General features: G+C 41.0%; 2 protein-coding genes across 6 annotated transcripts; one reads left to right on the top strand and one right to left on the bottom strand.

Moving 5' to 3' along the window:
• The first annotated feature begins 22,361 nt into the window (after positions 1-22,361).
• On the top strand, positions 22,362-23,318 carry LOC116626449 (olfactory receptor 56-like). The gene has a single exon (XM_032395772.1). The coding sequence runs from the start codon at positions 22,362-22,364 to the stop codon at positions 23,316-23,318; it is 957 nt and encodes a 318-aa protein (XP_032251663.1).
• A 2,825-nt stretch (positions 23,319-26,143) lies between these two features.
• CLK4 (CDC like kinase 4) lies at positions 26,144-50,753 on the bottom strand. Of its 5 annotated transcripts, XM_032395738.1 has the most exons (15): positions 50,606-50,724; positions 47,218-47,378; positions 46,366-46,432; positions 43,621-43,678; positions 42,269-42,491; positions 41,058-41,148; positions 40,592-40,658; positions 36,803-36,919; positions 36,546-36,712; positions 36,255-36,349; positions 35,870-35,999; positions 31,426-31,508; positions 28,106-28,185; positions 27,380-27,470; positions 26,612-27,288 (listed from the first exon to the last, which is right to left on the bottom strand). In XM_032395738.1, coding segments are annotated over exons 7-15 (906 nt in total). In that variant the 5' UTR covers positions 40,594-40,658; positions 41,058-41,148; positions 42,269-42,491; positions 43,621-43,678; positions 46,366-46,432; positions 47,218-47,378; positions 50,606-50,724; the 3' UTR covers positions 26,612-27,147. The 5 variants fall into 5 exon arrangements, with proteins under 5 accessions (XP_032251628.1, XP_032251629.1, XP_032251630.1 ...); XM_032395737.1 differs by lacking the exons at positions 43,621-43,678; positions 46,366-46,432 and having other exon boundaries at positions 26,144-27,288; positions 50,606-50,753; XM_032395739.1 differs by lacking the exons at positions 41,058-41,148; positions 43,621-43,678; positions 46,366-46,432 and having other exon boundaries at positions 50,606-50,732.
• Between the last annotated feature and the right edge of the window lie 19,283 nt (positions 50,754-70,036).

Raw genomic sequence — 70,036 nt, 5'->3', positions numbered from 1 at the left:
TTTTAACATATAATGTATTATTTGTTTCAGAGGTACAGGTCTGTGATTCAACAGTCTTACACAATTCACAGCGCTCACCATAACATATACCTTCCCCAATATCTATCACCAAGCCACCCCATCCCTCCCAGCACACACCACTCCAGCAACCCTAAGTTTGTTTCCTGAGATTAAGAATTCCTCATATCAGTGAGATCATATGTTACATGTCTTTCTCTGATTGACTTATTTCGCTTAGCATAATACCCTCTAGTTCCATCCACGTCATTGCAAATGGCAAGATTCTGGGTTTTTTTTTTGATGGCTGCATAATATTCCATTGTATATATATACCACTTGTTCTTTATCCATTCATCTGTTGATGGACATCTTGACTCTTTCCATAGTTTGTCTATTGTGGACGTTGCTGCTGTAAACATTGGGGTGCACGTACCCCTTTGGATCCCTACATTTTTAACTTTGGGGTAAATACCCAGTAGTGCAATTGCTGGGTCATATGGTAGCTCTATTTTCAACTTTTTGAGGAACCTCCATACTGTTTTCCAGAGTGGCTGCATTCCCACCAACAGTGTAGGAGGGTTCCCCTTTCTCCGCATCCCCGCCAACATCTGTCGTTTCCTGACTTGTTAATTTTAGCCATTCTGACTGGTGTGAGGTGGTATCTCCTTGAGGTTTTGATTTGGATTTCCCCGATGCCGAGCGATGCTGAGCACTTTTTCATGTGTCTGTTGGCCATTTGGATGTCTTCTTTGGAAAAATGTCTGTTCATGTCTTCTGCCCATATCTTGATTGGATTATTTGTTCTTTGACTGTTGAGTTTGATAAGTTCTTTATAGATTTTAGATACTAGCCCTTTATCTGATATGTCATTTGTAAATATCTTCTCCCATTCTGTCGGTTGTCTTTCGTTTTGTTGACTGTTTCTTTTGCTGTGCAGAAGCTTTTTATCTTGATGAAGTCCCAATAGTTCATTTTTGCCCTTGCTTCCCTTGCCTTTGGTGATGTTTCTAGGAAGAAGTTGCTGTGGCTGAGGTCGAAGAGGTTGCTGCCTGTGTTCTCCTTTAGGATTTTGATGGACTCCTGTCTCACATTTAGATCTTTCAACTATTTTGAGTCTATTCTTGTGTGTGGTGTAAGGAAATGGTCCAGTTTCCTTCTTCTGCATGTGGCTGCCCAATTTTCCCAGCACCATTTGTTGAAGAGACTGTCTTTTTTCCATTGGACATTCTTTCCTGCTTTGTCAAAGAGGGCAGTAGAGAAGAATGTGTATTCTGTTGCTTTGGGATGGAATGTTCTGAATATATCTGTAAAGTCCATTTGGTCCAGTGTGTCATTTAAAGTCTTTATTTCCTTGTTGGTCTTTTGCTTAGATGATCTGTCCATTTCAGTGAGGGGGTTGTTAAAGTCCCCTACTATCACTGTATTGTTGATATGTTTCTTTGATTTTGTTATTAATTGATTAATATAATTCGCTGCTCCCATGTTAGGGGCATAGATATTTACAATTGTTAGATCTTCTTGTTGGATAGACCCTTTAAGTAGGATATAGTGTCCTTCCTCTTCTCTTAGTCTTTGCTTTAAAATCTAATTTGTCTGATATAAGGATTGCCATCCCAGCTTTCTTTTGGTGTCCATTAGCATGGTAAATATTTTTCACCCCCTCACATTCAATCTGGAGTTGTCTTTGGGTCTAAAATGAATGTCTTGCAGACAGCATATCGATGGGTCTTGTTTTTTAATCCAATCTGATAGCCTGTGTCTTTTGATTGGGACATTTAGCCCATTTACATTCAGGGTAACTATTGAGAGATATAAATTTAGTGCCATTTTACTGCCTGTAAGGTAACTGTTATTATATATTGTCTGTGTTCCTTTCTGGTCTATGTTACTTTCGGGCTCTCTCTTTGCTTAGAGGACCCCTTTCAACACTTCGTGTAAGGCTGGTTTTGTGTTTGCAAATTCCTTTAGTTTTTGTTTGTCCTGGAAGCTTTTTATCTCTCCTTCTATTTTCAATGACAGCCTTGCTGGATATAGTATTCTTGGCTGCATATTTTTCTCATTTAGTGCTTTGAATATATCCTGCCAGTCCTTTCTGGCCTGCCAGGTCTCTGTGGATAGGTTTGTTGCCAATCTGATGTTTCTACCATTGTAGGTTACAGATCTCTTGTCCTGAGCTTCTTTCAGGATCTTCTCTTTGTCTCTGAGACTCATAAGTTTTACTATTAGATGTCAGGGTGTTGACCTACTTTTATTGATTTTGAGGGGGCTCTCTGTGCCTCTTGGATTTTGATGCCTGTTTCCTTCCCCAAATTAGGGAAGTTCTCTGCTATAATTTGCTCCAATATACCTTCTGCCCCTCTGTCTCTTTCTTCTTCTTCTGGGATCCCAATTATTCTAATATTGTTTCATCTTATGGTATCACTTATCTCTTGAATTCTGCCCTCATGATCCAGTAGTGCTTTATCTCTCCTTTTCTCATCTTCTTTATTCTCCATCATTTGGTCTTCTATATCACTAATTCTCTTATCTGCCTCATTTATCCTAGCAGTTAGAGCCTCCATTTCTTATTGCACCTCCTTAATAGTCTTTTTGATTTCAACTTGGTTAGATTTTAGTTCTTTTATTTCTCTAGAAAGGATTTATCTAATATCTTCCATGCTTTTTTCAAACCCAGGTAGTATCTTTATAATCGTCATTCTGAACTCTAGTTCTGACAACTTACTAATGTCTGTATTGATTAGGTCCCTAGCAGTCGGTACTGCCTCTTGTTCTTTTTTTTTGAGGTGATTTTTTCCATCTTGTCATTTTGTCCAGAGGAGAATAGATGAATGAGAGAACAAAATGCTAACAGGGTAGCCATGGCCCCAGAAAAATATACACTAAACAAATCAGAAGAGACCTGAAACTCGGGGAAAAGAAAGGGAAAGAAAGAAAGAAAAAAAAAAGATAAAAAGAAAAAAAAGAATATGATCAAATCTCATCAGGCTGGTGAATAGATCAGTGCCACACACTAGATTTTGGGCATATTTTGGTCTGTTATAAGAAACTGCCTCCCAAAATTTTAAACGAAGAAAAGCTTATATAGGTACAAAAATAAGGGTAAATAGAATGAAGGGATGGAATATGGCTGTAAAGATGAAAATTATAAAAGATTTTATAAAAAGAATTGATAAGAACTTGGTTGAAAAAAGAAAGAAGAGAAATTTAAAGAAAAAAGGGAGAGAATGTGATCAGGCAGGAGACTAGAACAAAGCCATACACTAGAGATTTAGGGTATATTTTGGTCTGTTAAGAAGAAACTGTATCCCAAAATTTTAAAGAGAGAACAAGTTATATATATATACACTAAAAATAAGGTTAACTACAGTGAAGAGAGAGAATGTGACTCTAAAAATGAAAAATAAAAAAGATTTTTTAAAAAGGGATTGATAAGATGTTGGTTGAAAAGGGAAAAAGAAAAATTCAAAAAAAAGTAGAAAAAGAAAATGAAAAAAATTAACTTTGAAAGACTAAAGAATCATGGGGAAAAAAGCCATGAATTCTATGTGCTATATTCTCCTAGTGCTGGAGTTCTGCCGTTCTCACTGATCGGTAAACTTGGTCTTGGCTGGCTGTTCTCGCTGATCTTCTGGGGGAGGGGCCTGTTGCCGTAGTTCCCAAATGTCTTTGCCGGAGGCAGAATTGCCCCGCCCTTTCCTGGTCCAGGCTAAGTCATCTGCTCGGGTTTGTTCTCGGGAGCTTTTGTTCCCTGCAAGCTTTCCGTACAGCTTTGGAGGCGGAGAGTGAAAATGGCGGCCTCCCAGTCTCCGCCCCGGAGGAGCTGAGAACTCAGGGCCCCGCTCCTCAGTGCGCCCCCAGAGAAAAGCAGTCAGTCACTCCCGTCTCCCCGGTCTCTGGGCACACTCCGTGCTCACCCGGCCTGTGACCGCACGTTTCTATCTCTGGCACCCGACCCAGTGTGGAGTCTCCAAACCCAGCAGATCCCTGCGGTGCGCTCCCGCGCTGCTCCTCCTGTGGGAGGAAGGGGAGTCTCCCCGGATCTGCCGCTTGTTGGGTCCCTGCTGGAGGAGCAGTGGCCCAACTGTGCTGCGGATCACGGTTTATGACAACCCGGAGCTGAAAGCCCGCGCCTGGGCTCCATCTCTGCAGCCGGCTTCCCCGCTCCAATACCTGGGAGCTCGGCCGCACTCAGGCACCCCCGGTCTTTCCGTGACCCCGAGGGTCCTGAGACCACACTGTCCCCCCAGGGTTCCCCCCCCCCCCCCCCCCCCCCCCGCTTAGCCACTGGAGCGACGTCCCTCAGCGGAGCTGACTCTAAAAGTTCCGATTTTGTGCTCCGCGGCTCTATCACTTGCCAGAAGCGGCTGACGGAGGCCCCTCCCCATCGTCTATCCTCCCGAATATCTCCTCAGATTCACTTCTCCGCACATCCTACCTTCCAGAAAGTCGTCGCTTTTCTGTTCAGAGAGTTGCTGCTATTCTTTTCTTTGATCTCCTGTTGAGTTCGTAGGTGTTCAGAATGGTTTGATCCCTATCTAACTGAATTCTTGGGACCGGAAGAAATTAGGTCTCCTACTCCTCCACCATCTTGCTCCTCCTCCAAAGTATAAATTTTATAACACATAAATAAAAAGTTACAAACTGGGGCTCCTGGGTGGCTCAGCTGTTAAGCTTGTGACTTCGGCTCCGGTCATGTTCCCAGGGTCCTGGGATCGAGCCCTGCATCAGGCTCCCTGCTTGGCGGGAAGCCTGCTTTTCCCTCTGCCACTCCCTCTGCTTGTGTTCCTATTCTTGCTATCTCTTTCTGTGTCAAATAAATTAATAAAATCTTTAGGAAAAAAAGTTACAAACCTATAGTCCAATATTAATGGCTTTTATATTTACTTGTTACTTTACCAGAGTTTTTTCTTTATTTCTTCATAGGGCTTCAAGTTACTGTCTAGTATCCTTTCATTTCAGCCTGAATGACTCCTGTTAGCATTTCTTGTAGAGAATTTCTACAGACAATGAACTAACTCTGTATTTGTTTGGTTCAGAATAGCAAAACGTTTTCTTCACTGTGAAGGATAGTTTATCATGATAGAGAAATCTTAGTTGATAGTTTTTTTTTTTTCTTTCAGTGGTTTATAATGGTCAGCCTACTCTTTTCTGGTCTCCATAGTTTCTGATGATAAATCTGATGTTAATCTTATTGTTCCCATGTACCTGATGATTTGTTTCTCTCTTGCAGCTTTCAAGACTCTCTTTGTCCTTGGATTCCAACAATTTGAATAAAATGGTCTCTGTATGGATCTTTTTGCATCTTGGAGTTCACTGAACTTCTTCAATGAATTGATTCATATCTTTTTTTCAAGTTTGAACAGCTTTCAACAATTATTTCTTTAATATCCTATTGCACCTTTTCTTCACTCTTTCTTAAATTTTCAAATACCTATGTTGCTATGTTTGATGGTGTCCCACAGAGATCTTAGGTTCTGTTCCTTATACTTCTTTTTTTCGTTCTGTGCCTTATACCTGATAATCTGAATTGACCTATCATTAAGTTGACATTTTTTTTATACTTTTTTATTCCTTTCCATGCTTTGTAATTTTTCATACAGTCCTGAACATTTTGAGTATTATGTGGTAACCCTATAAATCAAGTATTTCCCTTCTTAGGATTCATCTTATTGATTTCTTTATTTTTAAAAATATTTTATTTATTTATTTGACAGAGAGAGACACAGCAAGAAAGGGAATGCAAGCAGGGGGAGTGGGAGAGGGAGAAGCAGGCTTTCTGCCAAGCAGGGAGCCCGATGAGTGGCTCAATCCCAGGACCCTGGGATCATGACCTGAGCTGAAGGCAGACTGAGCCACCCAGGTGCCCTGATTTATTTATTTCTATAGTTAATAAATCAATCAATTAATCTTTAGGATTTAGTTATTTGTTTATGAGTTCTATCTATTTTTGTGATGTCTGTATTTTTAATCTCTGCTTTCTAGCTTTAGAGAAATGGGAGGGCAGTGACACTAGTAACTACAATTCTTAGAACCTATAACAGGGAGATCACTTTAGACATTTTATTCCATTTAATTCTCACAACATATATTTGTAATGAACATCCTCATTCTCATTTTACACATGAGGAAACTGGGGTTCAGATTAGTCCCTTGCCCAAGGCCACATCTACATAAGATTCCCACCCAGCTCTGTCTGACTTCAAGGTCAAGTGTCTGTGCTATGCTACCTTTGTTTGTGTGAATTTCTAATATGAGAGAAAGTGAAGTGGGTGGGAGCTGACAGGAGAATGGGAGGAGGTGGTAAGTGCCAGAGACAGATGAACTCTTGGTCATAGTAGTTTGTTGAATCCTTAACCTCTTAGAGACTGCTTTGAATTTCAGTGGAGTTGAGCTCTGAGATCAAAAGGGTCAGTGTGATCTTGGATGGTTGCCTCCTTATTAGGCCAAGGTCCTAGGAGGAGGCAGAAAGGTACAGAGGGGTGATGGTCTGGAAGTCACTGAAAGATGCCCTTTGCTTATGTACAGTATTTAGTGGACATTCTCAAGGTGGGCCACAACACAGAACAAAAGCCAATATTTCCCATTTCCTTTTGGAATAGAGAGAGAGCCAATTCTTCCCAGGTTGACCCATAGAAATCCTCATTTTCTTCTCCTCCTTATTTTTTTAAAAAAGATTTTATTTATTTATTTGACAGAGAGACAGTGAGAGAGGGAACACAAGCAGGGGGAGTGGGAGAGGAAAGCAGGCTTCCTGCTGAGCAGGGAGCCTGATTCGGGGCTTAATCCCAGGACCCTGGGATCATGACCTGAGCCAAAGACAAATGCTTAATGACTGAGCCACCCAAGCACCCCTCTTCTCCTCCTTCTCCTGGGAAAGAGTTTGTTTGTTGGTGTAGCTGAGATGAGCAGAGAACTTTGCAGGAGGCTCCTTTCCCTGGGAATTTAATTGCCAGAGACTGGGGACAGAGATGTGGCAGAGGAGGGGTCTCCAAGGATTTGTGAATATAGAAGCAACTTTCCTTAGTCCCAGCAGAGGAATAGAACAATGGGTAGCATGGAGGAGTGAGAGAATAAAATATCTCGCGTGAGATGTTCATCCTGGCCAAATGAGGGGTTTCATCCACAGGTAAGAGGTTCTTTTCTGAATCCCAGCAAGAGCCTCTCTTCTCCTGGTCCAGTTCACTGGCACATAGCCTTCCTTTTGGAGAAAATATATATGATCTCTCTGTGCTACAACTGTTGTTTCTGGACAGCTTTTTCTCATCCCCTGAAGATTCTGCCAGGGCTTTAGCATGAGGCTAACTCCTAGGTTTTGTGTGTGTATGTTCCTCCTTTCAGAGCCCATTTTCTTTCCATTTTAACCAATCTTAATGCATTTCTTCAAAACCTTTCCACAGCCCTTATGGAAGGCACCTGGTATCTCCTGCCTGTATAAGGGAAGTGCCCCAAGCACCTCGGTCAACTCCCATTTTCACAGGATGGGAGAGATTCTGGAGGAGTTCTGACCACACAAGTCTTTATTTTTTTGAAACTTTGCTCCTCTAAGAGAATGTCCTTTTTCCATTTCAGTCCCATTTCCTTCTAAGGAGATGGAGATTCACTGACATCCATTGCAGACCCAACTGACTGACTAGAGCAGCCCTCCCTTGGTGATGAAGTCTGTTTTCCAAGGACATAGGGCTCCAGACTCCTGATCTGCCCCCCTCACTCTCTAGCACTTCCTGGTGTCATTGATTACATGGCTTCAGGTAAGGTTTTTCCCTCTATGTGTCTTATATTTCCCCTCTCTGTTATCATATGCTTAAAGTGTTTGTTCACTCACAAATACCTTTGCCATTACTATTTCTCTTGAGGTACAGACCTCTTGTGTGGTTAGATTTTGTTTCTGGAATGTTGTTTTGCCTCCTAATTTTTTATTCTATGGGTAGAATTAGAGATGACCTCAGGGTTGTTTCATCCAACCTGTATGTTGCTGCTTGGGAGACCAAGACCCAGGAGAGGAAATGAATTTCTCAAGGTCTCACCACAGATTTTTGGAAGGAAGGGCACTGTTTTGTCTTTTCAAGTCTAGAGAGGATGTGACAATGGTTGGACCATCTGAAACTGGCCCCCTAGGTTGCCATGAAAGCTATCTGTCCCTGATGACATCTGGCCGTTAGATTTTTTTTTTATTTAAATTCAATTAGCCAACTTATAGTACATCATTAGTTTCAGATGTAGTGTTCAATAATTTATCAGTTTCATATAACACCCAGTGCTCATCACACCACGTGCCCTCCTAATGCCTCTTTAATGCTGTTAGATTTTGAATGAGAATGAAGTCATCTCCTGCTGACCAACAACATGTGCCTATATTTCTGACTCTTGGGAAAAATTTTCTGCTTGCTGCTCCTCCACACCTTATACATATTATTCCATGTGGATATTTTCTCCTATACTCCTTCTTTTGAAGGACAGTTACGGCCCTGCAGTTATTTTGAAAAGCATGCTCTGGTGTGTTTATTCCCTTTTCTTCCCATTCCACAGTTTTGTTTCTCTTTGAGAAAGTTGGCACAGGTTTGACTTTTTCCCTTTCTCCTAAAGGGCTCCTTGACAAAATTCTAAAGTGCAGCTCTGCAGGAGTCTCTTATACATAGCCTAGGGCTCTGGCTAGACTGATCTGAGAGATATAGAAGGACCTTCCTGCCCTAATATCTCCCACATTTGCCCAACTGAAACTATATGGTAAAGCTTTGTCAGGAGAAATTTGCATCTGAATTGGTAGCAAGGTCTTAGATTACATGGATTGGTGACTTTTTCATTTGCAAAGATTAGTTTATCTGATCAATTGCTTAAAAAACATTGCCGGTCAATAGAGGCATCTGATAGGAGTCAGAGTAAACAATGTCCCGGTTCCCTTTCAACCTGAAACTTCTGATTTCCAATGCAATGTGCTTTAAAAAAAAAAAAAAAAACTTCCCTCCTCATTTACAGTCTTACCACATTTGTACAGAGCATAAGTTTTGGAGTGTAGACTTCATAATTGCTGTCACTTTGTATTGGATACTTACTATGTGCCAGGCACTAAAGTAGGGGCTTTTACATGCATTATCTCATTTTATCCTCACAGCCATTATAGATGATGAATCTGGGGCTCAGAATGATTAAGGAACCTGCCCAAGATCAGGCAGCTGGTTGCCCATCGCCTGTTTGGACATCACAGTTGCTTTTTAGTAATTTCTCCCCTTCTTAGGTCCCCGCATCTCTCCACCATCCTGTGAACATCCTTAGACCTGCTCCTTCACTTAACAGTGAAAATGGCCATCATTTGTTGAGCTTTTTCTGGGTGAACTATGCAAATGTCTGGTGTTTTTGAACACATGAACTCATTTAATCTTTATAAACACTCTGGAAGGTGATCATTTTTATCCTCATTTTGCAGATGAGATGAAAGCTTCAGTTAGCACTTGCTCAAAGCTATTAATTGGCTGAATCTTAGTTCTTAACTATGACCCAGTGATGTATAAAGTCCCAACTTCTCAACCCGGCATTCAGGACCAGGATCCCTCCACAGCTTCCCTCTGTGGGCCTGCTACTTAGCCAATGTGCTGGACTTGCCTTCCCCATCAATACTGTGCTTTCTTCTCTTTGCCTCAGGCTCTACTTTGTCCCTATTCTTGATTATCTAATCAGCTTCTGTTTAGCCTCAGATGTTCCAATTATCCTTCGGGACCTAGGGAGCCACTCCCATTTCCATCAAAAAAATGATGATTTCTAATCAGGTGTGCATAGGTAATATGGAACATGCAGGAACCACACTGAATGAAGGCTTCATGCTCAATAAAGACACCATAAGGTTGAGAAATTCATCTCAAAAATGTAAATACCACCACCATATAAGTAACTTCAATTCAACAATAAAAAAGTAGAGTCTTTCCACTTTTTAGAGAAATATAATGAAGACAATGGACTTTCTACCCAGAATTATGCACATAAGCATCAGATTTTCAGACATTTCAGAGTTCATAGTCCCCCACATTAGTAACCTTTGAGGTTCTGTTGATCCAACAAGACAATACTTGATCAATCAGCAGCTTAACTCATTCTAGACACCAAGCACTTTAAAGAGTTGTGATCACAGATGGAGAGGGAATTGATGGAAGAGTGCAGGTTTCAGAGGTGGGAAGAGAGAATCAGCAGGAGTTTCAGCTCCCAGGAGGAGACTTTATTCCCAGCACCTAGCAGAGTGCCTGGCACATAGGAGGTGCTCAATAAATATCTGTTGAATGAATGAAGTATTAGGGAAGTTGCTCCACGCAGATGGGGTGATGTGAATCCAAGCATAGGGTCTAGCTGGTGGAAACATGAATGGAATTTGGCATATTAAGATGAAGAGGAAAGACAGGACATGCCTGGAATGTTTGGGTATTCGGTTTGGCCTTGCAGGTTTTTACATGGAACCCTTGTCCCGTGGGAGAGGGAACATGTTCCAGTGGTGGGAGAGGAAGCTGGGAAGGGTCAGGCCATATCTGTTGTCTCTGTGCATATTTGGAGCACCTGTTTCTGGGGTCTGAAGGGCCAGGAGCAGCTATGGGAAGACCTTGATGGGGCAGGACTTCTAAAGAAAGCTAAAGGGGTTTGCAGGCATTGTGGTCTGCTCCGGTCTTTCCCAACAGGATGGGAGAGTCAGAGATCCTGGGCTCTCACATCCTCCAGAGTCCCAGAAGTCAGAGAGCTCATTGTGGCATTGGCAACAGGAGTGCTCTGCCCCTCTGCCTGGCTGCCCGCTTCATTCAGGTGCTCCTGGTGTGTCTGTCCCTCATCCCACCTGTGTTGTTGCCTTTCCCCTGATCCTTCCCTCTTAGCATCTGTGTTCTCTCTCACCATGTCTGTGTCCCCTGCCCTCTATTGCATTGTCTTTGTTTTCTTACTTTTGGTCTCTTCTGGGGCAATAACTCTTGTGACCGTCTAACATTTTCCTTCTTCGTTTTTCTCCATTTTATCACATCTCTTTATCTTGTCTCCTTTTCCTTGACATCTTCCCATTACTCCTTTCATCTCTCCCTTCCTCCCTTCATCTCCTGTTAATGTTGCTCTCTTTCTAATCCCCTGCCCTTTCTCTCATGCCTCGCTGCATTCTGTGCAGTCACTCTGTGAGGTCTACTGTCATGCCCTAGGTTGGGACTCTCAATCTGCTCTAAGTGCTATGACTGCGGTGCATATGGCCGGGTAGCTTTGGCAACAGAGATGCCCTGCAACACCCCCATTAGTGACATTGAGACTAGTGTACAATCAGTGTTACTTTTTCTGTAAAAGAAAGTTTAAAAATATGAATTTATTACTTTTGCTTGAAAAAATCCTAGTTTGTACTTGTATAGGTTTCTTTAAATGTTATGCTACAAAGGAAGGTGAAAGAGAAAAGATCTTCCAGGTACATCAGTTATCTGCTCATATAACAATCTTCACTTAAATTCAAGGAATACATGAAGACATTCTTGCCAAAAATTCAAATATTACAGATCAAGGTAGAGTCGCTCTTTGACCGTAATCCCCTCTCAATCCTAACCCTCTCTGCAGGGTAACTACTGTTATCATACTCTGTGTCCTTCAGCAATTTATGTGTATTTGTTTCTCATATTCCTGCCTGCCCACACTTAATATTACCAAACTATATCAACTTGATGGGTAAAAATTTGTATTTCTGCCTTTATTTGATTTTATTCAGTTGTTGGGGGGGGGGACTATGAACTCTGAAATGTATGTATTAAATACTTACTTGGATTTTCCTTTCTGATAATTACTGCTCATTTTATCTATCATTTTTCTTATTGATTTATGGGTATTCTTTATATATTTTAATATGAAAAGAATATGAATTCTTTTCTAGTATGTATTTTATAGAACACTACCTCTGAAACAAATAATACACTATATGTTAATTGAATTGAATTTAAATAAAAAATAAAACACTCTATTGTAAATACTTATTATCAATATGATATATATTTTGTTCATTCTTTATGCCTTATTTAATAAATCCATTTCTATTCCAAGGTCATAAAGACATTTTCCTATATTCTTTCTAATAATATTATGTCTTTCAGTTAGTTCTTTAATCCGCCAGGAAATTATTTATGTGTGTGGGATATAGTAGAGATTTAATTTTTTTTCAAAACATGTGAGCAAAAAACAAACAAACAAACAAAAACCATGTGAGCTATTATCTGTAACCACTTATAGAATAGCCCTTTTTTCACACAGATTTTAAATTCTATTATTATATCAGATTGTAAATTTTCTCACACATGTAGCTCTGATTCTGGACTTAATTCTGTTCTGTTGTTCAATTTGCCTGTTCCTTCACCAATACCATTCTCTTTATATTTTGATAACTGATGAGGCAGTTTTAGTTTTTACTCTAATCTGTTGGACATCGTCTTTTCAAAATTATCTCAGCTATTTGTTCAGCAAATATTTATCAGAGCACTTACAACATGTTATGTGTGCATGTTGGTTCTCATTTTGTCAATTTCCACGACAAATGCTCTTGGACATCATTTCCACATTATATTTATGCATTCATTTAAAGTTTCTTATTACCTCACATAGTGTAAAGTTCAAGAGGTACAAAATCATATACCCAAAAAACCATTTTTTCTATCCCAGATCCCTGCAATCTTATTTAAGATTCTTTCCTCTGAGGCAAACAGTGTTACTAGTTATGCTAGTTTCTAGTTTCACTAGTTCACTTATGTTTCATTCCAGAGATTTTATTTATAGATATACAGATATATGTATATACATACACATTTCTTTTTATATGTATATATGTAAAATGTAATATTACATGATATATACCATGATATAATATAGTATAATTATATAATTATAACATGTAACATAATTCATGTCATCACATAAATATAATTATGGCATATAATTAGGGCACAAACTATATAGTATGTTATATAACATAGTATATATTCAGTTACATTATATATGCTATTCTACTATGCTTTTTTCACAGAACAATAAAATTTGGAGAGAATTCTATATCAACACATAAAAAGCAATGTCATTCTGTTTCTATTATTCATTGTTTATTCAACCTTTCCTCTGTTGATAGATAATTAGATCATTTGCAATTTTTCTACTATAAACAAATCTATACTAAACCACCTTGACTATGTGTCATTTCACATATGTTCAAGTATATCTGTAAGATGAATTCCTGTAAGTAGAACTGCTTAGTCAAAAGGTATTTTTATTTTTTAAAAAGTTCCATTTTTGGAATACTCCTTTTTCTATATCATTTCATTCTTGTTTCATGTTTATAATATCTTTCCTTATCTCATTCAACACTGAGTAGAATTTTTAAAATTTTGGTTTCTCTGAAGAGTCTCTTTTTTCATCTATTTTGTTTTGCTGGATATCCTTCCCTTTGAAGAGGGAAACTTTTTTCAGATGTATGCTGACCCTCAGTTGTCTACTCATATTAAAATATAGGGTATTAAAAATCAAATTGGGTGCTCTGAGCATGTGGGTAGAGTATACTAATCATGGCTTTGCTTTGAATGAAATGACCAGGCTTTCATTTTATTATTTTTTAAACATCCAAAGTCAGTATCTATAAATGTTTCCTGGGCCAGTCAGATTCTTGGATTGAGTGAGAGGTTCATTTATTTTCTTCTATTTTCCCACATATTCCAGGGAACACATCTGGGTCCCAGGAGATGCATTAGGGCAAATTAGCAATTTGGGTTTGCCCTTCTGTTGGAAAGGGTACTTTGTGGTCTATGTTCATAGGTGTCTTTTTTTTTTTTTTTTTTTTTTTGCTTTTTCCTTCACCCCTGTTCAATTTCTACTGACTTGTGTGTCAGTTTCAATTTTATCTTGTGCGTTCAGCTTCCAGCTACCCCAAATTTGTCTAATACAGACTCTGTTTCTGATCTCAATCTTGTTAGTGCTTTTGGGTGACTTCTGAGAGAATGACTCTGCTTTGCCATTTCCAAACTGCAAGTGTCTTTTTTTTAATATATTACAAATTTATTTTTAAATTTTTTTTATTAACATATAATGTATTATTTGTTTCAGGGGTACAGGTCTGTGATTCATCAGTCTTACACAATTCACAGCACTCACCATGGTACATACCCTCCCAATGTCTGTCACCCAGCCACCCCATCCCTCCCACACCACTCCACTCCAGCAACCCTCAGTTTGTTTATCCATTCATCTGTTGATGGACATCTAGGCTCTTTCCATTGTTTGTCTATTATGGCCATTGCTGCTCTAAACTTTGGGGTGCATGTGCCCATTCGGATCACTAAATTTGTATCTTTGGGGTAAATACCCAGTAGTGCAATTGCTGGATTGTATGGTAGCTCTATTTTCAACTTTTTGAAGAACCTCCATACTGTTTTCCAGAGTGGCTGCACCAGCTTGCATTCCCACCAACAGTGTAGGAGGGTTCCCCTTTCTCCGCATCCCCGCCAACATCTGTCGTTTCCTGACTTGTTAATTTTAGCCATTCTGACTGGTGTGAGGTGGTATCTCCTTGAGGTTTTGATTTGGATTTCCCCGATGCCGAGCGATGCTGAGCACTTTTTCATGTGTCTGTTGGCCATTTGGATGTCTTCTTTGCAGAAATGTCTATTCATGTTTCTGCCCATTTCTTGACTTGATTATTTGCTGTTGAGTTTGAGAAGTTCTTAATAGATTTTGGATACTAGCCCTTTATCTGATATGTCATTTGCAAATATCTTCTCCCATTCTGTCGGTTGTCTTTTGGTTTTGTTGACTGTTTCCTTTGCTGTGCAGAAGATTTTTATCTTGATGAAGTCCCAATAGTTCATTTTTGCCCTTGCTTCCCTTGCCTTTGGCGATGTTTCTAGGAAGAAGTTGCTGCAGCTGAGGTCAAAGAGGTTGCTGCCTGTGTTCTCCTCTAGGATTTTGATGGACTCCTGTCTCACATTTAGGTCTTTCAGCCATTTTGAGTCTATTCTTGTGTGTGGTGTAAGGAAATGGTCCAGTTTCCTTCTTCTGCATGTGGCTGTCCAATTTTCCCAACACCATTTGTTGAAGAGACTGTCTTTTTTCCATTGGACATACTTTCCTGCTTTGTCAAAGATTCGGTGACCATAGAGTTGAGGGTCCATTTCTGGGCTCTCTATTGTGTTCCATTGATCTATGTGTCTGTTTTTGTGCCAGTACCATACTGTCTTGATGATTACAGCTTTGTAATAGAGCTTGAAGTCCGGAATTGTGATGCCACCAGCTTTGCTTTTCTTTTTCAACATTCCTCTGGCTATTCGGGGTCTTTTCTGGTTCCATACAAATTTTAGGATTATTTATTCCATTTCTTTGAAAAAAGTTGATGGTATTTTGATAAATATTGCATTGAATGTGTAGATTGCTCTAGGTAGCATTGACATCTTCACAATATTTGTTCTTCCAATCCATGAGCATGGAACGTTTTTCCATTCCTTTGTGTCTTCCTCAATTTCTTTCATGAGTTTCTATAGTTTTCTCAGTACAGATTCTTTGCCTCTTTGGTTAGATTTATTCCTAGGTATCTTATGGTTTTGGGTGCAATTGTAAATGGGATCCAAGCCTTAATTTCTCTTTCTTCTGTCTTCTTGTTGGTGTATAGAAATGCAACTTATTTCTGTGCATTGATTTTATATCCTGCCACTTTATTGAATTCCTGTATGAGTTCTAGCAGTTTTGGGGTGCAGTCTTTTGAGTTTTCCACATAAAGGATCATATCATCTGCAAAAAGTGAGAGTTTCACTTCTTCTTTGCCGATTTGGATGCCTTTTATTTCTTTTTGTTGTCTGATGCTGAGGCTAGGACTTCTAGTACTATGTTGAATAGCAGTAGTGAAAGTGGACATCCCTGCCATGTTCCTGACCTTATGGGAAAAGCTCTGAGTTATTCCCCATTGAGTATGATATTTGCTGTGGGTTTTTCATAGATGGCTTTTATGATATTGAGGTATGTACCCTTTATCCCTATACTGTGAAGAGTTTTAATCAAGAAAGGAGTGTTGTCAAATGCTTTTTCTGCATCTATTGAGAGGATCATATGGTTCTTATTCTTTCTTTTATTAATGTATTGCATCAGATTGATTGATTTGCAGATGTTGAACCAACTTTGCAGGCAAGGAATAAATCCCACTTGGTCATGGTGAATAATCCTTTTAATGTAGTGTTGGATCCTATTGGCTAGTATTTTGGTGAGAATTTTTGTATCCATGTTCATCAGGGATATTGGTCTGTAGTTCTCCCTTTTGATGGGGTCTTTGTCTGATTTTGGGATCAAGGTAATGCTGGCCTCATAAAATGGGTTTGGAAATTTTCCTTCCATTTCTATTTTTTGGAACAGTTTCAGAAGAATAGGTACTAATTTTTCTTTAAATGTTTGGTAGAATTCCCCTGGGAAGCCATCTGGCCCTGGGCTTTTGTTTGTTGGGAGATTTTTGATGACTGCTTCAATTTCCTTAGTGGTTATAGGTCTGTTCAGGTTTTCTATTTCTTCCTGGTTCAGTTTTGGTAGTTGATACATCTCTAGGAATGCATCCATTTCTTCCAGGTTATCTAATTTGCTGGCATAGAGTTGCTCATAATATGTTCTTAGAATTGTTTGTATTTCTTTGGTGTTGGTTGTGATCTCTCCTCTCTCATTCATGATTTTGTTGATTTGGGTCATTTCTCTTTTCTTTTTGATAAGTCTGGCCAGGGGTTTATCAGTCTTGTTAATTCTTTCAAAGAACCAGCTCCTAGTTTCGTTGATCTGTTCTACTGTTCTTTTAGTTTCTATTTCATTGATTTCTGCTCTGATCTTTATTATTTCTCTTCTCCTGCTTGGTTTAGGCTTTATTTGCTGTTCTTTCTCCAGCTCCTTTAGGTGTAGGGTTAGGTTGTGTACTTGAGACCTTTCTTGTTTCTTGAGAAATGCTTGTATTCCTATATACTTTCCTCTTAGGACTGCCTTTGCTGCATCCCAAAGATTTTGAATAGTTGTGTTTTCATTTTCATTGGTTTCCATGAATTTTTTAAATTCTTCTTTAATTTCCTGGTTGACCCATTCATTCTTTAGTAGGATGCTTTTTAGGCTCCATGTATTTGAGTTCTTTCCGACTTTCCTCTTGTGATTGAGTTCTAGTTTCAAAGCATTGTGGTCCAAAAATAAGCAGGGAATGATCCTAACCTTTTGGTACTGGTTGAGACCAATTTGTGACCCAGGATGTGATCTATTCTGGAGAATATTCCATGGGCACTAGAGAAGAATGTGTATTCCATTGCTTTGGGATGGAATGTTCTGAATATGTCTGTGAAGTCCATTTGGTCCAGTGTGTCATTTAAAGTCTTTATTTCCTTGTTGATCTTTTGCTTAGATGATCTGTCCATTTCAGTGAGGGGGGTGTTAAAGTCCCCCACTATTACTGTGTTGTTGTCAATGTGTTTCTTTGCCTTTGTTATTAATTGCCTTATATAATTGGCTGCTCCCATGTTAGGGGCATAGATATTTACAACTGTTAGATCTTCTTGTTGGATAGACCCTTTAAGTATGATGCAGTATTTTTCTTCATCTCTTATTATAGTCTTTGGTTTAAAATCTAATTTGTCTGATATAAGGATTGCCACCCCAGCTTTCTTTTGGTGCCCATTAGCATGGTAAATGGTTTTCCACGCCCTCACTTTCAATCTGGGGGTGTCTTTGGGTCTAAAATGAGTCTCTTGCAGACAGCATATCGATGGGTCTTGTTTTTTAATCCAATCTGATAGCCTGTGTCTTTTGATTGGGGCTCAGCCCATTTACATTCAGGGTAACTGTTGAAAGATAGGAATTAATGCCATTGTATTGCCTGTAAGGTGACTGTTACTATATATTGTCTGTGTTCCTTTCTCCTCTATGTTGCTTTTAGGCTCTCTCTTTGCTTAGAGGACCCCTTTCAATATTTCTTGTAGGGCTGGTTTGTGTTTGCAAATTCCTTTAGTTTTTGTTTGTCCTGGAAGCTTTTTATCTCTCCTTCTATTTTCAATGACAGCCTAACTGGATATAGTATTCTTGGCTGCATATTTTTCTCATTTAGTGCTCTGAATATATCATGCCAGTCCTTTCTGGCCTGCCACGACTCTGTGGATAGGTCTGTTGCCAATCTAATGTTTCTACCATTGTAGGTTACAGATCTCTTGTCCTGAGCTGCTTTCAGGATTTTCTCTTTGTTTCTGAGACTTGTGAGTTTTACTATTAGATGTCAGGGTGTTGACCTACTTTTATTGATTTTGAGGGGGGTTCTCTGTGCCTCCTGGATTTGATGCTTGTTTCCTTCCCCAAATTAGGGAAGTTCTCTGCTATAATTTGCTCCAATATACCTTCTGCCCCTCTCTCTGTTTCTTCTTCTTCTGGGATCCCAATTATTCTAATGTTGTTTCGCTTTATGGTATCACTTATCTCTCGAATTCTCCCCTCATGATCTAGTAGTTATTATCGCTCTTTTTCTCAGTTTCTTTTTTCTCCATCATTTGGTCTTCTATATCACTAATTCTCTCCTCTGCCTCATTTAACCTAGCAGTTAGAACCTCCATTTTTTATTGCACCTCATTAATAACCTTTTGGATTTTGACTTGGTTAGATTTTAGTTCTTTAATTTCTCCAGAAAGGGATTCTCTAGTATCTTCTATGTTTTTTTCAAGCCCAGCTAGTATCTTTATAATCGTCATTCTGAACTCTAGTTCCAACATCTTACTAATGTCCGTATTGATTAGGTCCCTGGCAGTCAGTACTGCCTCTTGTTCTTTTTTTTGAGTTGATTTTTTCCGTCTTGTCTTTTTCCAGAGGAGAATAGATGAGAGAACAAAATGTGAAAGGGTAACAATGACCCCAGAAAAATATACACTAAACGAATCAGAAGAGACCTGAAACCAGGGGGAAAGAAAGAGAAAAAAAATATGAGCAGGATGGTGAATAGAACAGAGCCACACACTAGATTTTGGGCATATTTTGGTCTGTTAGAAGAAATTGCCTCCCAAAATTTTAAAGAATGAAAAACTTATATGTATACAACAATAAGAGTCAATACAATGAAGGGATGGAATATGACTGTAAAGATGAAAATTTAAAAAGATTTTAAAGAAGGAATTGATAAGATAAAAAGTTGGTTGGAAAAAAACTTTTTTAAATTTAAAAAAAAGAGAGAATATGACCAGGTGGGAGACTAGGACAATGTCATACACTAGATTTAGGGGCTACTTTGGTCTGTTAGAAGAAAGTGTATCCCAAAATTTTAAAGAAAGAAAAACTTATATATATATATATATGTGTATATATATATATATATATATATATATACACACACACAAAAAAAAAAAATAAGGATAAATACGATGAAGGGATAGAATATGACTGTAAACATGAAAATTAAAAAAGATTTTAAAAAAGGAATTGATAAGATGTTGGTTGAAAAAGGAAAGAAGAAAAATTCAACTAAAAAATAGAAAAAGATAAAAATAAAGGAAATTAAAAATTAACTTTGGAAGACTAAAGAATCATGGGGAAAAAGCCATGAATTCTATGTGCTGTATTCCCCTAGCACTGGGGTTTTGCTGTCTCGTTGATTGGTAAACTTGGTCTTGGCTGGCTGTTCTCGCTGATCTTCTGGGGGAGGGGCCTGTTGCAGTGATTCTCAAATGTCTTTGCCGGAGGCGGAATTGCCCCACCCTTGCCAGGGGCTGGGCTAAGTAATCTGCTTGGGTTTGCTCTCGGGAGCTTTTGTTCCCTGCAAGCTTTCCGTATAGCTTTGGAGGATGAGAGTGAAAATGGCGGCTTCCCAATCTCTGCCCTAGAGGAGCCAAGAACTCAGGGCCCCGCTCCTCAGTGAGCCCCCAGAGAAAAGCAGTCAATCACTCCCATCTCCCTAGTCTCCAGCCACACTTTGTGCTCACCCGGCCTGTGACCGAGCATTTCAATCTCTGGCACACAACCCCGTTTGGAGTCTCTAAACCCAGCAGATTCCTGCAGTGCACAGCTGCGCCACTCCTCCCGGGGGAAGAAGGGGAGTCTCCCCGCAGTCTGCCACTTGTTGGGTCCCTGCTTGAAGAGCAGTGGCCTGACTGTGCCATGGATCACGGTTTATGGCAACCCTGAAAATAGAGCCCACTCCTCGGCTCTGTCTATGCAGCCGGCTTCCCCGCTCCGATACCTGGGAGCTCTGCCACACTCAGGCACCCCCGGTCTTACTGTGACCCCGAGCGTCCTGAGACCACACTGTCCCAGTGAGGGTTCCACCCCACACTTAGCCACTAGAGCGACATCCCTCAGTGGAGCAGACTTCTAAAAGTTCTGATTTTGTGCTCTGCTGCTCTATCACTTGCTGGTAGCCAGCTGATGCAGGCTCCCTCCCCCCATATTCTACCTTCCCATATATCACCTCAGATTCACTTCTCCACATGTCCTAACTTCCAGAAAGTGGTCGCTTTTCTGCTCATAGAATTGCTGCTATTCTTTTCTTCAATCTCCTATTGAGTTTGTAGGTGTTCAGTATGGTTTGATCCCTATCCAGCTGAATTCCTGTGACCAGACGAAATTTAGGTCTCCTACTCCTCTGCCATCTTGCTCCTCCTCCCAAACTGCAAGTGTCTTACTGAGATTTTAATTGGGATCACATGGATTTTTATAGATTAATTTTGGAAAGAATTTGCATCCTTTTAGTGTTGAGCCTATACATCCAATATGCATAGCTTTCTTTAGGCCCTCTTTTAGGTCAGCTAGTAATGTTTTATAATTTTTTACATTGGGGTTCTTTCCTAGGTACTTTAGATATTTGTTGCAATTGTGAATATTATTTCTACTACTTTTACTAATTGGTTAGTAGTATTATGTGAGAAAGCTGCTTATTTTTGAATGTTGATCCTATATGCAGTATAACCTTGCTTTAAAAATTAAATTATGTTTCCAAATGTTACTTGGTTTAGAATAAACTCTTTAAGTTTCTCTTAAGAAGAAGAATTTCTAACAAAGATGCGGGCTGTTGTTGATGATGTTTTAATTCCTAGGACTTTCTTCACATAGCTGAGAAGCAAATTTTGAGCTGTTTATTGCTGAAGTGGGCACTGTTTCTGCCTCTGCTAGGAATTGGGCTGTTCTCTAGTCAATATAGAAAATGTGTAAAATACAAAGAAACTGGGAAGGGGGGAGAATCCTTAATCCCACTACTAGAAGAGACCACACTGATAATATCTTTGCACATTTTCTCCTAGATTTCCTAGTCTTTAGAAATTCTATAAAATACCCAGTATATATAACTATTTTGTTTAGAATCTATTAAAAATATCATAAATATTGGGTGCCTGGGTGGCTCAGTCATTAAGCAGCTGCCTTCAGCTCAGGTCATGATCCCAGGATCCTGGGATTGAGTCCCACATTGGGCTCCCTGCTCAGCGGGAAGCCTGCTTCTCCCTCTCCCACTCCCCCTGCTTGTGTTCCTGCTCTCGCTGTCTCTGTCTCTGTCAAATAAATAAAATCTTTAAAAAATATATCATTAATATCCAATTGAGTACATATTGTTTTATCATGTGTTTGGACCATAATTTGCTTAGTTTTTTCCCTTTGTCTTTGGCATTTGAATTGCCCTCAGTTTCCCACTTACAAAGCTTTTTAGGAAATACTCTAAACTTTCATATATCAAAAGAAAGAAAATTAGTAAGCTTCTTTCTGTCTCAGTTTCCCCACTTGTGAAATCAAGATAATGATGAATGTTCCAGGGCAGTTATGAGGATTATATGTGAAGATGTGGCAGAGTGTTCTTCATAATGCCTGGCACATAAAATATGCTCAAGTAATGTCAGCTTTTGTCATTTCTAATCTACTAGGCATTACTTATGTTATCACCTTTAATCTTTACTATCACCCTATAAGATCACATTGCTATCTTATTTTAAGATAAGGAAACTGAAGTTCAAAATGTTTGCATAGGTGCCCAGTTTACACAGTTGGTACATGTCTTTGCTGCTTTAGTACTTTTCCCTGAAAAAACAAATTCTTGAGGGATGCCAGCCTAGAGCTTTGTAGGACTAGAGAACAGCCCAATTCCTAGCAGAGGCAGAAACAGTGCCCACTTCAGCAATAAACAGCTCAAAATTTGCTTCTCAGCTATGTGAAGAAAGTCCTAGGAATTAAAACATCATCAACAACAGCCCGCATCTTTGTTAGAAATTCTTTTTCTTAAGAGAAACTTAGAGTTAACTCTAAACAAAGTAACAATTAAAGAGGACAACACATTGGGCAAAGTTTTGATGTCCTCAGTATTGTGGCACTAAACATACATCTCCTGTTTCCAGATCCCAACCCTTCATCTGGCACATCCCTCTGTAGGAGCAATGGTTTGGGTGGGAAACCAGACTCTCATCTCCCACTTCATCCTTCTGGGCCTTTTCACCCACTCGCCACTGCACCTCTTTCTCTTTTCCACCATCATGGTCATGTTCCTGGTGGCCCTCTCTGGCAATGGGCTCATGATCCTCCTCATCAACATCGACTCCCGCCTGCACAGCCCCATGTACTTCTTCCTCAGCTGGCTGTCACTCATGGACCTCATGCTCATCTCCACCATTGTGCCACGGATGGCCACTGACTTCCTCCTAGGCCGTGGCTCCATCTCCTTCACAGGCTGTGGGCTCCAGATCCTCTTCTTCCTCACCCTCCTGGGGGATGAATGCTTCCTGCTGGCCTTTATGGCCTATGACCGCTATGTGGCCATCAGCAACCCATTGAGGTACTCAGTGGTCATGAGCCGCCGTGTCTGCTGGCTCATGGTGGCAGGGTCCTGGCTCTTTGGCTTGGTGGATGGACTGATCCAGGCCATCTTCACCCTTCGCTTCCCTTACTGTGGCTCTCAGGAGATCGACCACTTCTTCTGTGAGGTCCCTGCCATACTGAAGTTGGCCTGTGCTGACACCTCCCTGTATGAGACCATGATCTATGTCTGTTGCATCTTAATGCTGCTCCTGCCCTTCTCTGTCATCTCCGCCTCCTACCTGCGGATCCTGGTAGCTGTGCTCCACATGCGTTCTGCTGAAGGTCGTCAGAAAGCCTTTGCTACCTGCTCCTCTCACATGGCAGTGGTTTCTCTCTTCTATGGGGCTGCCATGATCACCTACATGCGGCCTCAAGCCTACCACTCCTCCAAGCAGGACAAGGTGGTCTCAGCCTTCTATACGATGATCACCCCTATGCTCAACCCACTCATCTACAGCCTGAGGAACCAGGAAGTGGCTGGGGCTCTCAGAAAACTCCTGGGGAGGTGTCCCTGTGGTGGGGGGGCAGGTCTAGGTTGACATTGGCACCTGTGGATGTGGGTTCTGGGGTCTGGGAACTTGAATTAGCTTCTGTAGTTTGACTGGAAGAGAAACAGATGTGCCGTACTGAAAATAAGTCATTCCTTGACCAGAGTTCATGAGATTAACACATTAATTCAATCAAGAATGTCCATGCTGAGTATGGATAGTGTAGAAGGAAGGCTGCACCAATGGGGTTAAAAGAATAGGAGACACAGAGCATACGTCCCACAGAGTTAGCAGGTGACAGGTTTCAGCTGTTTACCTCTGCAGGAATTGCCAACAACTGAGGAAAACACCTTGCTCAAGTTGTGCTTCTCCTATGGCTAGTTGATACAGGATATAAAGGCTTGGTTACCTTCCCTCAGTTTGACCCTGAATGTCCATCCCAGCTCCAGGACTCCCTGTAATATCTGAAGCATTACAGACTACATATCCCTGTATCCAATTTTGCTTCCTTATCTTTCTGTACCATGAGTTCAATCCTTACAGCACTCTTTAATAAACCTTCCAACATGTAAAACTTGTCTCAGTCTGCTTCCCGGAAACCTAACCTGTGACACATGGAAATGAAAGAATGATGCACAAGTTTGCTAGATATGTTCATGTACATGTGGTCAAAATAAAATGTGGACACAGAAAACTTTGTTGCTTGGTGGCATCAGAGGGAAGTCAGAAAGTTTCCTGAAGACACATAAGACAAGTTTAATGCAGGGGTGGCAAATGCAAATACCAACACTTCCAGACAGGGGGGTGTCAATGAGGAAAGCCATCTGGTGGGCCACTTGGCCGCACTGCTGCACAAAGTCTGGTTGAGCTTTGAGTCAGGAAAAGATAAAGTGCAAGTTTGATAGAAGCTGGAAGTGCACCCATGGATGGGCCTTACAAGTTGACCCAGAAGCAGCATTAAACGGCGGGCAGGACAAAGAAGAGGAGAGGAGGGTATGCAGAGCAGAATGCCAGCCAGCCACAGAAGGGCTCTGACATGTTTCCAACCTCTCCATGAGGTCCACTATGACTCTCAGATCCCCATCTTTTGTCCTGAATTCAAAGAAAGCCCTAGGAAACCTCCTTGGAGTTCTATGCCCCAAGAGAATCTTTTGCTCCTGTTATTCTGTCCTTTATTTCCACCCCGACCCAGTGGAAAATACTGAGAAGTGAACATAACTGAACAGAAGGACATCTCGCTGTTGAAGGTATGTTGTTCTCAAGCTCTCCCGTAGCCGCACAGCGCTGGCTCAGTCCTGGGGTGAGGGCGTCCTAAGTTCTGTAACAGGAGGAAACCTGGGGAAAGTTAGCTGGGACCTAACAAAGACCTTTCCACTGCCTTTTCCTTCCCTGTATTTCCACTCAAGAAAGCAAATAACAAAATAACAAGATAAAATCTTGGTAGAATCACTAATTCTCAGCACTTTGTTTAAATGAAAGACCTGAACTGTGATTATAATCTGAACAGCCTACATTTGAGAGAAACAAATATTACGGATATGACTTTTTTTTAGTTTTAATTTTAATTCAACTTGGTTAACATAGTGTTATATTAGTTTCAAGTATAAAATATAGTGCCTCAACACTTCCATACATCGTTCTGTGTTCATCATAAGTGCACTTCTTAATCCCTCTCACCTATTTAACCTATCCACCCCATCTCTCTTCTGGTACCCATCATTTGTTCTCTACAATTAAGAGTCTGTTTCTTGATTTCTATTTTTTCCCTTTGCTCATTTGTTTCTTAAATTCCACATATGAATGAAACATATGGTATTTGTCTTTTTCTGACTTATTTCGCTTAGCATTATACTCTCTAGCTCCATCCATGTCATTGCAAATGGCAAGATTCCACTCTTTTTTTATGGATGAATAGTATTCCATTGTATACGTATGCCGTATCTTCTGCATCAGTTGATGCATCCATCAGTGGGTGGACACTTGGGCTGCCTCCGTATCTGGGCTATTGTAAATAATGCTGCTATAAACACGGGAGTACATGTATCTCTTTGAATTAGTGTTCTTGTATTCTTTGGGGTAAATACCCAGTAGTGCAATTGCTGGGTCATATGGTAGCTCTATTTTCAACTTTTTGAGGAACCTCCATACCGTTTTCCACAATGCCTGCCCCAGGTTGCGTTCCCACCAACAGTGCAAGAGGGTTCCCCTTTCTCCACAACCTTGCCAACACCTGTTGTTTCTTGGTACGCTGACTTTACCCATTCTGACCTTTGTGAGATGATATCTCACTGTGGTTCTGATTTGCATTTACCTGATGATGAGTGATGTTAAGCATCATGTGTCAGTTGGCCATCTGTACGTCTTTGGAGAAATGTCTATTTATGCCTTCTGCCCATTTTTTAATTGGATTATTTGGTTTTTGGGTGTTGAGTTGTATGTTTTTTTTAATATATTTTGGATATTAACTATTTATTGCATATATCATTTGCAGATATCTTCTCCCATTCCATAGGTTGCCTTTTTGTTTTTGTTATTTCCTTTATTGTGCAGAAGCTTCTTATCAGGATGAAGTTCCAATAGCTTATTTTTGTTTTTGTTTCCCTTGCTTCAGGAGACATACCTAAAAAGAATTTGATATGGTCAATGTCAAAGAGGTTACTGCCTGTGTTTTCCTTTAGGATTTTGATGGATTCCTCTCTCACATTTAGGTCTTTAATCCATTTTAAATTTATTTTTGTGTATGGTGTAAGAAAGTGGTCCAGTTTTCCCAAAACCATTTATTGAAAAGATTATCTTTTTCCCATTGAATATTCTTTCCTGCTTTGTCAAAAATTAATTGACCACGGAATTTGGGGCTCATTTCTAGGTTTTCTTTTTTGTTCTACTGACCTACGTGTTTTTGTGCCAATACTATACAGTTTTGATCACTGCAGCTTTGCAATAACTTGAGGTCCAGAATTGTGATGCCTCCAGCCTTGCTTTTCTCTTTCAGGATTACATGGTCTATTCAGGGTGTTTTGTGTCCCATGTGTTTTCCCAGCAAGTCATTCCTTTGCTCCACTACAGAGTAACACAAATCTAAACTGCTTCATAACCTTAACTCTCAGAGGCTGTGACTCAAGTACTTCCTTCCTGTGATGTGGAAACTGATGTTCCAGGATTTCAAAACTCCTCGGTGTGAAATTAAAAATTAAATCCTCAGGCATCAGAATTCCTAGTTCTGTTTGTGACTTGCCAGTTAGACTCCATCTTAAATGAAGTGTGCGTGTGGTTTTATTAAACAACTTGTCACGAGGGACAAACTGGACGCCTGCTACAAACGCTACTTAGTGCCACCGAGACAGAACACAGTTCTTAAAATTTAATGGAATTCCAACAGTAAACATTTTCCTGTGGGTTCTGGTTTCCAATACCTGTCTACTATTGGGAGTTAATACTTATTACCTGTTCAACAATTACAGAAAAAACTTTATAAAGTTACGAAAAATTTTGAATTTGAGGTATATAAAGAATATTCATTAAGAATAAGGTAGTCAAGGTTTTCTTTTACTCAAAAAAAATCACTTCAAAGAGCTGACCTCCATGTACAAAAGACAAGATCAATCACATTTTTCACTGGACACAAAGAATATTCCAAAGATCTTTAAAAATGGTAATTAATCTCAAAAAGGAAAATTAATTTTAACTTTTATAGTTCATTATCAAGACCATACTTGCTTAACAAGGTAATTATGCTATTGATACAAAACATACAATATTTACATTTAACTGTACAAAATAATTTAATGTTTACAAAAATATTAGAATGTTTAGAGGTGACTGACACAGTCTTAAGTAATCTCTTCTAGAGAAGTATATAGTAAGACCACTGATTTCCATTTCATTTCTTGTTTAATAAGTCAAAGAAAGGATGCTGCAAGGCTTCATCCAAGGTGATTCTTTTCACTGGGTCGTATTCTAACATTCTTCGTACCAAGTCAAACAGTTTCTCATGTTCTTCATCATGACAAAGCATAAATTCCTGGGGGAAAAAATGTCTTTGTTTAAAAAAGAATTTAAAAATAACTTTTAAAAACATTTTTTTTAACCACCTCGGATCTTTTCTCTTTTACCTTTAATGGTTTGCAGCGTCTCCTAACATACCGGCCGGCGGAACTGTGTTCATCCCAGTCTAGCTGGTTATGGTGGAAATACTTGCGCTTTCTACAAGAAAAAGAAGTCTGGGTCGGTAAAAACAACAGAAGAGCCACACGTTTACCCTACCCCCACTGGACCAAATGGAAGCATGGGCAGCTCTGCAGACACACACACACATGCATACAATGTTTTCACATCTCAGCAGTTACGTATCAGGTACTTGAGGTTACATCTCCCTCACTCTTGCACCCTCTGAGGTTTTAGTGGCCCGCCTGAGCAGCTCGTAAATACCATGCACGGAACAGTGTCGGCCTCTGGACCCAGTCCCATGAGTTCAGATTGCACTAGATCTGGGATGGGGTGGTGAAGCTTTGTTTGCAAACCACTCTAGTATCTTGTCCAAAGGCATACATCTAGGTAGCAGTGGTATGGAATACAAACAGATCGACAGGACTCCAAAATCAAGCTCTTTTTACTACTCTCTGTATTATGTTTTTATCAAGTTAGGAAAACATTTACACAAAAGTTAACCTGAGTGTAAAAACACCATACCTTTGTTTACTAGATCACAAGGTAAATACTGCATTACTTTTTAAAAATTTGACTTCATGAAAAAAAAAAATCTAAATCGAAGTCCTTGGGACAAGCAGTAACAACAAAGTTGGGTTTTCTGTAGGTTGAATACAGGGCCTTGCACGTACCTTGTTTTCTGAATCATGTGTGTCGGTATGGGTCCTAATATTCGTTCCATCATTGCCAGGTGCTCTTTACTATCATGAGTCTAAAATACATAAGAAAAACGAATTTAGCACTTTCCCTTGTGCTACAAGCACAATAAAGGAAAATACCAGAAAACAGCACTGACAACAAGGGGCTCGATTAGACAGCTGCACGGTTGATATTACACTCTACTTCAAAGATGGAACAATACTGAGTGAGCTGTATTCTCCGTGCAAACCAGTAAAATTGAAGTCTTTCTGATATCCAACAGTAAGGTTCTGTATAGCATAAGACATGGACTTTAATGCGAAAATGAACATTTTCCTTATTTATTTTCATTTCTTGCACCATTTGTTAAAGAATGACTAGGGAAAAGTACCAGAAAAACGGTCTCCTCACTTATTCATAGCTGCTGACCCCAAACTGGCCTCCATTCACCAGTGAATAGCAACATGTTGACATCTACTATTCCCAGGCAATAAAAATACAGGGCCAGTAATTCTCACAACAATCCTGAGGTCCGTATGTGGGAACGTGCGTGTCCAAGAAGCTGAGATACTAGCTCATAAATGAGCAAAGGTGAGTTGTGGATCTAAGTAAAAACTCATTAAGTCACACAGGAGCAGAGCTCTGGCCCAAGTAGGGGAGAGACCCGCACACTTACAGCTGAGATAGTGAGCTCCCTGATCAGAGGCTGGCGGCTAACTTTTGTGAAGGTCCAAAGAGTAAACATTTTAGGCCTACCTGGCCACAAATGGTCTCGGTCACATTCTTTTTTAGGCAGTCATCAGGCAGAACATCATTTGCCAACTCTCAAGTGTGAAGAGCAGAGGCTGTGTGCAATGCCTTTTAAAATCTATCGACTACTGTTCCTAGCACCTCGCTTCCAACATGCGAAGTCCCTAATCCAGGACAGGAGGAGGTAATACTAGCTCCACTTTTATGTTTTTAAAATACCACAGGTGAGTCTGAAAGATCATCCGGCATCTTGCTGTTTCTGTAGCTTGACAACTTAGATCTTACTCATCAGCCTGCTGAACTGTTCCTTTTTCCGAATCATAGATACCACCTCCGTATTTTCTGATAGCCTTGTTTTTAACTGTTGTGGCTTGCTGAATCAAAGCAGCTCAGTTTGATACAAGTTCAGTGTCATTTCCTTCAAGAATTAACTCATCTTTCTGGGCTTGAGAGATACTGAACAATCAACACCTGGCCTCATCCAAACCCTGCAGGCACATTTTTCACCCAAGAAATGTCAGATTTCAACAAGAAAACCATTCTCCTAAGTAACAACGTTGATGGGGAAATGAGCATACACACACCTCGTCTTGTAATGGAAGCCCAGTCTAACACCCTTGCTCATGTTCTGTACAGGACTACAGACAGAAAAGAACTGGCTACGGTTCACACTATTTCCCCATCATTTGTCAGCCTGGAATCTTCTCCTTCTTTCCAAGGAGACGGAGTTCTACACTGATGTCACTGAAGTCCCTTTGCAGGGTTCCTCTGGGGCTCTTTACAATAGTGCATCCCTTTGGAGTGATGTGGACATTTTCTGGAATGTCAACTGTCTGACTGCTAATGGTCTTCCTTCTCGCAGTAGGTGCAGCTAAAAGCTAGCTCCACATTTAAAAAAAATTCCTTAGTTGAAGAGTATTTTGGAGGGTGGAACTTAAAACAGAAAACATGTCTCAAACCAGTGTTAATAATCTGCACTTAAGACCTCAGAGTGATTTACAATCACAAATCATGGGAAGCAACTTACTACAGGTGTCAGAAGGAAGAAGACCTCACTCTGCTCAACTTTTCCTGGCCCTCAGCTTACCGCCACAAACCAGATATAGCACCTCCAGGAACTGACTGGTCACCATGGTTCTAGATATCAAACTTGTCTATAAACTCAGGGTACTTTTAACAGGATCTCTGTGGATTAGCAACAGGAGACAGCTGGTGACGGGCCCCACAAGCAGAGAACACATTCTACAAGAGCCAGCACCCAAGTGACTCTGAACTCCTCACACTCCCCACCCCCGCACCCTGCATCGCCCCCGAGAGCAAGTCACCCTCAACAGTAGGAGCCAGAATGTGCCAAACTTGGACCCCCACCCCCCTCAAAAGAGATCACGACACTTTGAGCACATCACAGCCCTACTTCAAGTTCTCCAATGCTCACACAACCTAAACCTTTTAGAAGATGGTTAGATTTCAGATGTAAGTAGAATTATAAGGGAAGAAAGTAGAGACTTAAATAAGGTTTCCTACTTTGTTTTGACAAGTAAGGACTTTAATTTAGAAAACCAACTACCAACAACTATTATCATCACTCCATAAAAGGCACAATTTAGTACCAAAAACAAAAAACCTGGAGGAATAATCTCTAAATAAAGGCCAGAATGACAAACTTACAAAATTATTTCCACACTGGGTTAGTCTACATTCTGGAAAACACTAACTTCTAGGAAACAAGTTCCTTTCTATCCAAACAAGTCCATTAGTCAGTCCCTGCATCATTTCCCCATTTATGCGAGATACTCTGACAGCACTGTTTACGGTTCCCCGACTAGAGTATGTTCTTTTATGCCTCTATACGTTAATGGGTACAATTTCTTCTTCCTGAGCTGGCTGCCACTCTCTCTAGTTTTCTGACAAACCCCTCATCTTCCTTCTAGCACTGGCCTAAACTCCTACACCTCCACAGTGGTGCCTTGTCAGAGGAATGTAACTGTCCATCTTTCCTGGGTTCCCACTACGCTTTCTACATTGTTCCATGATAGCAAATACACCACATTGTATTGTAAGCTCTTCCACATCTCTTTTGCACGAATTCCTTGAGGACAGAGATGTTGTCTTTTCATCTTTATACACGTAAGAGCCTTGAAATGTGCCTAGGGGGTCACAGATGCTTAATACATAAGCATAAAATACCACTTATTGTTCCTGAATTGTTTTATAAAAAGGAGTAAGTGACTTGTTCATGGCCGTGCTGTCAACATAACCAGAATGGAATTAAAACTGGCCACAGTTAACACTAATATAAACTTATGCAAGAGCTCAACAAAAAAATGGGAACACAATATGAACTGTGTGTTAAAAACTCCAATCACATGCAAAATGGACTATGACCATTCACCAAAAGTAGTTCACCCAATTCCAGTTTTAGAGAAGGATGACCATTTTCCATATGTAAGTTTTAACCTTAAGAAGAAGAACACTACAGCAACTTGTCAATATGGAGGCCAAAATTTTCACATGTCTTTAATACTGAAAATTAATTATAAAATGGTATTTACTAAATACATACCTGAAAGACTGTGAAACCAAGGTAATATTCAATAAGAATGCAACCTATGCTCCAAACATCACAAGGCTGGGACCAACCTAAAGCTGTAAAAACAAAAACACACAACTTGTTTTTTTTGTTTGTTTTTAATTAATTTGAGAGAGAGAGAGAGAGAAAATAAGAAAGAAAGCACAAGTGGGGAGAGGGAGAGGGAAAAGCAGACTCCCCACTGAGCAGGGAGCCCGATGCGGGGCTCGATCCCAGGACCCCGGGATCACGACCTGAGCCGAAGGCAGATGCTTAACAGACTGAGCCACCCAGGCGCCCTAAAAACACATTTTTTTTTTTTTTTTATTATGTTAGTCACCATACATCATTGGTTTTTGATATGGTGATCCACGATCCATTGTTTTTGTATAACACCCAGTGCTCCATGCAGTACATGCCCTCCTTAATACCCATCACCGGGCTAGCCCATCCCCCTTCCCCCCTCCCCTCTAAAACCCTGTTTGTTTCTCAGAGTCCATAGCCTCTCAGGGTTCATCTCTCCCTCCAATTCCCCTCTCCCCCATTTTTCCCTTCCTTCTCCTAATGTCCTCCATGCTATTCCTTATGTTCCACAAATAAGTGAAACCATATGATAATTGACTTTCTCTGCTTGACTTATTTCACTTAGCATAATCTCCTCCAGTCCCATCCATGTTGATGTAAAAGTTGGGTATTCATCCTTTCTGATGGCTGAGTAATATTCCATTGTACATATGGACCACATCTTCTTTATCCATTCGTCTGTTGAAGGGCATCTCGGCTCTTTCCAGTTTGGCTATTGCGGACATTGCTGCTATGAACATTGGGGTGCATATGGCCCTTCTTTTCACTACATCTGTGTCTTTGGGGTAAATACCCAGGAGTGCAATTGCTGGGTCATAGGGTAGCTCTATTTTTAATTTTTGAGGCACCTCCACACTGTTTTCCAGAGTGGCTGGACCAGCTTGCATTCCCACCACCAGTGTCAGAGGTTCCCCTGTCTCCACCACCTCTCCAGCATTCACAAACACACACTTGCACATGCAACAATTTTTAATTGCCACTACAGCCTTCCCTATATGGGTGCTCTTTTCACCTGGCCCATTTGGGAGAACAGGACAGTAAACTCAGGGTTTACATTTTTAGTTTTATATAAAATGTTACTCAGTATGTTCTCATAATTCTCCATATCCTTACAACAAGTCAGTGCTTTAATCTGGGGGTGGGGGCATTTTATGTAAAATAAGAGCGGGACTAGCAAATATTTTCCACGTGTAACTACCAATTTGTACAAATACTCCATAGTCTCTGAACTGTATGCAATGTGGAGCATGGTTACACCCAGTTCATGTTTATTCCAGGAAAATTTATATTTTTATAGCAAATACAGGTTGACAATCATCCTCAAAATGTAATTACTAACCACTTATCAATTATTATCAGTGTAAAGCCTGAGTTTACTTCTTGCATTAAAAAAATACTATAGTTTGGGCGCCTGGGTGGCTCAGTCGTTAAGCGTCTGCCTTCGGCTCAGGTCATGATCCCAGGGTCCTGGGATCGAGCCCTGCATTGGGCTCCCTGCTCGGCGGGAAGCCTGCTTCTCCCTCTCCCACTCCCCCTGCTTGTGTTCCCTTTCTTGCTGTGTCTCTCTCCGTCAAATAAATAAAATCTTTAAAAAAATAAAAAATAAAAATATAAAATAAAAAAATACTATAGTTTTACATAAATTACATAAGGATTATAATGGTATTGTAAGCAGTTTCATTATAAGCAAAATTACAGAGCCATTTAAAGTTCACAGGGATCTACTTATTCTACTTATATATATACTTTTCAGGCTGTCTGTACATGGTATCACATATACTTTCCCCTTCACAATTCTCAATGGCAGTACTGTTCAGGAAAGAATAAAATACCTAGTCTTCTTAGCCTGTACTTAATTGGAAAGGAGAAAAAGAGTAAACCATATAGATGTTTTCATCTTTTAAAGATCAAATAGTTAATAAAACAATAATATATAAATAAAACCTACTTTAAAAGATATTTCAATTACTTTCAGTAATGAAAAACACATTCGGAAAAAAAAAAAGAAAAACACATTCGAAAAACTTGACTATGATTTAGTCATTTTATTTACTTATTTTTTTAATTTAGTCACTTTGGTTAATCCTCACAGTGCCTATCATTTGAACAAATGGATAACTGAGCACGGGGTCTACCTACGGTGACACATAAAAAATCTGCAAATGATAGGTCTTGGACCCAAAATTAATGTTTTCTTCTCCAGCCACTCCCATCTCCCAAAGCAGCTTTTTTCCCAGGTGACCATAACCTGCCACACACCGTTCTAAACCATCCCATTCTCTTGGGCACCGACTCAGACTCTCTGGGATTCCCCACCGTTCACTTCTACCTACCTCTCTCAGCTTCATCTGTTTACTACCAGCACGCAAGACAGGAGACCAACTGCCCTCCTCAATGGCACCCCTGACTTCATCTTCCTCTTCAACCTAATTCTGCCTTAATCCTCAGGATTAATACTTCACAAAAACACAAAGGACCCTACTAATCTCCCAATCTCCTAATTTCTTTTCCTCAAGGGCAATAACCCCAAGTCTGGATTTACATCAACTATCTAGTCTGGCCATACTTGGAACTGTGTTACTGTCATTACTAAGAATTACTGTATTTTATCCAATCTAGGGAGGCCATTACCAGTAAGACACAGAGGACTATTTTATGTACCAATAACAAAGAAAAAAATGCCAGTTATTCTGTGTTGTGTTCCTCATGTTAAAATGTGGGGGGAAATCTGCATTTTTTTTTAAAGATTTTATTTATTTATTTGACAGAGAGAGACACAGCGAGAGAGGGAACACAAGCAGGGGGTGGGAGAGGGAGAAGCAGGCTTCCCGAGGAGCAGGGAGCCCGATGCGGGGCTCGATCCCAGGACCCTGGGATCATGACCTGAGCCGAAGGCAGACGCCTAACAACTGAGCCACCCAGGCGCCCCGGGGAAATCTGCATCTTAAAATTGACAACATAGGAAGTTATGTCTTTTTAAGACCCGAAAATACTTCTGTCCACAGACTCTTTCCATACCCCTTTCTTTTGCCCTCATTGAAGCCTTTAGTCCTCAACCATGAATACACTTTCTAAACTACTGCAACACAACAGCTCCTTTCAGACCACACTAAGCAGGAATCCTATTATCATCCATTTCAAAGACAAGCTCGAAACCTTACTTTCCAGCACGGTGGCCACCGGCCACATGAGGCTATTTACATCCAACATTTAAATTAATATAAAACTTAAAATTCAGTGTCTCAGTCACACTACCGACACTGCAAGTACACAGTAGTCCACATGTGGTGAACGGCCACCATATTGGACACTGCAGATATACAACGAAAGTTTCCATGGAAACATGGGAAGTTCTATTGGCCAGCACTGCCTAATATTCTCAATTTCCTTATGCCTTTACCAATCCCCCATAAAAATCATGTGTTTTTCTACTCTTATTCTGAACTACCAACTCCTGTTGCGCAAAAAAAGGTGAAAAGGAGAAACTGACTCTATAAAAATACTACTCAACCTCAGTTGGACCATACTTTTGACTAATAAGCTTATTCCATGTAACCATCTACAAAGAGCACCTGGATCTGAACTTCCTTCCACTGTCTCCGAACCCCCAACCTCCTGACACTTCCCCACTTGATTACAAGATCTGGTCTCTCGGACATTTTTGAGGCATAAGACATGCACTCCCTTACTGAATTCCCTCTTATTTCAAAACTCTGTACCTGAAGTCATTTTCTTCTTTAATCTTTCTCTCATTTTCTTCTCGAAGAAGCTCTCCTTTTAGACTGGCCCCTCCTTCTTCTTGACCTCCATCTGCTCTTTACCTAGATGTCTGCCAACCAGACCTTTAGCATTTCTACAGCACCATGCTTCTGTGACGTGAAAATGGGTAGCCTCATCACTTCACATTGCTGTGACAGACTTTGTCAACAGAACCTGCCCTTTTATGATCTCGCAAAGTTAACTTGTTTAAAAAATAACCACTTGGGGGCGCCTGGGTGGCTCAGTCAGTTAAGCGTCTGTCTCTCGATTTCAATTCAGGTCTTGATCTCAGGTATGTGAGTTCAAGCCCTGCACTGGGTTCCATGCTGGGCATGGAGCAAGCATACAGGCATACATAAATAAAATAAAAACTAAAAACAAAAACATTTGAAATGTCTTTACAGATGGTATCACATTTTTCCCATTCAGGAAAAGTTATTTTTAGCCATGTCCAGACAGTTTTTCTTAAGACAGCTAACATTTTCTGTACACTGCTAAGAAAATCATATCCATCCCCCCCATCCCCTAATAAAAGATGTGGAGGAAAAAAATCTCTTTTTTAATTACAGTATCAGGAAGGGTGGTGTCTACTGACCCAGAATGACCTCTGGAGCTCTGTAATGCCGTGTAGATACCAAAGTACTATGATGTTCATCATCATACGTCGCACTTCCAAAGTCAACAACTTTGATATCTGTGTTTTTCAGTGTGCGTTCATCACGTTTCTAGAAAAATACAGTTGAGTCAACACAAAGATCAGTAAAGAAATGAAATACTTTATAGCACTTCAAAAGGCTTGCTGCACATGAATTATCTTTCTGATTTTCAACATAACTCCATGAGAAAAGTAAAGAAGGATTATCCTTTTTTTAGGTTAAATATCAGGATATAACCAGCCTCAGAAGTGAAAATTCCTCATCCAAGATCACCAAGCTAAATTAATTTTAAAAACCACCACCAAAATTAAGTCTGTAACTTACCATTTTAGAATTATATTTGACTACATAGTCAGACTTCACAAATAAAATATTTTCAGGCTTCAGATCTGTATGGGTTAATTTATTATGATGCAAAACTACAAGAGAACAAAAAGGCGTTATTAGTTTCACTTACATTATTTCATCTGTATTGGGGGACAGTGAGGATTAGTAGTGGGTACGGGAGTTTCATCTTTACCTAACGTGTACTTTTAGTAACAATGTTTTGACATGTTGCTTGTATAATGAACACTTTTAATTTTCTGGTGTTTAAAATTTATCAAGTATACTTACAATTTATAGACTGGCAGATCTGATACGCCATCTGCCTGATGTGGTCAATTTGAAATGGTAGAAAGCTATTTTCTTTAATGAAATCATAGGTACTAAGTCCCAGTAGTTCAAACACAATACAAACATGACCATGATGATCAAACCATTCTAGCATCTGGACACATCGGCTAAAACAGATCAAAATAAAAACAAGTCAGTTCACAGAATTCTGCTTATTTTAGGCAACATGATGGAGCACAGTTCAAGTTTATACTTACAAGACACTATTGGGATCAGTACTATTTAAATGCTCCAATACTTGGATTTCTGAACGAGCTGCTTCACGGTATCGACCTACATTTTTTACAATTTTCACTGCTACATGTATGCCATCCCTTAAAAACAAAATTAAGATGAAAAAGGTTTATGTACAGAAGAAGGCTGAAGACATGTGTCCTCTAAAGCATAATCTTACTATTAATTACTCTTGTTATTTTTCTAAAATAAGTCTAAAAAGACTTTTCAGGGCATCTTTTATCAGATTCCACAGAACATCTTTTCAAAACATTCTGACAAAACACACTTTCTTTTTTTTTTTAATTTTTTTTTTTTTTTAAGATTTTATTTATTTGCGAGAGAGAGAACGAGAGACAGAGAGCATGAGAGGGAGTGAGAGGGAGGAGGGTCAGAGGGAGAAGCAGACTCCCTGCTGAGCAGGGAGCCCGATGTGGGACTCGATCCCGGGACTCCAGGATCATGACCTGAGCCGAAGGCAGTTGCTTAACCAACTGAGCCACCCAGGCGCCCCAAAACACACTTTCTATAGAGCGATTAATTCCCTTAATACTCACAAATATTAATGTTTCCAGAACTTTACAATTTACCTAGATTTTAAACAAAAGTTAAAAAAAAAAAAAAAAGAAGATAAAAATAAAACCTCAAATAGAACATGCTACTGCTGAAAGCATATGCTCATTCACCGGGACAGACCACCCTGTGCCAGAGGGCACATAGGTGTTAGTGAAGAAGACAAGGTTTGTCCCTCCGTTCCTCACGGTCTAATGGAAAAAACAGACACATGAACAACTTACAAGGTTAGAAGTGCTTCGTATGAGCTACTACACAGCAAAGAGATGGGAGAGCTTAACAATTAGGGGGTCAGGGAAGCTCAAACTTATTCAGAGAAGAGGTGACACATGACTGAGCCCTGAAAAACAGCTACCAGTCTGTAAGATTTGGGAGGAAAAGTGAACATGTTCAAACAAAGGAGACGCTACCAGTAGGTCATGAAGCCAAGAAAATGTTTAGCACATTCACTGATGCAAGTAGGTAAAACAGCTAAAGTAGGGCACAAGCTTTAGACTGGGGTATCTGGGTATCTGTAATACTTCCTAGAAAGTATCAAGCCACGAATGATCTAGAAGGAAATGGATTTCTAAACCTTCAAATTCTTTTTGTCTTCTTTTCTAAATCTGATCTTCCTAAAGATGAACCAGCATTCGAGCCTCCATTTTTTTTTTTACTGTGGTCCTTCCACTTTACATAAGAAAACTTCATACACCCCTAATTAGTATATTAAGATATGTGCCCTAGGGGGCACCTGGGTGGCACAGTCCATTCAGCAGCCAACTCATGATTTCTGCTCAGGTCATGATCTCAGGGTCATGAGAGCGAGCCCCACGTCCCGCTCAGTGCTCAGAGCCGAGAGTCTGCTTGAGATTCTCTCTCTCCCTCTGCCCCTTCCCTCACGCTCTCTCAAAATAAATTAGCCTTAAAAAAAATCGTTGAGGCAAACCAAGCTTTCTAGTGGCTGGATAGCAAACCTTTTTTCCAAGTCTGGTGGTTTCCAATTCACTGTCTTCAACAAAGCCCCAGTGAAACTGTGAGCTCATAAATCATTAAAAACTTATTTTGATGATAATCTCCCTATGACACTTGGCATGTATCTCAAGACTTCTTCAAAGAGTCGCTATGAAACTACTGTGACAAAACTCCTTCTAGTCTCATCTACTGTATGACCAAGTTTTCTCAGTGCTTATTAGCTCTATAAATGAAAAATAAAACTGTTAGCTAAAACTACTAGAGTAATTATAGTACAGTGAAGAATTGTACACTTTCAACTTACACGTTACATATCATCTAAAAAAAAAAAAAAGGAAGCCTCTAAAGTTAAGCACTTGAAGTATGTTTATGAATATGTGTACTCCTTTTTTAAAAGTCCAAACCAACCCAATAAAAGACACATTTCCAATTAACTTTTATACGCAGGTCCAATAAGTATCAAAATTTGCAAAAGAATTGTACTTGATCAACTGAATACCATTAATTGGAATATCTCAAATACTCACTTTGGAATCTCAAGAAATTTTAAAAGATATTAATAGGACAACTGGTGAAGTCTGAGTAAGATCTGAGCTGGCAAAATTTGAAAATATAACACACGTGTGTATATACAGAATGATAAAGAAAATGTAAAATGCTAACACGTGGAGAATCTGGGAAAAGGATATATAGGATTTTTCAGCTATCCTAGAAACTTTTCTAGAAGTCTGAAAGTATTTCAATATACTTCAAAATTTCATTTAACATTCACATTTTTGTTGCAGAAAAGACAGGGTGATAATAAGATACTTAGAATAATACACTTTATGGAAAATGGAATGAAAATAACCGAGAATAAAACATGTTTAAGCATTCAAGAAGAGTTGATCCATGGATAACATTAGGTTTATCAAGTTGCTATAGTATTTACATTCCCTCAACTATATTTAAAGAGAGAAGTTTAAAAATATATTGTTTAAATAAGGTGAAAATCATATCCTTCCCAACTATTTTATGATGAAAAATTTTAGATATCAATTTAGAGATGTGCAGTTGAACTAAACTGTTTTAAAGAGGTTCATTTACAAAAAAGTTTGCAATTTACATAACAGAGATCCTGGAGGAAAATGTTAAAATGAGACACAGAGCACCAAATCACAAAGAGTTTCGTATAACTCATTAAAGAATCTGGACTTTATTCTGCAGACTTTAAATAATAGAATTTCTTTATACTTAAGAAGCTAACTCTAATACACAAATTTGGGAATAAAGGTTTTTGTTCTGTTTTTGTTTCTTTGCCATACAAACTTTGATTTCATCAAGTCTGAAGAAACAATGTATAAGATCTGCATGACACAGAGCACAACTGTGATAAAATGAAATTCTTCTAGTACTATCTAGTACTTAATAGCAGACTTCCAGTTGTAATTATGAATCATTCCAAAATAAAGCTGGAAGGTTCCAAAATCTTATATATTTTTTTAAGATTTTTTATTTATTTATTGGGGGGGGCGAGGTTATGAGCATGAGCGGGGGAGGGGCAGAGGGCAAGCAGACTCCCCACTGAGCCTCCCTAATGGGGGCTTGATCCCAGGACCATGAGATCATCAACCTGAGCCAAAGGCAGATGCTTAACCAACTGAGCCACCCAGGAGTCCCTAAAAGGTTCCAAAACCTTTTAAATGGAAGATGTTCCCTTCCACTCCCTTAACAACACTCCAGGGCAGACTGCTTTTTGCTAGGCTATTTCTTCCACTGTGCAACCTTCAGATCGAGAATACATGTTTTTGACCGAGATTAGACAAGCTTTATTGTCTCTGCTATTCAAAACTAAAGCAAAGCACTCTAAATCTCACATAAGGGTCAAGGCCTAAGTTCTAGGAAACCCCTTCACTTGAAGACCCACTTTAATTTCAACAAACACCAACTGATGGAATTTGTCAGGTTTCTTTTTTTAACATTTTATTTTTAAGTAATCTCTACACCTGCCCTGGGGCTCAAATTCACAACCCGAAGATCAAAAGTCGCACGCTCCACCGACTGAACCAGCCAGGCGCCCCTGAATTTGTCAGCGTTCTTGATCAAAATCCACATTCTTGGTAAATAACCAGACACAGTTCAAGAAATTTTGGATATTTACACCACCCAGGAAAACACATGGCTACTACTTAAAATACCATTTCACTTAATGATGGATCCTTCCCCCCAAGAAATACCAGAATGTTCAAAAAAGAAAAAAAACTTACATGCCATGATCAATGCACTCTACAACTTTGCCAAAGGCCCCTTCACCCAAAGTGTCCACGATTTCATCTAAAGTAAGGGAGGAGAAAGAGGAGTAAGTACCTGAGTACCAATTATCTAGTTATTCAAACAATGAATACTTAAGTGTGGAATATTTTCAAATGATCTCTACCAAAGCATAACTAAGGTTCCAGCACTCAAATTATTTTATTTTCAGCTGCTACAAAAACAATTAGATAGAGCTATCTTTCTTGCTCTAATCTCAAATTCCATTGATTATTTTGGAACTTTAGAGTAGAAATATTTAAATTCTATAGAAAAGAAGAAATACAAAAGAACAACAAACAAACCCACAAAAAAACAAAACAAAAAAGCAATGAAGAGTTCTTTAGCCCCCCGCTGACAAACTATTCTTAAAAAGATTATTCTGTCTGCAAAGTTAAAAAAGTGTTGAAAAATATTCTATACATCTTGCTCTTAGAACGTCTCCACTTTGACAGATCAGGTGACCCTCCTCATCATCCTCTATACTCCTGGATCTTTTCCTTCGGTGGCTCTTCTGGAACGGCAAGTGGGCAGCACCAAGATCGTCCAGCCAATCAATATATCAGAGTGAATTCAGGGCAGAATACGCAATTCATTCAGCGGGGAGATATTCAGGCATTCAGATAAGCACCAGGCCACGAACAGTTGGCAGGAGCAATTTCAAATTCAGTCCCCAGAAATTCACAGGGCACAGTTTATGTTACAGAAGAAAAACATGGCAAGGAACAGATTTTCAGATAAGATACTTAAAGTGGCAATAGAAAAAAACAACACAATTGTCTCTTTAAAATACTGATTTAATTGAAGTCTGAAATTTAAAGAATGCAATGTCATGATCTACTAATCTCTTGCTATAAAATAGCATATGCTGTGAATTGAAATGTCTAGTTTGTCAGGAAAAGGTTTTAAAATGTCAAGATTAGTTGAAATTGCTTATTTAGCAATATTTTAAAGTATACATTATTAAAGTAAAAGGGGAAATAAAAGCTAGTTAATTTCAGTGTTCAATCTAATCAAAGCTAGTTCTACTGAAGAAAACTTGGGGAAGAAAACAATTTATTCAAAGTTTACTGATTAAACAGGTGAAGATGTCTGAGTGTAAAAAAAGGCATGCTTTTGGCTAATGCATTTTCCATTCAGCACCCATTTCAGAATTTTGATGGAACTAGCTACGGGCAATGACGCACTGTGCTCTGGGACTTCCCTACGTAGAGACTATCAACAATTAAGTATCCACCAGTGCAACATTCTAGATTTGTTTTCAACTATCAGGAAAAGGGCTTCTTTTAAAGTGTGTTAAAAAAAAAAAAAAAAAAAGTTTAAGATGAAAGAAAAGATGGGTGCTTCATCTTTTCATAAAGTTATATTACAAAACTTAAAAATATTTTTAATATTAAAATCAACTCATGATCTGGACTGCAGAAAATGAGTAAACGTGGGCAAATGAAGGCTACCTAATAAATACAGATTAGCTATGAGAATCTGGATGTTTAAGGACTCAAGTAATATAAACAATTATAATATATCCAAATAATTTTATATGTATACATAAACTTTTTCAAACTTACTGGCTCCTTAAGAGCTTTTACACACAAATAAGCATCCACCCAAGATAAAAACAAAATCAATCATACCGAACGTGACTGATGACTTGAACAGTGTCTATTACGCTTCCTTTTAGGACTGCTTCTCCTGCTTCGCACCGAAGATTTACTGCAGTGGACTCGATAACCGCTTTCAACGTCTCTGTGATAATGTCTAGGAACATAGCCTTCACAGTAGTCATTTCTGTATTCATCAACGTATCTCCGGTCCCGATAATCTCTCTCATTCAAGGACCTCGCTTCTAAATAATGACTGCGAACACAGTAAAGGATTTCAAATCATTCTCTTCGTTCTGCAGCAGTGTGGCTCAAACAGAACAATCTCTCAGTAATTCCTGGTTTAACAGCTAACTCAGTAAAAGAAAAAACCTCAAATTGATGGATTAGAATTTATACTTATCTCATAAACTTAAGACATAATCTTGCTTTAACCAACAAGCAAGTTCACATTCTCCATCAGATAGACTATCAAACACCTCACATCGAGGAACAAAGCTTGAGTCAATTATGTTATGTTCAGGGTTTACTTAAGTGTCCCTTTACCTTTCAGAGAAAGTTAAAACCAAAAATTCACAAAACTGCTCTTCTGAAATTTATCAGTCTTAGGATACATGCATCTGTAACTAAGCTTGCCTGCTTTCCTCACAGAGCCACACACAATCAGAGGCAGGCCAAACAGGATTCCTTTCTCTTTTAATGTAAGCGAATTTTAGTTCTCTCCGGCACACACAGAATTCTTTCATGAAAGGTATACTGGAGCTAGAAGGAATCTTAATTGCATTCTAGCCCTTTCATTTTACAGATCACTAAATTAAGATCCCTAAGAAGGAAAAGGATTTGCCATGGTTGTAGAGCATATTCTAACTCCTATCATACGGGCCCATTCTACTACACGTATCACCCATCCCATCTCCTCTCCTCTTCGTATTCCCAGCTTCCTGGTTTTCCTTTTTGAGAAATAGATAACACCGCTTTTGAAGGTTGCCTCATGTGCCAAAAACATTAAAATATATTCCCCACAAATGAGAAAAGGATCTTGTAATTGCTTGCCTAGGATTACAAAACACCCACCCGCACCACCCTATTTCCCTTTGTGTTCTGATTTCCTGTCATTCCTACTTGCAAAATACTCAAAAATTCTACATGGGAAACCTTACCATCTAGTGCCATAGTGCTTAACTTCTGAATCTACAGATCCCTTCAAAAATCTGATGAAAGCTATGGACCCTCTCCCCTAAGAAATGCACAAACAAAACTCGGCAAGGAATTGCATAGACGTCCCGGACCCCAGGAAGTCAACAGATCCCAGTTAAGTAGCCTAGATCTGATGGAAAGAAAAGGACATAGATTCAATTGGCCCAGTTTCCCGTCCCCCTCTCTACCTGGGATGGTGTCCTCTTCAACAGAGTGCGAAGCTTCAAGAGGGATGCACATGGAGCACTGAGGGAGAGAGGGGACACCTGCCCAGTCAGACAAATCGGCTACAAGAATCCTGACAAGCAATGGAGTGACAGATGTTGACTAGTTGCCCTCACCAACCTCATTCTTTGCCCAGAATATGCTGTTGTTCTTTTTCCCAGGGGGCTGGTGTAGGCAGAGATACAGGGAAAGCATCTCTAAACTCCTACTCAACAGGACTGGCATCAAATCCAGGCTAAGGAAATGCAGAACCCCCTTTACCCCCTTTCCCCAGTTTTAATCTTAAGTTCGAACCACTGGAGAAACGACTCAGGATATTAGGGTAAGAATGTGGGTCTGGGTCAGGGATCTGATCACTTGGCTTCGAACTGTCAGCGACAAATCTACATCAGGCTAGAAATTACCTCACTCTTAAGGGCATCCTTTGTAATTCTGTAAGGCATCCTTTCCATTAAAGTCTAAAACCTATCAGAAAAAACTAATACTAATAATCTTTAGCTGGAATAGTGCATAAAATTAGAGCTGCAGATAATCCATAAACGATCTACAGACTAACAAACATGAGGTGAAGTAAAGCCATGAGGATAAACTAGAAAGATGAGGGACCTCTTCAATCTGTAACCACCAAGCCTTAGAGATTATATAAACAAAGTCTACAGAATTATAAAGGCTATGTATGGACAGAGTGGACAAGATGAAGAGACTGATTTAAGTTCTAAAAATATTCACTGAATGTCCAGTGAATATTTCACTGTGGTCCTTCAAAATAGCCAAGAACAATGAGGCTACGGGCATTCGTTTTTATTTCCACACAGGTCCTGTGGAAGATAAAAAAAAATAGATATAAGGCAAAATCCTTGCCAACAAATGAACAATCTGAGATTACGAACATAAAAACAAAACTCAACAATGCAGGAAATGTTGAAAGGTCGCATGAGTGCTAGGATCATTGTGGGGGAGGGGGGGCTCAAACTGTTTAAAATGGTCAGGGAAGACTCCATAAAAAAGCAGAGTTGCATCTTAAAGGGAAGTCAAGATTTCGATACAGTAGAAAGCAGAAGAAATGCCAGGGCAGAAGAATGGCATTATTACCATCTCACCTTAACAGATCACAACAGTGTTCTGGGAGATGGCCTGTCTACGTATTACCCAGGAAACAGTACGTAGACAATTACAGCAAGACCAATTTTCCACATAGGGGAACGAACAGAGGCAAATAAATAAGCAGGGAACAGATCATGCAAATCTTGCATGCCAGGCGAAAGAGTTTAAGATAGCGTTTCTCAAAGGGTGGTCTGTTTATCAATAGTATCAAAATATGGAATTATTAAAAATGAAGATCCCTGGGCCCCAGGTCAGACTGACTGAATCTACATCTGGTAATATGCATTTTACACATACCTCTGAGGAGATTCTGTTCACACTCAAATTTTGAGAATCACTGATTTAAGACTTGATACTCTAGGTTACATAAGACACTTAAGAACTTTTACCACAATACATAAAGGCACTGTTTATAGCCACATCGGTCTCCTGATACACTGTACAGAACTAATTAAGCCTGCAGCAGGGAGACCAATTCACAGGCTACTGCCAAAGACAAATCAAAAAGACACTTTGCAGTATGTATGGAAAAAGGTTAAAAAAAATTGATATACAGTAAAAGCTCTTCTAAATCAGTAAAATACTCTGAAAGAGAAAAAATATGTATTGGACAAACTCACTAAAACCTTAAAAATTTGAATTAAAACCACTATTCTTGGCATTTCAAAATGTCAAGACTGGTAGGAGCATGAAAGAACATGTTGTAGAATCTGGTACAAACTTTCTAGAAAAAAACATGGATATGTAGCAAGAGGTTTATAAGAGTTCACACCCTTTAACTTAAAAATGTCCCTTCTTAGAACCTATTTTCAGGAAATAGAAACAAAGACTCGTAAAGAACGATTTTTTAAGAATAGTTAGAAATAATGGGGGACTAGCAACCTACCAAGGTTACCTTCTTTACAGTTTACTGCAGTTCTCTTTTCAGTAATTTTATAAAAAATACTCCTGTAAAGTTTTGTTTTATTTATTTATTTATTTGACAGAGAGAGCGAGCGAGCACAAGCAGGGGGAGCAGCAAAGGGAGAAGCAGGTTCCCCGCCAAGCAGGGAGCCCGATGCGGGGCTCGATCCCAGGACCCTGGGACCATGACCTGAGCCGAAGGCAGACACTTAACCGAATGAGCCACCCAGGCGCCCCTATTGTAAAGTTTTTTAACCTTCAAAAAAGGCTATTAGAATATTCCAGATTATGGAGAGCAATTACCAGAAGACACCCCAGGTGCCACTGTCAAAGCAGCAGCTGCTGGCCAGCTGGTTAACTGCACCAACACAGTATCATGTTTATGTAGTTAACTGCGAACAAGAAAACTATTCATCACTCAAACCTTCCTTCCTACATATACAATGAATAACAAGCTTATTGATTATTAGTACTATGATGTTAAACCTCACAGGGCGTTTTGCATTTGTTAATAGAAGGGTACAGACGTTTCTCTACAGTGCATTAATTAGCTCAAGTCACTGTCATCCTGGCGCAAACCCTCCCTCTTCCCCATATGACAGTATGTGATGAAGAAAGATTAGTCTGCAGTGACTATCCACAAGCTCACTGTTCCGCAGAACAAGTCTGTTTTAGCATGGAGAAGGAAAAAAATTACATACTGTTTTTTAAAGTAACCCCAGCTGGCTAATTTAGAAAGCAATCTGGCAAACAGTCTCAATGGAACATCTGTACAAAACAAGGAGAAAACATAGAACCAACAAAACAAATGAGAAAGGGAAGTTAATGGAAGACAGACTGAAAGAAATGCTACTCACCTAGCCTTTCTTTAATCCTTTAGGAACTTTAAAATTCCTTTAATTCTATATAAATGTATTACCTCCAAATTTTACACAGTAAGAGTATAATTAAACAGGACACGTGCTACTGAAAAATTTTTATTGAGGCCCTTTCCTAAATTACTGGTTCTTACAATAACCAAGCTTCTAAAAATCCTACACACCTCCACTGGCCTTATCTACAAATATAACCTACAGAATACAGCATAAGTGACTAATTCCCCCATGCACTTTACCATTCCCAAGGAGCACATGCTGGTTTTCTCATCTGGATTAACTCTCCCTACCCCCTCATCATCTCTCATTCGTGGAACCCTAAATGAGCACCCCAAAATACGTATCTCCTCCTACATACAAGTTAAAGGCACTCACTGGACATCCTATCATCACTCTGACTAAACTGTTTGTGTCCCACCGCCCTGACTATACTGCTGGCACCCGGGACTCAACTGTCTCCCACCAGGCCCAGACATCAGCAAGAGTATGAACTGTGTTATTCACAGCTGTAGTCTCAGCACCTGTACAGTATTTACCCTGTAACAGGAATCCAACAAACATTTTCTAATATCTGCTGACTGAATTATAAAACAATCTGACAGAATAAAGCTACATAAGCTAATGAGAAATCATTAAAACGACTAGTGTTAAAATGTTACTAATTCAAAAGTAATTTACCAATCAGATTCTTTAAACTGGTGATGTGGTTTACAATGTCTGTTCTCTTGCGTACTACTGTGGGACCTCCTCTTCCGTTTGTGACTTCCACTGTAGCTTTCATGGCCCCAGCTTTCTCTGCTATCCCAATCAGGGCAGTGGGTTCTCTTGGAATGCCGCATCTGTTAATGGAAAGGAAAAGTGAGCTGTGGAGACGATAGATGGCTATGTTTAGTAAATAAAATATTACACAGTATTTAAATATAAACACTCAGCACATGGGCTCATACAGGTTCTAACATCTTTGTAGGTGGTATTTCCCAAGGCACGGGGCACCATTCCATGGTATGTCAGATGACTGTAAATGGCATACAGATCTAGCACCAAATGATGCAAGACACTGTGAGACCTTAATAATACATTTTCTTTCAATTCTTCTAAAGAAATGCTCAAGTTTGGTGTTTATCTTCAACTAACCCTTGCTAACTGCCATTGTAAACATAGTCAAAGAGCTAGGATTTAGACTTAGAACCTCCAGTAGACAATATCCAGCTAAAAATTAATAATTTGAGTGGTTTTAATTCATTTTTATTACTTTTAAGATTTTATTTTTAAGTAATCCCCATACCCAACGCAGGGCTTAAACTCACAACCCCAAGATCAGGAGCCACATGCTCCACCAACTGAGCCAGCCAGGTGTCCCTTACCTTCTTTTTATAGTAAATGATCTCCTGATTAAGTTATCAATATGATTTCTTTAAAACAAAACGTTAACTTTTATGGACTATTTTATTTTTTTTTAAGATTTTTGTTATTTATTTGACAGAGAGAGAGCACAGGCAGGGGGACCGGCAGGCAGAAGGAGAGGGAGAAGCAGGCTCCCCACAGAGCAAGGGCGGGGGAGCCCGATGCAGGACTCCATCCCAGGGCCCTGGGATCATGACCTGAGCTGAAGGCAGTCGCTTAACCAACTGAGCCACCCAGGGGCCTTATTAACTATTTTGAAGAAATATCCTAAGTGTCATACAGCTTTGGCAAAATTCCGTAATACAGACAACTGAAATCAGAAAAACACTTAAGGACACTAAATACAGGGGATGATGTTTTAAAGGTAAAGAAGCTTCTTTAAAAAAAAAACAAAACACTAAAGAGAGTTCCCTTTTCTAATCTCAGAATGACTCCAAGCTTTGGGGAAAAAAGTAGGACATGAGTAAAACACAGTATTCAAACAGAGACACTGAAAAGCAAAACAAAGGTTTTTTTTTAATAAACTCATTTTCTCTATTCAACAAGTTTATTTTCAGATCATCTTGCAATTAGTCTTAAAATGAAAACATAACTGTTGTAGATCTGGGGTGACTGAAGAAGCCAACCTACAAGGATGCACATGGTCAGTGAAATCAGATGAGGGTAATGACCATTCCCTGATTTCCTGCTTCCCGCTACAACCTCTAACGCAGAGGTTCCTTCCAGGCTCGGGACAGGTGCTCTAACAATGTAATCACTATCTGCTGCTCCCCATCTTACTTCTTTTACAAAGCAGTTAAGTTTTTAACAGTGATATCCAAACTGCTCAAAGGGTGAGTTTTGCAACTCAAGAGCTGAAAAAAAGGTAAAATGGAGCAAATTCAGCTTAGTTTACTGCCTTTAGCTTGCCCAAATGACTTTGTAACAAACAAATTCAAGTAAAAATTTAAATAAATGATTTCAAATGCATTAAAAGACTTGAAATGAGGCAGCTGCAATTCTCCTGGGAGGTATTCCCTAAGAAAATATTTGTATCATGCCTTTTGCTTAAAAAGAGAAGAGAAGGCATTGGTCAGGTAAATCAAAAATTCTAAAACGTGTTAGGATTCTCACTGGGAATGATTTAAGCGAGCATTCCAGTTTGACAGAGTCACCTCAAAATGGGAAACTGAAATGAATGACACTGCAAATTAACTTGAGGCCAGGCCAACAGAAAAGCCATCTAAAAAAATTTGTATTTCTAGTGGAATTCTTCCAAACCTTCCTTTAATCACCCCAACTGTCTTTTAACCACAGTAGTAGCATTCTTAAGTCACAGCCAGCAAAATTACAACACCTGATGACTGAGGATTATTATCATGATTATCCATTATGAATGCAGTTTTTGCAAAACTATCTGCTTTAGCTTTGTGGGGTGTTTTTTTTTTTTTCCCCTTCTGTCAGTCTGCCAAAACCAGCTCACCTCTAACAAGGCAGAATACTCAAATCACCAAAATTATCAATACTCAAAACATTAAAATAAGAATGAGCACCCTGGGAAGGCCAAAGATTTTCTCCATTTCTCTAGCTAAGTTCACTTTGAATTTAATTCAGCTGCCGTGAACTTTTCCCACTAATGTTCAGAAATATTGTCTCAGGAGGCAGAGAGGATCCCAGACCTACATGTTAAAGGTCCTTCACATCCACACAAAAGAACAAACCACTTGGAATTATTACACTACCTTCAATCAGTAAACAGTCTTACAGGTGAGAATCCCCGCATATCTTTCATTGAAAACATCGGACACAACGGATCCGCCTTAGAAATCGGATTCTCTTACTGCCCTTTCATACCCAATTTTACGCCGTGGACATGACTCTAAAATATCGGGAGAGGCTGAGGTATGATTAGACGGCCCAGAGGCCTGCACCTAATGGGTCACGGGAGCCTGGAGGAGCGTGTGCCCGGAGCACACGCATAGCAGGACGGCTACAAAACGAGCCCGAGGGGCGGGTCAGCGTGCACGGCCACCTGGTAAGCAAGGCCAGCCTGACGGCCAGGCGTCGGGAATGCACGTCAGCGCAGCCGCGGAGCGCTCCGCTCCAGGGGGCGAGCAGGGCGCTGCGCCAGCTCGAAGCCCCCACTGCCCCCTCTCCCGAGCACGGGCTCGGTTCCGCCACCCGCACCGGCGGACTCGCAGTGCCTCCGACGCGCAGTCGGTCCCCGCCCCTCCGCCCCGCCCCGGGCACCCGGCCAGGGCCTTCGGCGCCCTCGCAGCCAGGTCCAGAGGTTTTGACTGGAGAACCCCGGAACGCTACCGGGGGCAGAGACCAGGCACCGGGAGGAGAACTTGACCTCCGCCTACACCAGCCCCCAGGGCAGCTCCCGAACGGTCTTCCCGACACGTCCTCGCTCTCGCCGGCGGCACCGGCCAGGGCTCCCGGAGCCCCGACGCGAGGGCCAGGCCATCAGACGAGTCCGCGGCAGAACCGCGGCCCCGCCGCCCCGGGACGTCAAATCTACCAGGGCACCTGAGCAACCAGAGGTTCAAAGGCCACCAGCGGGGCTGTGCTCCGAAGAAACCCCGCTCGCCAAGGCCCCGAACTGGGTCATTTCTCCGACACCTGGCTTCGAGACTTAAGAGACTGGAAACGGCCCAGCCCAGTCCACCCAAAACCTCACCTCCGCAAAAGCAAAAGGCCCTCTGGCCGGGAAACGTCGCCAAACCGCCGTCTTCCCTCTCCAGCCGCTGCGACAAACACCCCACAAAATGGCGGCAGCGCCGTCTCCTGACAACCCCCGGGACGGCCTCTAGCACCACCTACGCCGCGCGAGCGCGCCTGCGTGACAGAGGCTCGCGCGCTCCCGTCACTCCGCGTAAGGGGCGGGGCTTTTGTGAAGACCGGGGCCGGGCCGGCCCTCCACACTGCGGCTGCGCGGCCCAGGCAGGCCCCGCCCGGAGGCCTGGGGTCGGGGTGGTGGACCGGACCCTTAAGGTTGTTTTCGTGGGGGCGGGGTCTGGATGAAATCCGCAGGAAACGCCTGGGCTCTGTCCTGACCGTGTGGCACGTGCCTGCTCCTTCAGGTGGAGCTGGGTGCGGCGCAGAGCCAGCCGTGGCCCCGTTTCCTGCTCTCCCGCTCAGGTGGACCACACTGTGGCCCTTGGGCTGCCGTCCCTCGGTCCGCTCCGGGACGTCAGCGCTAGAGAGTGCCAACAAGCCGCAGCTAAGCCCCCAAACCTGCCCTGTGCCCGGCCCGGGGCGGGTGCTGCGGGCAGTTCAGTGATCAGGGTGAGAGTCGTCCAGCTCGCCTGGGAGCTTGCAGTCTAAAATGGAGGGGCATAAATAAAGAGGACGTCTCAGAAACAAGCTCAGGGATGCTTCTCTTTTTGAGGCCTGTGCTCCTCGTCGGAAGAACACAACACACAAAAGGAGCAAGTTTCAGCTGAGACTCCTCACGGGGTTCTTCCTGTTAGGGTGCCTGCTTCCTGGGCAGGTGGTAGCTGGAGAATTTCCCTAACAAAGCTCCCATTTTTGTGTCCTTGCTGGGTGGGTTTCGTTTAACCGAGGCAGAGTAACATCTGAGAGCTAGTGAGCATCACTTAAGGGGCTTGCTTATCTCAAAGTATTTTGCGGTTCTAAGAGTCCCTAGACAGTTCTCCACTGTGAGTGTGTAGAGAAAAGAGAACCAGTCTGAGCCCTAGGAAACGCTTTTAAGGGACGGAGGGAAAGAGCCTGAGAAGGAACGATGAGAAGGAGAGGAGAACCAAGAGTACGGTGTCAGAGAAAGCTGGTGGGAGAAGGGCTTAAATGAAGGAAAAGCTGGCAGTGCCAAATGCAGGGAAGGGGTCAGGTATCCTTAGTACTGAAGGGGTCAAGAGGATTCTGTATTCTGACCAGGACTCACTGAATAAAAGGCAAAGCCAGAAATCAAATTTGGGAGGACAGGGTTGGATGGTTATGGACATAAACTCAATAGCACCTGAACTCTTGTATATCGTTAGGTGAAAGGAGGACCCTGTAATTTAGTGATCTGATATCCTTAGAAACTTGTGCCCCCTACTTAGGATAAATTGAATTGTCATAGAGATTGTACCACAGGTCTTCAAAAAGTGAAGTTGAAGATACGTAAATCCTCACGGAGATCATGCCACCCTTCAAGAAGCGAAGAAATGGAGTTGAAAAGATAATTGGAAAATTGGAACTGAAAATTCTTTATGCTATAGAATGAAACGGACAATATTATTGTTGTCTGGAGTCGCCAACATTTCTGTATCTACAACTCTAAATCTTGCCCATCCTTCCAGGTCCATCTCTAAGATGCTGTCCCAGACTAGATCTGTTCCCAGCCGTTACCGTGCTCTTGACTACGCACCAGTTAGAGATGAGGTCCTGAAACAAGCACCCATAGCATACTGTTATGCCTGGAGCCACCAAGATACGCCAACCAATTTTGCCCAAAACATGAAATTTACTGGTTCTACAACTGATTACCCATGCTGGATCAGGGACATCTATCAGATAGAGTGCCGAACTGGGTGGACTGGGCCATCTGCAAGGTAAAGTGGGGCTCAGCTTGCTGCGAATGTACAGGCATAAACTGAAGCTGGCACCGAAGAAAACTTGGTTTTTTTTTCTTTTTGCTGAGAAACATTTGTCTCAAGAGGATATAAGAGAATGTGGTCAAGACCGTGCACAGTTCTGCTCAAACAGCAATACAACGTTACAGGGCAGCCCAGTGAAGGAGTAACTGGGTGGCTTGGTCAGTTGGGCATCTGACTCTTGATTTCTGCTCAGGTCATGATCTCAGGGTAGTGGGATCCAGCCCCTCATAGGGCTCCATGCTCCCCCTGATTGTGTGCTCTCGCTCTCTCAAATAAAATCTTAAAAAAAAAAAAGGCAGCCAAAGGGAAAGGCACCCAGAGGCATCTATAGACATCCCAGAAAAGTGTTCCCGAATAGCAGAGTCTGCTTTGTAGTTGCTGCTGTCTTGTTTAAATGTCATTTTGAGTATTTAATCTTAAGTGTGGGGTTGCTGGGTGGCTCAGTAGGTTAAGCATCTGCCTTTAGCTCAGGTCATAATCCCAGGGTCCTGGGATGGAGTCCCACATCGGGCTCCCTGATCAGTGAGGAGTCTACGTCTCCCTCTGCCCTTCTGCCCCCACACTCATGCGCGCGCTCGCTCTCTCTCTCTCTCTCTCTTGCAAAAATAAATAAATAAATAAAATCTTAAAAAAAAAGAAAATCTTAGTTTTTTTTTTTTTTAAAGATTTTATTTATTTATTTGAGAGAGAGAGTGAGAGAGAGAGCACAAGAGGGGGGAGAGGGAGAGGGAGAAGCAGACTCCCCACCGAGCAGGGAGCCTGATGCGGGACTCGATCCTGGGACTCCAGGGTCATGACCTGAGCCGAAGGCAGTCGCTTAACCAACTGAGCCACCCAGGCGCCCCAGAAAATCTTAGTTTTGAAGAGCAAGCAGAGGAATATTCTTGTATAGTCTAGCACAGATATGAGAGCAGAGTTTTAGAGAAAAAGTCTAAATTGTCAAGTAAATTAATTTTAACAAAAGCTTATTGTCTCTCTAGAGAAACCTTTACAGAGGCATAAACAATCCTTTACAGAGTTATAACCTCTGTTTTAAGTTGCCTATTACTGATAATTACCAATCTGTATTCAATTAGATTTTTCATTTGTGTTTAGCTATCAGTTAAATATCCATTATGTGCTAACCACTGTATGTCCATGGTCGCCTCATTTAATAATCTAAACAACCCTGTAAAGTGATCACTCTTGGGTTATTTGCTCTAGGTCACAGTTAATAAGTACCAGAACCAAGATTCAGTCTTAGGCCTTGCTTGCTCCAAAGTACTTGCGTTTAACTATTCTAAGTGCTTCAACTCATAGAACAAAGTACATAACAACTTACTTTCCTTAGTCATTATGGAAAATATGCCGAATCCATCTTTCATCAACACCAAAGGAGTTTGTCTTTAAAAAAAACCAACCGCTCTCCACGGTGATATATCACCAAGGCCTGCTCATGATGAAACAATGGGTCAGATTATCTCCAGCACGTCCAGGTCATCAAAGGCCTCAGCATGCCTCATTCATAGTTCAACGGCAAGTCACAAAGGACTCCATGCATCCCAAACTGCCGAAGATGGATAACATCCCCCGTTCCGTGTTTCCTGACATTGGTTGTGAGGGGATTCACACAGCACAGGATTATTAAGCAGGATTCAGTCCCACCAGACAGTGCTAGAAGAGTTCCCTGATACACAAAGCACCTTGCCACGTATATGTGAGGAGAAGAGTAAAAGGGTGCTGGAAGGGATTTAATTCAGAGGTTCTGGAGGGAATAGGATGGGCTGGTCTTCCCAATTTTCTTGTGAATTTCCAATGAAAGGGCTTTAGAGCCAGGTTAATAAATTACTTTCTCAACCCCCACTTACCAATAGTCTCAACTGTCACCCATCCAGTGAAACCATTGCAGGGAAAATATATTTACCTAAATCCTAAATCTCTCGTGAACGTCGTAGATGCCTACATAAAAGTATGGAAATATGTCATATATATTTGTCTTCGAATCTTCTGGGCTTAACCCTTTCTTTTACTGTATAATTGTCAAGTTCCTATGTCATGTCCTTATGCCACACACTGATCTAGGTGCTGAGGATACAATGGTAGACAAGACAAAGTACCTGCCCTCATAGAGCTTAGATTCCAGTGGGGGAGAGAGAAAGAAAATAGAATAAAATATTTCAACTTTCAACTCAGATTTATTTATTTATTTTAGAGAGAGAGCGTGCGCACAGGGGGAGGGGCAGAGGGAGAGGGAGAGAGAATCTTCAAGCAGACTCCCTGCTGAGTGTGGAGCCCGATGCAGGGCTCGATCTCACGACCCTGAGATCATGACCTGAGCCAAAACCAAGAGTTGAGTGCTTAACCAACTGAGCCACCCTGGTGCCCCAAAATACTTCAACTTTTTATATATGCTATGAAGGAAACAAACTGGGGACTAAAAGCATAACTGAGGAGGGTCATCTTTAAGTAGGATGATAAGAGAAGGACTCTCGGCAGCTAGGACAAGCGGGGCTAAAGGGAAAGAAGAAGGTGGTCATGGGAACAGTGGAACAGAAACCCACAGGAAGTCTCTTTTAACCGCATTAAGACAACATGTGTGAGGATACTCTTTGACATTTTGTGATAGGAAGAAAAGATGATAATGTAGATGTTCATCACTAGGGAAGTGGGTAAATAAAATGGATGCACAGTTGATCCTTGAAGGGTGCAGGGGTTAGGGGTGCTGACCCCCACTGCACATTTGAAAATCTGTGTGTAACTTTTGACTCCCTCAAAACTTAACTACTCATAGCCTACTGTGGACAGGAAACCTTACGGATAACATCAACAGTCCATTAACACATTTTGTATGTTACATGTATTATACAATGTATTCTTTTTTTTTTTTTTTTTTAAATTTTTTTTTTTTTTTTTTTTTTGAGAGAGAATGAGAGAGAGCGAGCACATGAGAGGGGGGAGGGTCAGAGGGAGAAGCAGACACCCTGCCGAGCAGGGAGCCCGATGCGGGACTCGATCCAGGGACTCCAGGATCATGACCTGAGCCGAAGGCAGTTGCTTAACCAACTGAGCCACCCAGGCGCCCTATACAATGTATTCTTACAGTAAAGTAAGCTAGAGAAAAAATGTTAAGGAAATCATAAGGAAAATACATTTATGGTACTGTACTGTGTTTATTGAAAAAACCCGTGTATAGGTAGACCCACACAGTTCAAACCTGTGTTGTTCAAGAGTCAACTGTATACTACACATACGTTAAAAGCAATGAACTAAATTTACATATAGCAATACAGACCTGAGAACTTAACATGGAGTGAAAAAGAAAATGCGATTGATAACACAATGTCATTTTTGCTGTTTTTAAAAAACCACAACTATGCTACATGTTTTCAAGGGTACATATATAAATAAGTGACTTATTTGGTCACTTTGGGGTAGATTGAAAGGACAACATATTAAATGCACTAGTTGCTTCTTAGAGTTCTAAACTTTAGCATCAGGGAGCGCTGAGGCTATACATTCAGTTTCCTTTGCAGCTTTGCTCCCCCTAACGTTAGATCCTGAGTCTTATTTTCAATACAATCTTCCCTGTGGCTGTAAAAGTTCTCTGACTCTACGGTTGGCTGACCTGACCTTGCCAAGTTCCTTCTTCAAGGCTTTTTTTTTTTTTTTAAGATTTTTATTTATTTATTTTAGAGAGAGAGAGCATGAGCAGGGGGAGCAGAGGGAGGGGCAGAGGAAGAGGGAGACAGAGAATCCCCAGCAGACTCTGCACTGAGCGTGGAGCCCGACTCGGGGCTCGATCCCAGGACCCTGGATCATGACCTGAGCTGAAACCAAGAGTCGGACACTTACCCAACTGAGCCACCCAGGTGCCCCCCTTCTTCAAGGCTTTTAAAACAGTTAGAAAATATTCTAGAAGCAGTATGGCCAGACATTTGAGCTGAAAGTCCGATAATATACAGCGTACAAGGCCATCCATTGTAACTTTTTCTGTGATTATTTTATCTTCATTAATCAAAAAATGTGTTACCACTTTCTTTGATGTTAGTTGAAGAAATCACGCATCTCTTATGCTCAGTGCTTAGAATATGCTGGTTTATAACTGAGTTTCCATCATTTTTTATATTTAATGAATAATTGCATGCATTACTAAGAGCTACGAAGAATTTTTCTTTGTTTAATGAATGTCAGTTGTTCAGAAAATTCATCACAAAATTTACACTTGCGTTTTGGCATTTTGGAGTTCATATATATATATATATATATATATATATATATATATATATATATACATATAGAAAAGGGGATGACAGCAATAACCACAAAAGTTAGAAAAATTGAGTTTGAGCATCTCAAAGCTGCATTCGTGCATCTGCCACCCACAAGCCTGAACTAATAACAAATTGTAATTGGAGTTGATCTAGCCAAAAGATTGTGAATTCACCATAAGTTGAATTTGTTATCTGATGCAAAAAAAAAAAGTGAACTTCCTGTTTGCTTCCAAGGGAGAGCTGTACTTGCAAGGGACAGTCTCCCCAAACACAGCCAGTGCTGGTCTTACCTAAGTTTTTGGGAGCCTTGCATGTAGGTATTGGAGGGTTTCAGAAGCAGAGGTGTTTAAGAACTGAAGGACTTTCAAAGGTGCTAGTGTGGTTATACTGGAATAAGGTTGCAATGGTTGTTTTTTCTTGTAATATTTTTGTCTGGCTTTGCTATTAGGGTAATTCTGGCCTAATAGCCAGAAAGCATTCCCCCTTCCTCTATTTCCTAGAAAAGTTTGTGAAGGAATTATTTCTTCAAGTGTTTGCTAAAATGTACCAGTGAAGCCATCTGGGCCTTAGCTTTTCTTTGTAGAAAGGTTTTTTTTAATTATTAATTTCATTTCCTTACTTTTTGTAGGTCTATTTTGATTATCCTGTTCTTCCTGAGTCAGTTTCAGTACTTTATGTCTTTCTAGGAATTTTCCCATTTCATCTCAGTTTAATTTGTTGGCATAATATTGTTCACTGTATTTTTTTCATAATTCTTTTAATTTTTCTAGGGCTAATGGTGTCATCCTTTCATTCCTGATTTTGGTGATGTGTTTCCTCTCTCTCTCTCTGTTGGTCTAGTTAAGGTTTGACAATTTTGTTGCTCCTTTCAGCGAACCAACTTTTGGTTTAATTTATTTTCTCACTATTTTTCTATTTTCTATTTCATTAATTCCCACTCTAGTATGTGATCTCCCTATTTTCCACTGATTTCACGCTCAATAATTTAAGCTTTTGTCTTCAGAATCTAGATACAGAAGAGAAAAGCTTAAATTATTGATGTGTGATCTTTCTTCTTTGCTGATATATGTGCTTAAAGCTATACTTTTCTAAGTACTGCTTTAGCTGCATCCCATAAAGTTTGATATATTGTGATTTCCTTTTCTTTCAGTTCTAAAGACTTTCTAATTTAACTTTCTAATTTAACTTCTTTGGCTCATGGGTTATTTAGAAATGTGTTGTTTAATTTACAAATGTTTATGGATTTTCCATTTTTTTAAAAAGATTTTATTTATTTATTTGACAGAGAGAGACACAGCGAGAGAGGGAACACAAGCAAGGGGAGTGGGAGAGGGAGAAGCAGGCTTCCCGCTGAGCAGGGAGCCCGATATGGGGCTCGATCCCAGGACCCTGGGATCATGACCTGAGCCGAAGGCAGACGCTTAACGACTGAGCCACCCAGGTGCCCCAGATTTTCCATTTTTTGAAAATTGTTGATTTCTAATTTCATTCCCTTATAGTCAGAATATGCTTTATATGATTTCAATTATTTTAAATTTATTGAGACTAGTTTTATGGCCAAGCATAAATTAGATACATAATAGATCATGGTCTATCATAGAGAATGTTTCTTGTGCAACTGAAAAAAATGTATATTCCCCTGCTGTTGGCTGGGATTTTCTATAAGTGCCAATTAAGTCAAGCAGACTGAGAGTACTAAAGTCTCCCTTCAACTCATTCATTTTTTGTATCATATATTTTAGGCTCTCTTGTTAGATGGATCTATGTTTATGATTGTCTTTTCTTCCGGATGAATGATCTCTTTTTTAATATTATAAAATGTTTCTTTTTGTCCCTAGTAACCTTTTCCCCTTAATTTTGTTTGACATTAGTATAGCCACTGTAACTCTCTTTTGCTAACTATTTACATTGTCTATCTTTTTCCATCCTTTTAGTTTTAACCTATTTGTATATTTGACTTTAGCGAGTCTCTTGTAGACAGCACATGGTTAGATTCTGCTTTTTTGAAACCCAGTCTGGCAATTTCTGCCTTTTTATTGGAGTGTTTAATCCACTGGATTTACATCTGTCATTTTGTCATTTGTTTTCTCTATATAGCTTTTTTGTGCCTTTGTCCTCTAATTGCCTTCTTTTGTGTTAAATAGATGTTTTCAGGTGTACCATTTTTCTTTTTTGTTAAAAAAAATTTATATATTTGGGAACTGGAGGGTATTATGCTAAGCAAAATAAGTCAATCAGAGAAAGACAATTATCATATGATTTCATTCATATGTGGAATTTAAGAAACAAAACAGAGGATCATAGGGAAAGGAGAGAAAAATAAAATAAAACAAAAACAGAGAGGGAGACAAACCATAAAAGACTCTTAACTATAGGAAACAAACTAAGGGTTGCTGGAGGGGAGAAGGGTGGGGGGATGGGGTAACTGGGTGATGGGCATTAAGGAGGGCACGTGATGTAATGAGCACTGAATGTTATACGCAACTGATGAATAACTGAACTCTACCTTTGAAACTAATGATACACTATATGTTAATTAATTGAATTTAAATAAAAAAACTTTTAAAAAGGAAAAAAGAAAAAAGAAATGGTAGTTAAATGTAGTTAAGCAATCACTAATGTTCAATAATTAACTTCTAGACTTTATAAGAAATGTTATTTTGTTCCAGTGTAAAGAATTAGTAAAATAACTCTGGTAAAAAATGAGTTATTATACAGTACTATTCCAAATAAATGATTTTTATAATAAAAAAACTATATATTTGGAGTTCTTTTTAATGGATGCTCTGGGGAAAACAATATGCATTTTAACTTAAAAAACAATTTCAGATGAATATTAACTTAATTCCAATAGTATACAGAAACTACTGCAATATAGTTCTCTTCCTACCTCCTCTGTAGTATTGTTATGCAAATTCCATCCTTATACATTATGAGCCTAACAATAGCTTTGTAATTATGGCTTTATGCAGTTGTCTTTTAAATTATTTGAGATGAAAAGAGTATACATCATATCAATAGAATATAGAACAAAGTAAAGAACAAAACACTCATGATCATTTCAGTGGACAGAAGCATTTGACAAAATCCAACATGATGAAAACACTCACAAACTCTGAATAGAAGGAAACATCCTCATTCTTAATCTCAGGAAACAAACTGAGGGTTGCTGGAGTGGCGGGTGGGGTGGGAGGGATGGGGTGACTGGGTGATGGACACTGGGGAGGGTATGTGTTCTGGTAAGCGCTGTGAATTGTGCAGGACTGTTGAATCTCAGATCTGTACCTCTGAAACAAATAATGCAATATATGTTAAGAAAGAAAAAAAGAAGAAGAAGAATGTAGCAGGAGGGGAAGAATGAAGGGGGGGAAATCGGAGGGGGAGAAGAACCATGAGAGACGATGGACTCTGAAAAACAAACTGGGGGTTCTAGAGGGGAGGGGGTTGGGAGGATGGGTTAGCCTGGTGATGGGTATTGAGGAGGGCACGTTCTGCATGGAGCACTGGGTGTTATGCACAAACAATGAATCATGGAACACTATATCTAAAACTAATGATGTAATGTATGGGGATTAACATAACAATAAAAAAAAATTAAAAAAAAAAAAAAAAAAAAGAAGGAAACATCCTCAACCTGATAAAGATCATCCTTGAAAACCCATAGTTTTTTATCTTGATGAAGTCCCAAAAGTTCATTTTTGCTTTTGTTTCACTAGCTTTTGGAGATGTATCTTGAAAGAAGTTGCTGTGGGCGATGTCAGAGAGGTTACTGCCTATGTTCTCCTCTAGGATTTGGATGGATTCCTGTCTCACATTGAGGTCTTTCATCCACTTTGAGTTTATCTTTGTGAATGGTGTTAGAGAATGGTCGAGTTTCATTCTTCTGCATGTGGCTGTCCAATTTTCCCAGCACCATTTATTGAAGAGACTGTCTTTTTTTTTTAATTTTTTTATTGTTATGTTAATCACCATACATTACATCATTAGTTTTAGATGTAGTGTTCCATGATTCATTGTTTGTGCATAACACCCAGTGCTCCATGCAGAACGTGCCCTCTTTAATACCCATCACCAGGCTAACCCATCCTCCCACCCCCCTCCCCTCTAGAATCCTCAGTTTGTTTTTCAGAGTCCATCGTCTCTCATGGTTCGGAAGAGACTGTCTTTTTTCCATTGCATGTTTTTTCCTGCTTTGTCAAAGATTATTTGACCATAGAGTTGAGGGTCCATATCTGGGCTCTCTATTCTGTTCCATTGGTCTATATGTCTGTTTTTGTGCCAGTACCATGCTGTCTTGATGATCACAGCTTTGTAATATAGCTTGAAATCGGGCAACGTGATGCCCCCAGCTTTGTTTTTCTTTTTCAACATTTCCTTGGCGATTCGGGGTCTTTTCTGATTCCATACAAATTTTAGGATTGTTTGTTCCAGCACTTTGAAAAATGTCATTGGAATTTTGATCAGGATGGTATTGAAGGTATAGATTGCTCTGGGTAGCATAGACATTTTAACAATGTTTATTCTTCCAATCCATGAGCATGGAATATTTTTCTATCTTTTTGTGTCTTCTTCGATTTCTTTCATGAGTGTTTTGTAGTTCCTAGAGTATAGATCCTTTACCTCTTTGGTTAGGTTTATTCTGAGGTATTTTATGGTTTTTGGTGCTATTGTAAATGGAATCGTTCCTCTAATTTCTCTTTCTACAGTCGTGTTGTTAGTGTATAAGAAAGCAACTGATTTCTGTGCATTGATTTTGTATCCTACCACATTACTGAATTGCTGTATGCGTTCTAGTAATTTGGGGGTGGAGTATTTTGGGTTTTCCACATAAAGTATCATGTAGTCTGCAAAAAGAGAGAGTTTGACTTCTTCTTTGCCAATTTAAATGTCTTTTATTTCTTTTTGTTGTCTGATTGCTGTTGCTAGGACTTCTAGTACTATGTTGAACAACAGTGGCGAGAGTGGGCATCCTTGATGTGTTCCTGATCTTAAGGGAAAGGCTCTCAGCTTTTCCCCATTGAGGATGATATTCGCTGTGGGTTTTTCATAGATGGATTTTATGAACTTGAGGAATATTCCCTCTATCCCTATACTCTGGAGAGTTTTAATCAGGAAAAGATGTTGTATTTTGTCAAATGCTTTTTCTGCATCAATTGAGAGGACCATATGGTTCTTCTCCCTCCTCTTATTAATGTGATTGATCACATTAATTGATTTGCGAATGTTGAACCACCCTTGCATCCCAGGGATAAATCCCACTTGGTCTTGGTGGATGATCCTTTTAATGTATTGTTGGATCCTATTAGCTAGGATTTTCATCAAGATAAAAAGCTTCTGCACAGCAAAGGAAACAGTCAACAAAACAAAGAGGCAACCCACAGAATGGGAGAAGATATTTGCAAATGACACTACAGATAAAGGGCTGGTATCTAAGATCTATAAAGAACTTCTCAAACTCAACACCCAAAAAACAAAGAATCAAGTCAAAAAGTGGGCAGAAGATATGAAAAGACACTTCTCTGAAGAAGACATACAAATGGCTAACAGACACATGAAAAAATGTTCATCATCATTAGCCATCAGGGAAATTCAAATCAAAACCACGCTGAGATACCACCTTACACCAGTTAGAATGACAAAAATGGACAGGGAAAGAAACAACAAATGTTGGAGAGGTTGTGGAGAAAGGGGAACCCTCTTACACTGTTGGTGGGAATGCAAGTTGGTACAGCCACTTTGGAAAACAGTGTGGAGGTGCCTCAAAAATTTAAAAATAGAGCTACCCTATGACCCAGCAATTGCACTCCTGGATATTTACCCCAAAGACCCAGATGTAGTGAAAAGAAGGGCCATATGCACCCCAATGTTCATAGCAGCAATGTCTGCAATAGCCAAACAGTGGAAAGAGCTGAGATGCCCTTCAACAGACGAATGGATAAAGAAGATGTGGTCCATATATACGATGGAATATTACTCAGCCATCAGAAAGGATGAATACCCAACTTTCACATCAATATGGATGGGACTGGAGGAGATTATGCTAAGTGAAATAAGTCAAGCAGAGAAAGTCAATTATCATATGGTTTCACTTATTTGTGGAACATAAGGAATAGCATGGAGGAGATTAGGAGAAGGAAGGGAAAAATGGGCGGGGGGAATTGGAGGGAGAGATGAACCATGAGAGACTATGGACTCTGAGAAACAAGCAGGGTTTTAGAGGGGAGGGGGGAGGGGGGATTGGTTAGCCCGGTGATGGGTATTAAGGAGGGCACGTACTGCATGGAGCACTGGGTGTTATACGAAAACAATGGATCGTGGATCACCACATCAAAAACCAGTGATGTATTGTATGGTGACTAACATAACATAATAAAATTAAAAAAAAAGAAAAAGAAAACCCATAGTTAACATCATACTTAATGATAAGTGATTGGTTGCTTTCCCTCTAAGAATAGGAACAAGACATGGATGTCTACTTTCATCATTGCTATTCAACAGTGTACTAAATGTTCTAGCCAGGGCAATTTAGGCAAGAAAAAGATATAAAAGGCATCAATATTGAAAAGGAATGAGATCATGACCTGGGCTGAAATCCTGCAGACTTTCTAAACAGATTTGGCCAACTCTCGCCCATCAGGCTTGATTGGGTCCCAGGTGAGTCTAACCACCCTGCAGTCTATGGGCCCAGCTGTTTCTCAGGGGCATTCAAGGTTGAGACGTTCTGCTCTAAGTGGTAAATCGCTCTTTGTTCTGTTCTCTGAGATGATGGGAAATCATGAGCAATCTGATGATCAGCTTTTTCATAGTGGTTCACAAACACCAGGGAAGCATGATACAACTCCGGAGACTTTGTTCTGAAATGCAGAGCCCCAGTTGCAGCTACTCACAGGCAACAGGTATTCCTGGGCCAAGTCTGTGCCCCAGGATACTTTGCCGTCCACACTGGTTTCCGGGGGATGGTGGAGTGAGAGGTAACCTTGACTCTGGGTCATCAAGGGAACTTAGTGACATGACGTTCATACTCTTGGCATGCTCCATGCTGTCATATGGTATGGACTTGTCCCTGGAGTCCTGTGACAGATGGGGAACAGGGAGCTGGTGGGTGAGTGTTTAGGTCGTGAGGCCCTAGCCCAGGATGCTCCCCAGCCTTCAGATGGGAACCCAAAGGGGAAAGTGCCAAGATCCCTTGGAATGCCTGGGGTATCTGCTTCTTCTGTCCACCTTGTTGAGCAGAGCCTCAGAGGACTGAGCATATTCAGGGTCTTGGAGCCCGTGGGCATCTGCTTCACCGCACAGAATCCCCAGCTAGCCTGGACAATGAGTCCCAGGGAGAAGGGCAGCTGAGCCAGCCTGGGCCACTCCAATCTCAGTAAGGTGCATCGAACCCATGGCTGCCTCTAAGAACTAACAGACTCCTTTATCTATAAGTGTCCCTCATGTGCAGAAGGAATGCTGGGGAGAGGAGAGTGAAGAGAGTGACATATCCCAAGTCACCCAGCTGAGTTCCAGGCTGTCCCTTGGCTTTTGTCTACATTATTATGGGATCCCTCCAATCCCGGACCCCAGGTAGAAAGAGAGGAGGTTTGTCTTACGCACTTCCAATTTTTAATTTCACGAGAGTCTGAGGAAGAGGGAGAGTCATGAGTATATGGACTGTGATAGTCCTTTGTCCCTCAAAGGGACTCAAGGTCAAGTTTCAAATTGTTTATAAGTCCTGGATCTGGTTCAGGTTATGAAGGATGCCCCGGGATGGTCAAGGAGCCTCAGTGCAGGAAGGAAAGGGGAGGGGTGATGAGTAGGAAGACAGGTTCCAGCTTCCTGAGGAAGCTGAGCACCCTCCCTGCCCCTTGCTCTGTTTTAGGGTCCCTTTCAAGCCCTGATCACGAATCAGAACTAAAGGATCATTTCGTTCCATTTCACATTTTATTTTTATTTTATTGGTTTGGGGGAAGGAAAGAGTCAGGATGTCTCTTATCTCTCAAGTGGAATTGGGGTCTGGGTTCAAGTTTTCTTAAAGTTCAAGATCTGGATCATAATCAGAGGGGAGTGCATCAGTGCTGCTGGGGACTTTGCAGGTGTGAAAGGTAGGAAATGGGTATGAACTGGACCGTGGAAGGTTCATGTTTGAGGCCTCATGTTATGGTTTCTAAGGATTCTCTGGGTAGATCACATGTGGGGGGGTCCCAAAGCATCTCCCCAGATGGAAGATGGGTGGCGGTCCAGGCCTGGATCCGGTACTGACGAGGTGGGAGGTCAGCTGCATCTGTACTGGGAGGACCTGAGAGAGAGAAAGGCATGTGGAGAACTCATGAGGACATCACCCACCCTCCCCTTGAATCTTTGCCTATGACCTAGCCATGCCCAGGGGCCATGTCCTCTCTAAGAAAGCCCAGGGGAAGAGTTCTTCAGGACCACTGCTCCATTGGCAGGATAACCAGCTTCAGTGGGACAAAATTGGTATATGCATTCATAAGACAACCCTAGCGGCCTTCTGGATACTGCAGAGAAAGCCGTACGAACATATCCTTGTGGAGATTCTTCTTGGGGTTGGAACTGGAGATGAGCATTTTGGTCTTTTGACTTCAACTCCATTGGCTTCCATTATTGTCCTCCTCTCAATAATTGCCTTCATCTTCCTCCACTGGCAATGAAAGCTCTGGTTTCTTTGAAGTGCCTGGTTCTCCACCCTCCAGACATCATGACATCAGGCGGAGAGCCTCCCGGGTGTTCATATACTCACCCTATTCCCCCTGCTATCAAAGTCCCAGCAGCCTCTGGGGCCCTTCCTGTGCCCTGGTCCAGCTGCTATAATCCACCTCCTCAAAACCGCCCACAGCCATTCACCCTCCCTGTCTGGTTCGCATGCTGCGTCACTGTTGGACATGCAAAAGGAATCTCCCAGCCTACTCTTGTCCTCTGGCTTCTTCAGAGAAACCAGCACCTTTCCAGCCAGCAATGCAGGAAACTCCTCTCTGATACACTTGATCAACTCCTTGGCAGGACTCAGGCCCTCTGTCCGTGTCCGTGGGCTTCTCGTCCACTTTGTGCTTCTCCAAGGAGCTGTGCCGCCCCGTCTTCATCTGTTGGTCCAGCTCTCGGCCTGGGTCTGGCTAGCTCCCGTTCCTGACATCTGTCCTGTTCCTTGTCCTGGTGTCCTGGTCACAGAGGGCACATAATCTGCAATGCCTTTCAAATATGTTCATGTCCGACTTGGGAGGTTTCTTTTTTTCTACCACCTTTTGACCCTCCATCGTGATGTTTCTTGCGGCAGGGATGCTGCCTCGGGGAGGAGAGGATCTGGGTGAGCTTGCTGATGACCACGTCACCTTGGTCAGTGTGGACTGGGCCTCCAAGGGGGACGAGCCGCCTTGCTGTGGATGGGGCGGGAGGGATATCTGTGCGAGAATTGCTTCTCTGGGCCCATCACATGGACCATGTGGCCTGGTGGGACCAGCTAACTCCTGTCTTGGGCGTGACTTCTGAGGAGCGCATGGTAAACACTGGCCCCCAGAAGTGTTTTAAATTCCCTCTTAATCTCAGGATCCTCATCTTTATGGGCTTCCTTCTATGGATTTTCCATCCATTTCTCTTCCTCTTGCTCTTTGCTAGAAATCAGAGCTTGGACCTTCTGAAGCAAAGAAAAATACAAACCTTTTCAAAAATTGTCGTCAATCTGATTCATGGTACTTAACTGCACCACAGAACAAAGCCAATATTATTTAAAGGGATAGAAAATATCCAATACCTAACAATGTAAAATGCCTAATGCTGACCTCTGTCTAAAATTACCAGATGAGGGGTGCCTGGGTGGGTCAGTCCGTTAAGCGTCTGCCTTCGGCTCAGGTCATAATCCCGGGGTCCTGGGATCGAGCCCCGCATCGGGCTCTCTGCTCAGCAGGAAGCCTGCTTCTCCCTCTCCCACTCCCCCTGCTTGTGTTCCCTCTCCCGCTGTGTTTCTCTCTGTCAAATAAATAAATCTTAAAAAATAAAATAAAATAAAATAATTACCAAATGCTGGGAGGCCTGGGTGGCTCAGTAGGTTGGGCATCTGCCTTCGGCTCAGGTCATGATCCTGGGTTCCTGGGATCGAATCCTGAGTCGTTGGGCTCTCTGCTCATCAGGGAGCCTGCTTCTCCCTCTCCCTCTGCCTGCCACTCTGCCTACTTATTCTCTCTCTTTGTCAAATAAATAAATGAAATCTTAAAAAAAAAAGATATTGTAAATCTCTTTCTCAAATAAAATAAAATCTTAAAAAAAGAAAAAAATTTACCAATTGCTGTTTAAAGAAGAAAAAAGAAAAAAAAATAAAATTACCAGGCATGATATTCACTACAAGCAGGAAAATCGCTCCAAAATGATAGCGAGGGTGAAATTAATAGAGAAGGACTTCGAAACAACTGTTATGAATAGCCTAGCTGTGGTCAAACACATGGGGAGAGTATGAACACAGGAGGTAACTAAAGAACATCAACAGGACCTATATGGAACTTTGGAGGTGCAAAATGAGTGAGTCAGATGAAAAATCAAAGCAGACACACAGTCCCATTAAAATCAGGAATTTTGAGGGGCCCCTGGGTGGCTCAGTCATTAAGCATCTGCCTTCGGCTCAAGTCATGATCCCAGGGTCCTGGGATCGAGCCCCACATTGGGCTCCCTGCTCAGCGGGAAGCCTGCTTCTCATTCTCCCTCTGCCTGCCGCTCCCCCTGCTTGCACTCGCTCTCTGTCAAATAAATAAGTAAAATCTTTAAAAGAAAAAGATTCGTCCATGTTTTAAAAAAATCAGGAATTTTAAAAAAAGAAAAAGATTCGTCCATGTTTTAAAAAAATCAGGGGCGCTTGGGTGGTTCCGTTGGTTAAGCATCCGACTCTTGATTTTGGCTCAGCTCATGATCCCAGGGTCCTGAGATCCAGCCCTATATTGGGCTCCATGCTCAGTGTACAGCCTGCTTGAGATTCTCTCCCTCTACCCCTCCCCCTCCACCCATGCACACTCTCCCTCTAAAAAAAAAATCAGGAATTTTGAAGGACTGTCCCAGGAAATATTTCAGAAGCAGCATCCACAGCATCATGAGCCCTGTACCCACAGTGCTGGGTGTCTGGTCCCCGCTCTGAGAAGTAGCTACCACCCAGCTCTGCCAAACGAGTGTAGTTAACACCTTCCATGACACATGCTTTGAGGATTGAACGAGTTTAGAATTTGTAAAGGTTAGAGAGACATGCAGGGCTCCTCTTTTAATGGCTGTAAAAATGCTTATGGAAATGAAAGACAAAGAATCCAGCCATCGTCCCACAAACACACAGGAATGATGATCCTTGGGTTGTCTTTTGACTTCAGGAGCTCAGCTGCCCGTCAGGATTCTGGACCCCACTCAGAATAAAACTCAAGTCTTGGCGACCATCCACCCCATTTCTCCCTGGTCCTTCAGATTTATGGCATCTATCTCAGGATGGTGTCTGAGGAGGCAGGGAAGGGGGCTTTACAAGGAGTGGTAACTTTTTTTTTTTTTTAACAATTTTAATTCTTTTTTTTTTTTTAAGATTTTATTTATTTATTTGAGAGAGAGAGAATGAGAGAGAGCACGAGAGGGAAGAGGGTCAGAGGGAGAAGCAGATTCCCCGCTGAGCAGGGAGCCCGATGTGGGACTCGATCCCGGGACTCGAGGATCATGACCTGAGCCAAAGGCAGTCGCTTAACCAAATGAGCCACACAGGCGCCCAAGGAGTGGTAACTTCTTAAGTCAACTCAGGCTCAGGGTCTACTAGCTCAGGAGGAATCCTGAAAACATCACAGTCCTGGGGCGCCTGGCTGACTCAGTCAGAAAAGCATGTGACTCTTGATCTCAGGGATGTATGTAGAGAGTACATAAAAAAAAAAAAAAAATCAATGAATCTTTAAAAAACAAAACATCACATTCCCTTCATTTCCATAGACAGATTTCAGGCTTCCCTTTCCTGATGCCCAAATGACCGGGGAATCCCCTAATGAGACACCGAGCTTCTCATTCCAGGCCTGTCCTGTCCACCCCGACTGCCTAAGGGACCATTTAGACACAACCCTGACCATGTTACCCCCATCCCCCTCCCCAGATGCTACTAACAACCAAGTTTCCCTCTCCAGCTTATCACCCTTGTTATGCAGCAGGAAATCGAAGCTTCAGGATCCACTTGGCCTCCATGCTCAGCGGGACCCCACTCAGAGTATCCTCCCCCAGCGTCACCCTCAATAGAACCCCTGTTCAGCGCCCCACCCTTTGGGCCAATGGGGACCTTCCAGGATGTTTCCAGAGCAAAAATGGAGAAACGACTCCTAGATTCTTTTGATCACCATACTCACGGCTCTTCTCCAGCAGAAATGATTGCATCCTATCTTCTAACTATGTGTGCCATTAACTGTTTTGTTTTCCGACGTTGGAATGAACATAGACCAGGCACCGAGGGGGTTTCCATGAACAGCCGGCATGACATCTCACAGAGGATCCTGCTTAGATTTGCCTCCGTGTGCAGCCCACGGGTTCTGTGACTTCTCAGAACCTTCTTCATTCCTTATCCACCAACAACTTCAGGTCAAGCATGAATGTCCTCCTCATATCAATGCTCCAGTCACACTTAACTTCTCTGTTTTTCTGTCCTTGACTACCACTCTGTTTAACGGAATTTCCTGGTCAAGGCTAGCTCAGCCCCTGGTCTACAAATTCAGCAAACTCATGGATCTTTGCCTGCCAGTGAATTCAGTTGTATTCAGGTGCCCAGGCCTGATTCTGCAGTGGAATCAACTGGAAGGCATTTCAAAGGTCGATCCCTGTGGTTAAAAGTTAATTATCCTGGGCCGGGTCCCAGGTCTTGGTGTTGTGGAGAGCTGCCTGGGGGAGTCTCAGCTGCAGCCTGGGTTGAGATCTGCTGCCTCCTAGAGGAACATCGTGCCCTTTGCCATGAGCCGCCCCTGAGTCCATGGTCCTTCCCACCTCCCAGGACTCCAGGGGGGCAGAGACTCTAGGAAAGCCTCAGGTGCTTCTAATGCACGATGCACAATGGGGCCGAGAAGCTCCTCTTAAGAAGGGTCAGATGGGCGGGTACTTTGCGTTTTCTCTGAGGAAAAAGAACGCTCTCAGAGGTTCTTTGGACCAGAAGACTCAGGCCTGATTAGGAAAGACTTTCTGAGATTTCAGATCTATTCCAGAGGAGCATGTGGATTTTGAGGAAGCTATGTCGCTATTTTTAGGGCTGCTTGTCTTCCTAGGGATGAGGAAACATAGGTATTG

The sequence above is a fragment of the Phoca vitulina genome, unplaced genomic scaffold (assembly GCF_004348235.1).
Source record: "Phoca vitulina isolate PV1807 unplaced genomic scaffold, GSC_HSeal_1.0 scaffold87, whole genome shotgun sequence".
Taxonomy (NCBI): Eukaryota; Metazoa; Chordata; class Mammalia; order Carnivora; family Phocidae; genus Phoca; species Phoca vitulina.
Note: the sequence above shows the minus strand (reverse complement) of the source record. Positions and strands in the feature narration are given on the sequence as shown.

Excerpts from the sequence above, each read along its gene's own strand:
- LOC116626449 (XM_032395772.1), top strand. The coding sequence starts at position 22,362 with ATGGTTTGGGTGGGAAACCAGACTCTCATCTCCCACTTCATCCTTCTG.
- CLK4 (XM_032395737.1), bottom strand. The coding sequence starts at position 47,378 with ATGCGGCATTCCAAGAGAACCCACTGCCCTGATTGGGATAGCAGAGAA. Across the intron at positions 42,492-47,217 it reads CAGTTTAAAGAATCTGATTG|TCATTATTTAGAAGCGAGGT; the intron begins GTAAATTACTTT and ends CTGTGTTCGCAG. Across the intron at positions 36,713-36,802 it reads ACTGATCCCAATAGTGTCTT|CCGATGTGTCCAGATGCTAG; the intron begins GTAAGTATAAAC and ends GATCTGTTTTAG.